Source organism: Procambarus clarkii, chromosome 7 (assembly GCF_040958095.1).
Source record: "Procambarus clarkii isolate CNS0578487 chromosome 7, FALCON_Pclarkii_2.0, whole genome shotgun sequence".
Taxonomy (NCBI): domain Eukaryota; kingdom Metazoa; phylum Arthropoda; class Malacostraca; order Decapoda; family Cambaridae; genus Procambarus; species Procambarus clarkii.
Window position 1 is genome coordinate 9,431,317 of NC_091156.1, and position 72,089 is coordinate 9,503,405.

The window sequence follows — 72,089 nt, forward strand, 5'->3', positions numbered from 1 at the left end:
CCCGTACCTGCTGACCCATTCTCTCTCACCATACCCGTACCTGCTGACCCATTCTCTCTCACCATACCCGTACCTGCTGACCCATTCTAATAAACGTGTTTAATGGCTCATTAAAAATGCGCCAACCTGTCCGGTCAACTAGAACACCATATTCTGTACATTGTGGTTCCCTCACATACAAATTACAAAGTACTCTGAACAGTAGCGGCTCTCAAATGTCCACGTTTTCTATGCATCCGCAGATTAGGTTAAGACGGGTGGCTTTTGTATTTTGTGGCAACTGAAGACAAAAGGAGTGAGTTTGGAGTGTGTGAGTCCGGCAAGTGTGAGGGGTGGGTGGACACATGACAAGCAGGTGGGGTCCGGCCCCTGGGACCTGCGCCAGGGTACGCCTCACCCTGCCTGCTGCTGCTGCTGCCTGCTTGGTATGGGCGGCGGCGGGCAGCGACGCCCTGCATGCCAACACATGACGACACCGTCTCCAGCCTCCCCACAGTTGTAAGCTCCCTGCTAGACGGTGGGGTAGGTGGGAGGAGGGACGGGGGTGGGGGACGTTGAGACAGGGGAGGGGGAAGTAGACATGGAGACGGGGGGAGGGGGATTGGTAGACGCTGAGATTGGGGTTAACTTGCGTAGGTTCAGAGGATCGGTGGTCTAATCAAATACTGTTAGATGCAGATTAGATTACGTCTAATACTGTTAGATGCAGATTAGATTACGTCTAATACTGTTAGATGCAGATTAGATTACGTCTAATACTGTTAGATGCAGATTAGATTACGTCTAATACTGTTAGATGCAGATTAGATTACGTCTAATACTGTTAGACGCAGATTAGATTACATCTAATACTGTTAGATGCAGATTAGATTACATCTAATACTGTTAGATGCAGATTAGATTACATCTAATACTGTTAGATGCAGATTAGATTACATCTAATACTGTTAGATGCAGATTAGATTACATCTAATACTGTTAGATGCAGCTGCTCACGGCCTGATTGATCAGTTATCCTTTGGAGGCGTTAATCAAGTTCTCTTTTGACCACAGAGAGATCGACTAGTTATGTCCTTATGTTCAGAGTGCTGGGGCCAGATTCACGAAAGCACTTACGCAAGCACTTACAAACGTGTACATCTTTCCTCAATCTTTGGCGGGTTTGGTTACATTTATTAAACAGTTTACAAGCATGAAAACTTGCCAATCAACTGTTGTTATTGTTATAAACAGCATCCTGGTGCTTCGGAGCTCATTAACTGTTTAATAATTGTAAACAAAGCCGCTAAAGATTGAGAAAAGATGTACAGGTTCGTAAGTGCTTTCGTGAATCTGGCCCCTGAAGTCTTGGGACCTTAATGATGATATTCGAGTTCTCTCTCAGCGTGCCTATTGCACTATTGCTTTTCAACGGGTTATTTTGCACTTCCTACCATGCCTCCCATCTCATGTGATCTGGAAGTTCTTCTGCTGTTGTTATTTTTAGATTTAGCTACTCGGAACGAAATCTGCATGTAGCACGGGCTATGGTGAACCCGGAAAAGACGTTCTTCTACTAGTGAGCACAGACAGACAGAGAAACAGAGAGAAGGGGGGGGGGAGTCTAGGTGGAGGAGGTCTCTGTGGCTAAGCGGTAAACGACTTCTATTCCCATCCGTAGGTACCCGGTGTCGAATCCTGGCCGGAAGGGAACTACTAGGGGGAAGCGCCAAACCATTACGACTATATATGGCACTTTGAAAGGGATAAGGATCTGGGACAGGGAGGAGAATGGTTTCCAATTGGTTGGGCAAATCCAGAGTGGTAACACTTTGGCAGCGCCTAGCACTGCCTTTGTAATATTTTATAGTTTAATGAAATTACTCTCTCTTTTTCTTTATACATTAAAATTGTGTGTGTGGTGTGTGTGTATGTGGTGTGTGTGTATGTGGTGTGGTGTGTATGTGGTGTGTGTATGTTGTGTGGTGTGTATGTGGTGTGTGTATGTTGTGTGGTGTGTATGTGGTGTGTGTATGTTGTGTGGTGTGTATGTGGTGTGGTGTATTTACCTAGTTGTATTCACCTAGTTGTGCTTGCGGGGGTTAAGCTCTGCTCTTTCGGCCCGCCTCTCAACTGTCAATCAATCAACTGTTACTAACTACTAACTAATTTTTTTCCACACACACACACACACACACACACACACACACACACACACACACACACACACACACACACCCACACACACCCACACACCCACCCACACACCCACACACACACCCACACACACACCCACACACCCACACACACACACACACACACACATACACACACACACACACACACACACACACACACACACACACACACAAACACACACACACACACACCCACACACACACACACACCCACACACCCACACACACACCCACACACACACACACACACACACCCACACACACACACACACACACACACACACACACACACACACACACACACACACCCACACACACACACACACACACACCCACACACACACACACACACACACACACACACACACACACACACACACCCACACACACACACACACACACACACCCACACACACACACACACACACAAAGCTGCGCATTAATGCCCGGCCATGGCGTATATGCAGGTCGACCAGAACTAGCGTGAGTGCAAGGTAGGGTGTTGTGTGTACACTTACGAGTGTGTTGCGAGGGGTGTGCGGGGGCACGAGTGCTCCTACAGGGGCGTGGGCGTACATAAGCGGCCGTGGGCGCGGGCAAAGTGCCGTTGACACAATGTTGTGTGCTAATGTTTTTCTGTGTTTACTCCAGTGTTTTGTAATGACCGGCACGCTGGCCCAAGCACGCACGCTTCAACTGCCATGACTGCTGCTACGCCAGGCACGGCTGCTGCTACCCCAGGCACGGCTGATGGTACGTCAGGCACGGCTGCTGCTACGCCAGGCACGGCTGCTGCTACGCCAGGCACGGCTGCTGCTCGCCGGGCATGGCTGCTGCTGCCCAGGCACGGCTGCTGCTACGCCGGGCACGGCTGCTACGCCAGGCACGGCTGCTGCTACGCTAGGCACGGCTGCTGGTACGCCGAGCACGGCTGCTGGTACGTCAGGCACGGCTGCTGGTACGTGAGGCACGGCTGCTGCTACCCCAGGCACGGCTGCTGCTACGCCGGGCACGGCTGCTGGTACGTGAGGCACGGCTGCTGCTACCCCAGGCACGGCTGCTGCTACGCCAGGTACGGCTGCTGCTACGTCAGGCACGGCTTCTGCTACCCCAGGCACGGCTGCTGGTACGCCGGGCACGGCTGCTGCTACGCCGGGCACGGCTGCTGCTACTCCAGGTACGGCTGCTGCTACGTCAGGCACGGCTTCTGCTACCCCAGGCACGGCTGCTGCTACCCACAGGCACGGCTGCTGCTACCCCCAGGCACGGCTGCTGCTACCCCAGGCACGGCTGCTGCTACGCCGGGCACGGCTGCTGCTACGCCGGGCACGGCTGCTGCTACGCCGGACACGGCTGCTGCTACGCCCAGGCACGGCTGCTGCTACGCCGGGCACGGCTGCTGTTACACCAGGCACGGCTGCCACTACCCCCAGGCACGGCTGTCACTACCCCCCAGGCACGTCTGCCACTACCCCCCAGGCACGGCTGCCACTACCCCCAGGCACGGCTGTCACTACCCCCCAAGCACGGCTGTCACTACCCCCCCAGGCACGGCTGCCACTACCCCCAGGCACGGCTACCACTACCCCCCAGGCACGGCTACCACTACCCCCAGGCACGGCTGCAACTACCCCCCAGGCACGGCTACCACTACCCCCAGGCACGGCTGCAACTACCCCCCCAGGCACGGCTGCCACTATCCCCAGGCACGGCTGCCACTACCCCCAGGCACGGCTGTCACTACCCCCCAGGCACGGCTGTCACTACCCCCCAGGCACGGCTACCACTACCCCCAGGCACGGCTGTCACTACCCCCCAGGCACGGCTGCCACTACCCCCCAGGCACGGCTACCACTACCCCCAGGCACGGCTGTCACTACCCCCAGGCACGGCTACCACTACCCCCAGGCACGGCTGTCACTACCCCCCAGGCACGGCTGTCACTACCCCCCAGGCACGGCTGTCACTACTCCCCAGGCACGGCTACCACTACCCCCAGGCACGGCTACCACTACCCCCAGGCACGGCTACCACTACCCCCCAGGCACGGCTACCACTACCCCCCAGGCACGGCTACCACTACCCCCCAGGCACGGCTGGGGGTGAAGGTAGAGTGATGTCAATCATCCACGTCTTAATCCAGCTCCAATACAATCATCCACGCCTTAATCCAGCCCCAAATACAATCATCCACGCCTTAATCCAGCCCCAAATACAATCATCCACGCCTTAATCCAGCCCCAAATACAATCATCCACGCCTTAATCCAGCCCCAAATACAATCATCCACGCCTTAATCCAGCCCCAAATACAATCATCCACGCCTTAATCCAGCCCCAAATACAATCATCCACGCCTTAATCCAGCCCCAAATACAATCATCCACGCCTTAATCCAGCCCCAAATACAATCATCCACGCCTTAATCCAGCCCCAAATACAATCATCCACGCCTTAATCCAGCCCCAAATACAATCATCCACGCCTTAATCCAGTCCCAAATACAATCATCCACGCCTTAATCCAGCCCCAAATACAATCATCCACGCCTTAATCCAGCCCCAAATACAATCATCCACGCCTTAATCCAGCCCCAAATACAATCATCCACGCCTTAATCCAGCCCCAAATACAATCATCCACACCTTAATCCAGCCCCAAATACAATCATCCACGCCTTAATCCAGCCCCAAATACAATCATCCACACCTTAATCCAGCCCCAAATACAATCATCCACACCTTAATCCAACCCCAAATACAATCATCCACGCCTTAATCCAGCCCCAAATACAATCATCCACGCCTTAATCCAGCCCCAAATACAATCATCCACGCCTTAATCCAGCCCCAAATACAATCATCCACGCCTTAATCCAGCCCCAAATACAATCATCCACGCCTTAATCCAGCCCCAAATACAATCATCCACACCTTAATCCAGCCCCAAATACAATCATCCACGCCTTAATCCAGCCCCAAATACAATCATCCACACCTTAATCCAGCCCCAAATACAATCATCCACGCCTTAATCCAGCCCCAAATACAATCATCCACGCCTTAATCCAGCCCCAAATACAATCATCCACGCCTTAATCCAGCCCCAAATACAATCATCCACGCCTTAATCCAGCCCCAAATACAATCATCCACACCTTAATCCAGCCCCAAATACAATCATCCACGCCTTAATCCAGCCCCAAATACAATCATCCACACCTTAATCCAGCCCCAAATACAATCATCCACGCCTTAATCCAGCCCCAAATACAATCATCCACGCCTTAATCCAGCCCCAAATACAATCATCCACGCCTTAATCCAGCCCCAAATACAATCATCCACGCCTTAATCCAGCCCCAAATACAATCATCCACGCCTTAATCCAGCCCCAAATACAATCCACACAAAAATACGTTCACCAACTACAGCAACAACAACACCCGTCAACTTATACACCATGAGACAGTGATGTGGTGGAGGCTGACTCCATACACAGTTTCAAGTGTAGATATGACAGGGCCCAGTAGGCTCAGGAACCTGTACAGCAGTTGATTGACGGTTGAGAGGCGGGACCAAAGAGCCAGAGCTCAACCTAGGTGAGTACACCCATACACACTCCACATTAAACCCGCCTACACTGTAACATCGGTTGATGTTACTGAGGGCTGCAAGGCGCAGGGCTACATTCAAATCTGCTGATAACGTCGTCGATACCTATTAAGTTGTTTAGCTTAAGAGGGTATTAGGTCACCCTATGTGTATGTCGCCTAACTGGCGTCCAAGAACACCCCGCACTACCTGCCCCACCATACCTGAGAAAATAGATGTGTCGTGCTAGGAAACACTGACAAATAACCTCATCTTCCATGGCCGCCTCAGCCATCTCGCCGCTAATGACCGTACGGACGAAAAATTCCCAGATCAAATTCAAGGAATCGACTTGAGAATGGTCCAGGACGGACCGAAACGTCGTCGTCCCTTCACCTTCTAGTGTGTGGTCTGGTCAACATACTTCAGCCACGTTATTGTGACTCGTCGCCTGCACAAGGAAATCTCCTCCACAGGCCGTACTAACGAGAGGTGGTGAGGGCCGAAGACACAGGTAAAATAACTCATCGCCACAGAGAGACACAGGTGCCAAAGATCAAACCCGAGGCCGGATACAACTTAGCATTGTGACCAGCCAGGAACAAGCAGCTCACTGAGCTGAGGGATGGAGCCCCAGGTGGTGGGGGCGCGGGCTGGAGCACCAGGCTGGTGGGGGCCTTAACATTCAGGACACGTACACCAGCCCAGAGAAAATGGTTGAGGCATTCCCGTCACGGGGCACGGACCAGGTAGGAATAACACTAACATACATAAGTAAGGAGGCCATAAATGGGATGAGGGAACAGGGGCAATGTTATTTGCGGCGTGGAAACTGATGAGATGAGATAAAACACGCGCGCGTACACAGCAACCCGTCCTCTTAAAAATAACGTCATTTTTGGCTCGCATGCGCCGCTATGGCCAAATTTGGACGTAATTTGAAATGAAATCGACTCACAAAAGTGACGTACTGTTCCGTTTTCTGTTTGAGTCGTCCGGCTTACTCGGACAGCGTAGAAGAGGAACTTTCAATTAACGTTTTTCATAACGTTTTGAAACTTTATCAGAATTTCCTGCCCACCTAACCTATCAGAGGACCCTTAACTTACTGTTGTTGAAAAAAAAAAATCCCAAATTTATTTTCAATTTTTTTTTATTTTCAAATTACGTCCATATTCGGCCATACGGGCAAACGGCCAAAAGCGACGTTCTTATTAAGAGGACAGGTTGCGCACAACGACGGGAGACATCTCCCGTCACGCAGGGTGCAGTCGCACCTCCACAGATCTCCAGTATCAGCTCTTGATACTGGTAATGGCTCAAAAGGGCCACCACTTACGGGCTATTCATGCCCGTGCCACTTTTTGAGTGGCTTAATCTTCATAAATCACAGTACAACGGACAGCGCTCTGGGGTCGTAGTCCTGAGGCCTCGGGTTCGATTACCCGTCGAGATACAAACACGTGGGGCAGTTTCTTTCACTTCATGCTCCTGTTCACCTAGCAGTAAATAGGTACCGGAGTGTTAGACAGCTGCTACGGGCTGCTTCTTAGAAATGTGTCTGTATACTCACCTAGTTGGCTTGTGGGGGGGGGGGTTGAGCTTCGGCTCTTTGGTCCCGCCTCTCAACTGTTAATTAACTTGTGTATAGGGTTGACACACACACACACACACACACACACACACACACACACACACACACACACACACACACACACACACACACACACACACACACCTTTGGTCTCGGGACCAAAGAGCCAAAGCTCAACCCCCGCAAGCACAATTAGGTGAGTACACACACCCACACACACACACACATACAGCCTCGTAGCCTGGTAGATAGCGCGCAGGACTCATAATTCTGTGGCGCGGGTTCAATTCCCGCACGAGGCAGAAACAAATAGGCATAGTTTCTTTCACCCTGAATGCCCCTGTTACCTAGCAGTAAATAGGTACCTGGGAGTTAGCCAGCTGTCACGGGCTGCTTCCTGGGGTGTGTATGTGTGTGGTGTGGAAAATAAAAAGTAGTTAGTAAACAGATGATTGACAGTTGAGAGGCGGGCCGAAAGAGCAAAGCTCAACCCTCGCAAGCACAACTAGGTGAACACACACAAACCTATTCAGGTTTGTGTGTGTACTTACCTATTTGTGCTTGTAGGATAAAGCATTGGTTCTCGGATCCCGCCTTCCAAGCCGAGCAATTATTAAATGTTTAAAGCAATTATTCCTCTCCTATTTACTATCATATCTAGTTTTAAAATTATGAGCAGTGCTTGCTTCCACAACCTGCTCCTTTAGTTAATTCCATTTTCCCACCACTCTCATGCTAAAAGAAAAAAATCTTTCATCAATGCCCTTTCAGCAATACATCAATTATGAGAGTCGGTCGGCCGAGCAGACATCACACTGGACTTGTGATCCTGTGGTCCCGAGCTCGATCCCGGGCGCCGGAGAGAAACAATGGGCAGAGTTTCTTTCACCCTATGCCCCTGTTACCTAGCAGTAAAATAGGTACCTGGGTGTTAGTCAGCTGTCACGGGCTGCTTCCTGGGGGTGGAGGCCTGGTCGAGGACCGGGCCGCGGGGACACTAAAGCCCCGAAATCATCTCAAAAAGATCATGGCGGCTTCGTAGACATTTCTTAAACAATTTACAAGCTTCAAAGCTTCACAATCCAAGGTTATTGTTATTATAAACAAGCTTTTTAATGCTTCGGAACTCATAACTATTCGATAAATGTAAACACTGTCGCTACGATTGTTGACTGGTGTTTGGGTCTTCTTAGTGGACGCGTAGATGTTTGATGCATACTAACCCAGGTTATCTTGAGATGATTTCGGGGCTTTTAGTGTCCCCGCGGCCCGATCCTCGACCAGGCCTCCACTCCCAGGAAGCAGCCCGTGACAACTGACTAACACCCAGGTACCTATTTTACTGCTAGGTAACAGGGGCATAGGGTAAAAGAAACTCTGCCCATTGTTTCTCGCCGGCGCCCGGGATCGAACCCGGGACCACAGGATCACAAGTCCAGCGTGCTGTCCGCTCGGCCGACCGGCACTCTTGCCGGTCGGCCGGTAATAACAAAAATAACCGGTCATAACAAAAATGTTATTGTTCTGCACAGGCAGCATAACAATGTCAGGTTCTGGTATAACAGCAACAGTGATATACAACACACACAGAAATCACAATAGCGCGAAATCAAATGAACAAATCCACAAGGGCCGTGACGAGGATTCTTATACCATGTCGTAGCTCAGTTGATTAAGGCAGCGTCTGGGATGCTCTCGGACGTAGGTTCGAATCCTCGTCACGGCCCTTGTGGATTTGTTCAGGGATATTCAACCTTCAACAGATAACAGCACCCCCTAAGCACGAGTGTGTGAAAGAAAGAACGGGGCAGCTATTACTCTCATGGAATAGGCTGCCCCAGTTACATACCGAAATGTGCATCAATTCATAATCATGTGAGATTTTATACACGGTAAGATGGATTGGGAAACACGATGCCTTTGAGGTACTGATATACATGGAGAGATAAATTAATGGAAGCTGCAGTGGGGAACTTTCTTCGCCAACATGCTAATAAGCCCGTAAGAATGACTAGACACAATATTCACTCTTAGACATAAGGAGGTCAGCTTGGAAGCTCCCATGGCAAATGTAATCTTGTATTTGACTATCATTGGGAAGTATGTACACACACACACACACACACACACACACACACACACACACACACACAGTTCATGGACAAGTTTAGGAAGTATGGGGCAGACAACTCAAGGGAAAACAGTAAGGTAATTAGCCTTTCTATAATGGGACACTATGAAGAACACCCCACAAAAGACAATTTTGTGGGGGTCTTCTCTCTAAGACAGAAGGCCCCACAAAACATAAATAAACTTAACAAGAAATACTCACTTCGTGCAGGTCGACGTTCAATCCCCGACCGTCCACAAGTGGTTGGGCACCATTCCTTTCCCCCCGTCCCATCCCAAATCCTTATCCTGACCCCTTCCCAGTGCTATACAGTCGCAATGGCTTGGTACTTTCCCCCCTGATAGTTCCCATTCCCTTCGACCAGAAATACTGGGAACCATCTTCCAGTCTGTCCGCGTTCAAAAAGAGGACAATGAAAGACATGTGATTAGCTTTACCCAAGGCGGGAAGACGGTAAAGCGTCTTAACACGGGAGCGGCCTGGAAAAACTGCAGGACAAGGACAATAAAGTGAAGATGGGGAACAAATTGCCAAGTATAAAACAAAGGCAATTTTAAAAGGCCATAAAACGAACATTATTCACTAAGGACAAAAACCTAAATTGCGAAAGGAGGAAGAGCGATAATTCTGATATAAGATAATAAAAAAAAGGGAATTTTAAAACTCCTAGATGAAGGGGGTCGACTTCCGGGACAAACTTTTGTTGGTATGTAAAAGCCGCTGTTTAATAATAGAGTACAGGACAAGAATTTTATATGGTAACTAAGTACTCAAGACTAAAACATTTACCTACAAGTCGAAAAGTTCTTATTGATGCATTTTAAGTATAAACAGACTGGAGAGCCTACGAGGCTGGAACTGAAAACAAATTGTCAAATCCCTAACCCTTGTTAGGGCCACACATGTGTACACCATACTGTACGAGGCATAACGAATAAGCAACCCGTTCTCGCACTTTCTTACAGTCAATATTGACTTATTAAATACGTGCATATGTGACATAATAGTTTACCTTGAAAAGCTTCATAGAAAACACCGACCTCACCTAACCTTCTTAGTTTGTTAAGATAAGCATCTTATTGCTTCGTAATTACAATTATTACTTAACCTATTATAGGTATAGGTTAAGTAATAATTGTAATTACGAAGCAATAAGATGCTTATTTTAACATACTAAGAAGGTTAGGTAAGGTCGGTGTTTTCTATGAAGCTTTTCAAGGTAAACTAGTATGTCACATATGCACGTATTTAATAAGACAATATTGACTGTAAGAAAGTGCGAGAACGGGTTGGAATAAGAGAAGGCAATGTGAAGAAGGCAACATAAGAATAAGAGAAGGCAACGAATAAGAGAAAGCAACCAGTGAAGAGCAGAGGTGCCATAGGCACAATCAGAGAACACTGTATAAACATCAGAGGTCCGCGGTTGTTCAACACCCTCCCAGCAAGCATAAGAAAGATTGCAGGAACAACCGTGGACATCTTCAAGAGGAAACTAGATTTATTCCTCCAAGGAGTGCCGGACCAACCGGGCTGTGGTGGGTATGTGGGCCTGCGGGCCGCTCCAAGCAACAGCCTGGTGGACCAAACTCTCACAAGTCAAGCCTGGCCTCGGGCCGGGCTTGGGGAGTAGAAGAACTCCCAGAACCCCATCAACCAGGTAATGTGTTGTTCGTCGTCGGGTGGTAAGTGGCCAGAGAATAGGGGGTAGAAACAGCCTAAGCTACTCTATCCCTTTGAGATGTAATTCTTTCTTGTCTCAATATACTTAAACTTGAACGTGGTCAGAGTACGGTTGTCACACAATCGACTTGAGAATGGTCCAGGACGGACCGAAACGTCGTCGTCCCTTCACCTTCTATGTGATCTGGTCAACATTCTTCAGCCACGTTATTGTTACTCATCGCCTGAATCATACAACCATTTCTCCATTACAGACACGAGACATTCACCAACTAATCAGAGAACATTTAACTTCAGCACAGTTGAGAGACAAGTGTATCACTGTGTGACCAAATTATCAGTAACAGTTCCCCAGTTCAAGCACGTTTACTGAGACAAGGACAAAAAAATACAACTCAAAGGAATAAAGTTTTAAATAAAAATAAATTAAATAAAAATAGCCTATTTCTATAGGCTATTTTTAACCCCTTCAGTTTCCCAGCAGACAACACATACTTCAGTACCGTTTAATCAACAGATGGTCAGAGTTGATTCATGAGCTTTCTTCTCTTTTTACATCCACAGCGTTTGGCCAGCTTTGCCCCAGGGGGGGGGGGGGATGCTGTACATGTAAAGCAGTGAGGCTGCTGAACACTGACGCATGTTCAAAATATCAATAAGCTGCGTGTCTTTCATTGGAGTATTTTATCAAGAGTTGTTGCCAAGTGGTTGAGTGAGCTCTTGTGCATGTTTGGCGACGGTACGCTCGGGTAGTTAATGTGAGAAGCTTCAGCCCAACAGTGTATTCCAGTCAGTTTTATGCCTGATATATGGTTTAGATGACCTCAGTCTGGCGTAGAGGACCTCAGTCTGGCGTAGATGACCTCAGTCTGGCGTAGATGACCTCAGTCTGGCGTAGATGACCTCAGTCTGGCGTAGAGGACCTCAGTCTGGCGTAGAGGACCTCAGTCTGGCGTAGAGGACCTCAGTCTGGCGTAGAGGACCTCAGTCTGGCGTAGATGACCTCAGTCTGGCGTAGAGGACCTCAGTCTGGCGTAGATGACCTCAGTCTGGCGTAGAGGACCTCAGTCTGGCGTAGATGACCCCAGTCTGGCGTAGATGACCTCAGTCTGGCGTAGATGACCTCAGTCTGGCGTAGAGGACCTCAGTCTGGCGTAGATGACCTCAGTCTGGCGTAGATGACCTCAGTCTGGCGTAGATGACCTCAGTCTGGCGTAGAGGACCTCAGTCTGGCGTAGATGACCCCAGTCTGGCGTAGATGACCTCAGTCTGGCGTAGATGACCTCAGTCTGGCGTAGATGACCTCAGTCTGGCGTAGATGACCTCAGTCTGGCGTAGATGACCTCAGTCTGGCGTAGATGACCCCAGTCTGGCGTAGATGACCTCAGTCTGGCGTAGATGACCTCAGTCTGGCGTAGATGACCCCAGTCTGGCGTAGATGACCCCAGTCTGGCGTAGATGACCTCAGTCTGGCGTAGATGACCCCAGTCTGGCGTAGATGACCTCAGTCTGGCGTAGATGACCTCAGTCTGGCGTAGATGACCTCAGTCTGGCGTAGATGACCTCAGTCTGGCGTAGATTACCTCAGTCTGGCGTAGATGACCCCAGTCTGGCGTAGATGACCTCAGTCTGGCGTAGATGACCTCAGTCTGGCGTAGATGACCTCAGTCTGGCGTAGATGACCTCAGTCTGGCGTAGATGACCTCAGTCTGGCGTAGATGACCTCAGTCTGGCGTAGATGACCCCAGTCTGGCGTAGAGGACCTCAGTCTGGCGTAGATGACCCCAGTCTGGCGTAGATGACCTCAGTCTGGCGTAGATGACCTCAGTCTGGCGTAGATGACCTCAGTCTGGCGTAGATGACCCCAGTCTGGCGTAGATGACCTCAGTCTGGCGTAGATGACCTCAGTCTGGCGTAGATGACCCCAGTCTGGCGTAGATGACCTCTGTCTGGCGTAGATGACCTCAGTCTGGCGTAGATGACCCCAGTCTGGCGTAGATGACCTCCGTCTGGCGTAGATGACCTCAGTCTGGCGTAGATGACCCCAGTCTGGCGTAGATGACCTCAGTCTGGCGTAGATGACCTCAGTCTGGCGTAGATGACCTCAGTCTGGCGTAGAGGACCTCAGTCTGGCGTAGAGGACCTCAGTCTGGCGTAGATGACCTCAGTCTGGCGTAGATGACCTCAGTCTGGCGTAGAGGACCTCAGTCTGGCGTAGATGACCTCAGTCTGGCGTAGAGGACCTCAGTCTGGCGTAGATGACCTCAGTCTGGCGTAGAGGACCTCAGTCTGGCGTAGATGACCCCAGTCTGGCGTAGATGACCTCAGTCTGGCGTAGAGGACCTCAGTCTGGCGTAGATGACCTCAGTCTGGCGTAGAAGATCCCGGTCTGGCGTAGAAGACCTCAGTCTGGCGTAGATGACCTCAGTCTGGCGTAGATGACCTCAGTCTGGCGTAGAGGACCCCAGTATGGCACAGAAGATCTCAGCCCACGAGGCTTTTGGTTCGACTTGAGAACTTTCGGGAGTTCTACTACCCGAGCCAGGCCTGAGGAAATCTTCGACTTCTGATAACTTGGTCCAACAGGCTGTTGCTTGGAGCGGCCCGCAGGCCCACATATCCACTACAGCCTGGTTTGTCCGGCACTTCTTGAAGAAACTTATCTAATTGTTTCTTCAATAAGTCTATCTTCGTTCCAGCAATATTTCTATTGCTTGCTGAGAGAATACTGAACAGCTGTCGTCTCCTTTCTCGTATCCTTTCCAGAGAGTACATTTTGAGAGCTTAGAGACAGTCCAAATTATTTAGGCGCTTTATCGTATCTATTCGTGCCATATATGTTCTCTGTATTCCGTCTATTTCAGCCATTTCTCCTGCTCTGAAAGGGAAAATGAGTACTGAGCAGTACTTAAGGCGAAACAGCACCAGTGATTTTAAATAGTATCAACATTAATGTGGGATCCCTGGACTTGAACGTTCTCATAATCCATCCCATCATTTTCCTGGCTGACGATATATTTGCCTGGTTATGTTCAGATCGTCTGAAATGATTCAGAGATCTTTTACATTTTGCTTTCCCTCTATGAGTAGATCTGATTGCATCTTGAACCCTGTATTTCGTTTGCGTTCTTCATTTCTACCATATCTAAGTACCTACGTACTTAACCTATATCTATAATAGGTTCAGTAATAATTGTAATTAAGAAGCAATAAGATGCTTATCTTAACATACTAAGAAGGTTAGGTAAGGTCGGTGTTTTCTATGAAACTTTTCAAGGTAAACTAAAATATTCACAATAAATTAGTAACATATGCACTTATTTAATAAGCCAATACTGACTGTACGAAAGTGCGAGAACGGGTTGCTGTAGCTTATCGCGTTAAACATTACCTTCTATCTTCCGTTGCCCAATCAGACTTTATTAATATTGGTTTGTAGTTTTTCAGTATCTACAGAAATAATTTTCCTGCTGATTTTTTTAATCAACCTGCAAAGGAAGACACAAAGTTGTGACTTGTTTTTGTCCATATCTGATATGAGAGTGAGAAAAAGCAGTGGTGCAAGGACTCGAGCCTTTCACTGCGCTCAGACGTATATGATTGACTGTTACCTAGCCTAAATATTTAATATTATGGAATTACTGTCACAAAAAAATGGCTCACGTCTAAGAAATTTAAATCTTATTAAAGCCACTTTCCAGTTACACGTGTTGCATTCAATGTGAGTTTAGCTTATGCTCACCTTGAACTGTCGATGATGTGCAACTAAAGTCATTATATTCTCTACTTATCACAAGGTTTATTCTATATTTGATATTATTATATTTAAATCATATATATGATATTATTATATTTATATATATATCAATCCACAGTCCTAATGAATCCTAGTCTTCATTAAGAAGTCTATGAAAAAATACAAAATTAATATGAAAAAATACAAAATTAATATGAAAAAATACAAAATAAATATGAAAAAATACAAAATAAATATGAAAAAATTCAAAATAAATATGAAAAAATAGAAAATAAATATGAAAAAATACAAAATAAATATGAAAAAATACAAAATAAATATGAAACAATACAAATTAAATATGAAAAAATACAAAATAAATATGAAAAAATACAAAATAAACACAAGTTCTCATACCATCTGGGGAGGGGGGAGAGGATGACTTATTCCCATATTAAATTTTAAGATAATGTATATATTATTCTATTTATGCCTGGCAATCAAACTGTTTAAGGTTGTACACTTGCTCAACCAAGCCAGAACTGTCATTAGTATAAATTAGTTACAAATAAAGCTTGTGATCCAAGCAGCCCTGTCAGCCAGTTCGAGAATCATCTCAAGATAACCTCAAGATAACCTCAAGATAACCTCCCCAGCCTCAGATGGTGACACAGTGGAGGCTCTTGACACCCTTCATGAATATCCGTCTTGGCACACGCGCCGTCAAGTCGAGGAATTACTGCACTCTGCATACAAGGACTGTTATCTTGAGGTTATCTTGAGATGATTTCGGGGCTTTAGTGTCCCCGCGGCCCGGTCCTCTATCTTGAGGTTATCTTGAGATGATTTCGGGGCTTTAGTGTCCCCGCGGCCCGGTCCTCTATCTTGAGATGATTTCGGGGCTTTAGTGTCCCCGCGGCCCGGTCCTCTATCTTGAGGTTATCTTGAGATGATTTCGGGGCTTTAGTGTCCCCGCGGGGCGGTCCTCGACCAGGCCTCCACCCCCAGGAAGCAGCCCGTGACAGCTGACTAACACCCAGGTACCTATTTTACTGCTAGGTAACAGGGGCATAGGGTGAAAGAAACTCTGCCCATTGTTTCTCGCCGGCGCCCGGGATCGAACCCAGGATCACAAGTCCAGTGTGCTGTCCGCTCGGCCGACCGGCTCCCATAACCTGTAAGTACACAGGTTATTACAGTGTTGTCACTATGGCCGTAGTTGTGTGGTCGTGTGTAGGTGTACCTGGCACGCTAATTCAAACTACTGTGCAATTTTTTTTTTTTTTTTTTTTTTTTTTTATTATTTTCTACCACAGACGTGGCCAGACATTTACAATGCTAACCAGCATATATACATTTTCTTCTGTCCTCCATGGACAGGGTTAGAGAAGTGTTAAACATATAGTTCAAGGGTTTATTGAACACTCAACCACAGAAGGTGATTCGGTGCTTTTAAAATGATATTCACATCATCACTTGCATCAATAATCGTCACTAGCCAAGGAACGCGTTCTTGGGTTCACGGACATTTATGGGGCCACCTTAGACTATGAGAAAGGTTTGCATATTGACCAGACCACACACTAGAAGGTGAAGGGACGACGACGACGTTTCGGTCCGACCTGGACCATTCTAAATCGACTTGAAAATGGTCCAGGACGGACCGAAACGTCGTTGTCCCTTCACCTTCTAGTGTGTGGTCTGGTCAACACGACGACGTTTCGGTCCGTCCTGGACCATTCTCAATCGACTTGAGAATGGTCCAGGATGAACCGAAACGTCGTCGTCTCTTCACCTTCTAGTGTGTGGTCTGGTCAACATAATTTTAGCCACGTTATTGTGACTCATCGCCTGCAAAGGTTGCATAGCTTGAGTGAGGAGCAAGCTACAGCTATCTATCTCGCCAGATAGTCAGTCATACAGGAAGGAGCACGTTATCAGCTGCCCGCACTGGTAAACTCTGGACGGATATCCTCAAGAAACTTTGCAATTACTTCATCCTCGATATCGGCTGGATTTTTTGCCCATGAATATTACACGACCGGTCACCGGAAACTTATATAATCAGAGCACAACCAGGAACCCAGACATCTCCCCCTAGACCGGCCGACTGTAGCCAGTCCTTCTTGAGGTTATCTTGAGATGATTTCGGGGCTTTAGTGTCCCCGCGGCCCGGTCCTCGACCAGGCCTCCACCCCCAGGAAGCAGCCCGTGACAGCTGACTAACTCCCAGGTACCTATTTACTGCTAGGTAACAAGGGGGCATCAGGGTGGAAGAAACTCTGTCCATTGTTTCTCACCGGCGCCCGGGATCGAACCCGGGACCACATTATCACGCGTCCAGTGTTCTGTCCGCTTATCCACCGGTCTTACCGACCGTCCAGCCGACAGCCCTGCTGACTGCTGCGGCACTCAGCTGTGAGATACTTGTGTAAAGGAGGAAATGTATGTGTTTATCTCTCGGAATGTTCGGTAATGTGTTTATTGCTTGTGATGTGTGTCTATGTATGTATTAACACCATGTACTGAACGGGGTGAGAATAGCTTGAGCTACCTCATCCCTTTGTGTGTATTTTACCTCAATAAACTTATTTCAATTTCAATTTCAGCTGTGAGCGACCTGTGTACCCCATCAGTTCACCGATCTGACCAGCCCTATGGTCTCGGATTGGATTTGTGTGTTCACGGACCCCCATCCCCAGATCTCCAGTATCAGCTATTGATACTGATAATGGCTCCTTAAGAGCCTCCACTTACGGGCTCACCATAGCCCGTGCTACTTAAGAACTTTTGTTCCGGTAACCAAATCTATAACAATAACCACGAGGAACTGGCGCATGCGCCCCTCACTGGCTTGACACCTGACAACAAAGCTTGCTGACTTGGCCGGATAAAGGGCGGCTGACAACGCATAACTGTTGAATAATGGCCGCTAATGACGCTATCAAGCAATTGCCAGCCAGCATGCTAATGAGTACTACCGGAGTCACCATGATATCACCACCTCACCTTGCCTCACCTGTTGCAGTCAGCACCTCACCTTGCCTCACCTGTTGCAGTCAGCACCTCACCTTGCCTCACCTGTTGCAGTCAGCACCTCACCTTGCCTCACCTGTTGCAGTCAGCACCTCACCTTGCCTCACCTGTTGCAGTCAGCACCTCACCTTGCCTCACCTGTTGCAGTCCACACCTCACTTTGCCTCACCTGTTGCAGTCAGCACCTCACCTTGCCTCACCTGTTGCAGTCAGCACCTCACCTTGCCTCACCTGTTGCAGTCAGCACCTCACCTTGCCTCACCTGTTGCAGTCAGCACCTCACCTTGCCTCACCTGTTGCAGTCCACACCTCACCTTGCCTCACCTGTTGCAGTCCACACCTCACCTTGCCTCACCTGTTGCAGTTCACACCTCACCTTGCCTCACCTGTTGCAGTCAGCACCTCACCTTGCCTCACCTGTTGCAGTCCACACCTCACCTTGCCTCACCTGTTGCAGTCCACACCTCACCTTGCCTCACCTGTTGCAGTTCACACCTCACCTTGCCTCACCTGTTGCAGTCAGCACCTCACCTTGGCTCACCTGTTGCAGTCCACACCTCACCTTGCCTCACCTGTTGCTCACCCTCACCTCATCATTCCCTCACACTTGTAATTTTTTTTAGAAATCCTCATGAGATAATTACTGGAAGTTAAGACGAACGTGTCATGAGAATGTATCATCATGCACTACACAAAACACAGTCAGTCATGACAAGTGTTAAGAGCTAACAATAAATGTACACAACACATAGACAGCACTGCTAAAATAACCAAAATCATAAACCAATTTCCTACGAAAACTATTAAATATTCTCACACAGAGATCACACTAACGTGATGCATCAAATGAACAAATCCACAAGGGCCATGGCGAGGATTCGAACCTGCGTCCGGGAGCATGGGATGTCTGGGATGCTCCCAGACAGAGGTTCGAATCCTCGTCATGGCCCTTGTGGATTTGTTTATTAAATATTCCTATCGTGCAAAAAAGGGGTAGAATTATTATATCAGTTTATTGACAAAATTATTTTCGCCACCTGTGGGTTATATGAGACAGCTTCCGGTAAACCACTGTGGTGAACAAAACGATATTTTGTCGCTGTGTATGTGAGCTGCGGCGGGCGAATAGTTCCACATTGGCTTACTACATTACCTTCACACACACACCTTCCTTTACTTCCGGGGATGGGGGGTAACCCGCGGCGCGAAGTGCAGAGAGAGAACTCCCGTCACCAACACGGGAAAGCCACAAGGTGAACAGGTCTGAGGGGAGATGACCTAGACATACATTATTCCTGCCCCACACACACTCGCCAGTACGGATGAACTCTGTGATCTACCCGCACTTGTGGAACTCTCAAACTCCCTCACTCTCCATCACTCAACATTTGGAACACAATTCTTGAACTTTCGTCTATATTCGTTCAGAAGCAGGTTTTTACCACTTAAAATGCACAGAATTTTGCAATACGTCGTTGTGAATAAAAGTCTCAATCACCACCTAAACTAACTCTCTCTCTCTCTCTCTCTCTCTCTCTCTCTCTCTCTCTCTCTCTCGTTCTGAAAACTTTCAAAACTCCTCGTTTTGAAAAGTCTAAGTCCGCGCCCACTTTAATGTATTATGTATATATGTGCGCTCGTGAATGTATGCGTGCGCGTCCATTGATGTGTGTGTGTTGTATACACAACAATCTAAGCCCTCGTCTTTATAATGTAATTTGCATGCATATTTTTTTGAAGGTGTATACATTATTTAATGTCAGGCCACATGTACAAGGGTGAAGTTGACGCCCCCTGCGACCCGCCAGGACGTCCAAAAAAACACCTAAAGACGTCAAAAAGGCCACCTAAATACGCCAAAAAAGCCACCTAAAGACGTCAAAAAAGCCACCTAAAGACGTCAAAAAAGCCACCTAAAGACGTCAAAAAGCCACCTAAAGACGTCAAAAAAAACCCTAAAGACGTCAAAAAAGCCACCTAAATACGTCAAAAAGACACCTAAAGACGTCAAAAAAGCCACTTAAAGCCGTCAAAAAGCCACCTAAAGATGCCAAAAAATCCACCTAAAGACGTCAAAAAAGCCACCTAAAGACGTCAAAAAAGCCATGTAAAGACGTCAAAAAAGCCACCTAAAGACGTCAAAAAAATCCACCTAAAGACGTCAAAAAATCCCGCTAAAGACGTCAAAAAAGCCACCTAAATACGTCAAAAAGACACCTAAAGACGTCAAAAAAGCCACTTAAAGACGTCAAAAAGGCACCTAAAGATGCCAAAAAATCCACCTAAAGACGTCAAAAAATCCATCTAAAGACGTCAAAAAATCCACCTAAAGACGTCAAAAAATCCATCTAAAGACGCCAAAAAAAGCGTAAGAAAAAGAACGTAAAATACTTAAAAACGGAGAATGATAACAAAAATATTCGCCAAACAAGGACAATGAGACACGTTTGGCGCCTGACCTTCCACAAGACATGTGCTCTCTTGTTACTCAAGTGTGACATTCCCTTCCTCTTGTTACTCAAGTGTGACACTCCCTTCCTCTTGTTACTCAAGTGTGACATTCCCTTCCTCTTGTTACTCAAGTGTGACATTCCCTTCCTCTTGTTACTCAAGTGTGACATTCCCTTCCTCTTGTTACTCAAGTGTAACATTCCCTTCCTCTTGTTACTCAAGTGTAACATTCCCTTCCTCTTGTTACTCAAGTGTAACATTCCCTTCCTCTTGTTACTCAAGTGTGACACTCCCTTCCTCTTGTTACTCAAGTGTGACATTCCCTTCCTCTTGTTACTTAAGTGTGACATTCCCTTCCTCTTGTTACTCAAGTGTGACATTCCCTTCCTCTTGTTACTCAAGTGTGACATTCCCTTCCTCTTGTTACTTAAGTGTAACATTCCCTTCCTCTTGTTACTCAAGTGTGACATTCCCTTCCTCTTGTTACTTAAGTGTAACACTGCGTCACCACTAGCTATCCCCAGGCCAGATATTATTATAATATTAGTAATGAAACAATAACCAGAATAAACTATTTTAATTACTGATCAATATTCAGTTCTATTCGGTTTAAACAATATTACATTTCTACACTGATACAAAATGAATCTCGCTCCTTCTGTTAGAATAAAATACTGATTTATGTTTCCAGTTCTGACCGGACTTGACCAGAGGACATTTTTTTTGCAATAGTCTCTGTTTCCAAATTTACAACTGTTAGATTTTCATGATAATCGGATGAAACTAGCTTTATTTCGCCCTAAGAATATACCACTGCTCCAGAGAGCACGTAACTGCATGTTGTTGTTTTAGATTTATCTACTCAGAACAAAGTGACCATGTAGCACGGGCTATGGCGAGCCCGTAAATGCAGTTTTCCCTCCGTTATGTTCCGTGACGCAGTCGGAGCGGACGTGTGGGGGAACAGGAGTCACCTTCCTCCCAACTTTCACCTGAACGGTCAAAATCAAACCGCTCAGCCCGCCGTGGAGCGCGGAAGCCTCTCCTCTGACTACGCCGCGGAAGCCAGATTCATGAAGCAGTTACGCAAGCACTTACGAACCTGTCCGTCTTTTCTCAATCTTTGGCGGCTTTATTTACAATTATTAAACAATGAGCTCAGAAGCACCAGGAGGCTGTATATAACAATAACAACAGATGATTGGCAAGTTTTCATGCTTGTAAACTATTTAATAAATGTAACCAAAGCCGTCAAAGATTGCAGAAAGATGTACACGCTCGTAAGTGCTTGCGTATCTGCTTCGTGAATCTGGGCCCAGCTCCTAAGCGGCTACACGTGGCTGGCCGCCTTAGGCAGCTGCTTCAGCGTGCCGTGGGACCTCGGCCAGTCACAAACTCTACCAAACTTCTGCTCAGGAAATCAAATTTGATCTTAGTGACGCAGTGCGTGATGGAATGCAGCAGACATGTGGAAGTGTCTCCTAGATGCGTGTAAGATTGATTCACGTGCCGAGGATTCGAACCTGCGTCCGGGAACATCCCAGACGCTGCCTTAATCGACTGAGCTACTACATGGTCAAAAGAATTGAAACCGAAGTTGTACTGAACGAACTAGATCCAGCAGCCTCTCCGAGACACAAACCAGGGTTTTACACAACTCCCCCCTGCACTCGAGCTATGTCAATAGGCCGTTCTCCCTCTTCGCCCTTATTTCATTACACACAGAAGAGCATCCCAGCGTCTGGGATGCTCCCGGACGCAGGTTCGAATCCTCGGCACGGCCCTTGTGGATTTGTTCATTTGATGCATCACACTATTGTGATTTCTGTGTGTAACAAACGAAAGGCTTTTAGAGAGCTATAGTGTATTGTGAAGACACTGTAATAAACACGGTAATATAATGATCACGTTATCTTGAGGTTATCTTGAGATGATTTCGGGGCTTTTTAGTGTCCCCGCGGCCCGGTCCTCGACCAGTCCTCCACCCCCAGGAAGCAGCCCGTGACAGCTGACTAACACCCAGGTACCTAATTTACTGCTAGGTAACATAACGTTACTATAATTAACAAATATAACAATGAACACGTATTTTTGCAGACCTTCACCTACGTCAGAGTTGGCCGATAGACCATGAGATGGATGGGTCCTGCTTCACAGTTACTATTGCAGAAACAGTAGTCAAATTATGAGAAAATTCTGGATGCTAATGTATTCACACTAGTAATCATAGGTTAGATAATGATATAAAGAAATAAAGTGTGTGTGTGTGTGTGTGTGTATATATATATATATATATATATATATGCGGAAAATCCACAGAGAAATATGAAATGAGGTGAACGTTTCGGCTTTGTTAAAGCCTTTGTCAACACCAGACTGACTGATGTCTGGGATGCTCCCGGTCTGAGTCAGTCTGGTGTTGACAAAGGCTTTAACAAAGCCGAAACGTTCACCTCATTTCATATTTCTCTGTGGATTTTCCGCATAAAATGATCAGTGTTTTGTGATCGTCAATTGCATATATATATATATATATATATATATATATATATATATATATATATATATATATATATATATATATATATATATATATATATATAGGCAATAGGTAAGTAAATTTCAAAGGCACGAGCGCAAACACCCACACACACATTACAATACCATTGAGGCTCAATGCTTAAGAATAAATTGCAAATGCAAATTACGTGTTTGAAGAAATGTATGTTTGCTGAGCCTCGCAGGTCCCGCCACACCTCGACGGTGCATGATCTGTCTTACGCACTCACTCATTCCAGACAACATTAACATATTTAAATACGGCTTATTTATAGTTCACCCAATACACTCTGCCTCAAGTGTTTATCTTGGTGAGCAGGATTGATTCTTGAACTTGATTCTTTTATTAGGGGAAAGGGGGAAGAGTTATACAAAGAACACTACCCGGCGATATTGTTATAAAGTGTGTTCTTCAATAGTCCGGATATTATGGATGCACGGTATAAAAAAATCGAGTTATCACGTTCTACTTAATGGTAGTAAGTGGATGACACAGTACAGTGCCTGGACTATTGGCACCTCCTCACAGTACTCGTGGCACTGCAGAATGAGCATGTAAACTATATATGAGCACATAAACTATATAGGGGACATCTTTAAGGTCAACTTCCTAAGTTGCACAATAAACAATAAATTACTGGACTGAGAACCTCGGTATGAGAGAATAAATTCAATTAAAAATAGAGGTGCTACCATTACAAGGTAAAATCAATGTGTGAAGAACAAAGATTAACGACTCTGTCCTGGTTGATACCTGGTTGATGGGGTTCTGGGAGTTCTTCTATACTCCCCAAGCCCGGCCCGAGGCCAGGCTTGACTTGTGAGAGTTTGGTCCACCAGGCTGTTGCTTGGAGCGGCCCGCAGACCCACATACCCGTGGCCCGCATGTCCTTTCTACCAGGAATTAAGTGAGGAGAGTTGCTTGAAAACAGGTAGGCCTAGAAGTCTTCAAGGGAGTGCTCGTAAAGTTGCTATAGTAAATGCCGGATCATTAGGGTTGTGAATGTTATGTTGGCCTGCTGGGCACTTGCTGGGCACCTGCTGGGCACCTGCTGGGCACCTGGAGTTGGTTGTTGGCTTGCTGGGCACTTGCTGGGCACCTGGGGTTGGTTGTTGGCTTGCTGGGCACTTGCTGGGCACCTGGGGTTGGTTGTTGGCTTGCTGGGCACATGCTGGGTACGCCCGGCTGTCTGAAGAAACACATTGGAAGCCGTTGACCTCTAAACTTCAGGTAAAGCACTGCTGAACAGCGGGAGCCAGATTCACGAAGCAGTTACGCAAGTACTTACGAACGTGTACATCTTTCCTCAATCTTTGACGGCTTTGGTTACAGCCGGGGCACCAGGGTCACCTACCAGCTGGCACCAGGGTCACCTGCCGGGGCACCACCAGGACCATGGCAGTAGAGGAGGGCGAGGGGTGGTCCCAGGGGACGTGGTGTGGGCGCCGGGCCATATATGGTCCCAGTTTGGCACTACCATCGCCGCCACACCTACAAGGTCCACTCTCCAAGGCTATACTGGGCAGGACAACCTCCTGCCTTCACCTCCACCACACCATACGGCGAGAAACAATGGGCAGAGTTTCTTTCACCCTATGCCCCTGTTACCTAGCAGTAAATAGGTACCTGGGTGTTAGTCAGCTGTCACGGGCTGCTTCCTGGTGGTGGAGGCCTGGTCGAGGACCGGGCCGCGGGGACACTAAGCCCCGAAATCATCTCAAGATATAACCTCAAGAAGAGGGTCGGGTGAGACAATACATGGGATACCAACCCTCTGACAATCCTCTACAACATTGTGCCGCATCATAAAACTCCTTCCGACCATTACATTTTGATTAAAATGATAAAGTAAAAATTAAAAAAAATATGATGTAAGAATGAGATTATTGTGGCCCAATACCGGCAATGTTCATTCAATCTTGGCTAAACTACCCAGCAGGAAGAATCAATCAAGCGGACAAAGGTTCTGTGAACCAACACGACAACAGCGTTTATTCCTAGAGACTGGAATGCTCTTAGTCTGTCTCCTATCTTTTAGCAAGAAAACGCGCGTTTCAAAACACGGTAAAAAAAAAAATGTTCTTCGGTAACCCTAAGAACACAATCCACTCAACCCATATCCCATTTAAAATCCCACAAAAAAGTGGGATTTTAAATGGGGGATTGTTGTGAAAGCACTGAGATAAAAACTTTAAAAATAGGACAAAAACTTATCTTTTCTTCCCAAAATGACCCCAACTGCCCAGTTTAATGTACAACTTTGTTTTATGACGAGGCAAAAAGAGTTTAAGCCTGACGTGGGTTTAAAAAAAGGGGGGGGGGTTCCCAAGAAATTAATCAGAATTCGTTGTAAAAATCAAATCAAATCAATCAATCCAGAAAATAACTGCAACCGTATTTACATCATACACAAAGGAGAACTGGCTAGCAATCGCAGTAAACACAACAGAACTACCAGGAAGAACACAGCAGTTGACGGAAGAGAGGACTCGCGACGTCACCAAGATGCCGGCCAAGAAAGGTGGTGACCCCAGAGAGAGAGAAGATTAAGCCACCCAAAAGGTGGCACGGGCATGAATATCCCATAAGTGGTGGCCCTTTTGAGCCATTACCAGTATCAAGAGCTGATACTGGAGATCTGTGGAGGCGCAACTGCACCCTGCGTGACGGGAGATGTCTCCCGTGTGTGACCCCAGGACACCCGCGCCAGAAGACACCGTCCTCCCACCCCAACCAAGATCCTCCACAAGGAGTCCTGCTTCACCTGACAACACGCTCAAGATTCCTGCCATTCTTTCGACACCCCGAGATCACTTCCTATTCCCGGTGAGATTCGACCCACTACTTACTCGCCCGAGAGACAGCATACCCCCCTCCGTAACACACCACTGCCACCGTCATTACCCATTAAATGTAGCCAGTATATATGCGGCCAGGAACCATGATTCATGCCCACACATGGGTAAATCGTTACATCAGTGTGTGTCTCACAACACTCGACCACCGACTGGAGTCTTCAGTTTAGTATTCGTCCCAAAGAAAGAAGCTCCCTCTCCCTGCCTCTCCCTGCCTCTCTCTCTCTCTCTCTCTCTCTCTCTCTCTCTCTCTCTCTCTCTCTCTCTCTCTCTCTCTCTCTCTCTCTCTCTCTCTCCCTCCCTCTGGTGCACTAGGTAACACACGTAGTTCACATTGGTATTGGAGGAGCGTGGTACACTTGTCTGGCAGCCTCCCTCCCCAGGGAGCGACCCGAGCCCTCCACGGCAGGCATGATGTACCACACGGCACAACCCACCACACACTCCGTGCATGACAATTACAATGGATAATGAGGGAGTAAAGTCATACCGTCGTCGCCTTTTGATGCAATTTAAGGAACTGCTCCAACGATACTGGCTCTGAGCTCCTCGGTGACCCGGCTCCAGAACCATCCAGTGTTCAGGGTTCGCGACCAGCAAAACTATATTAGTTTTCACGTTGTTTTGGGAAGTTTTAACTCCTACCTACAACCCGCCAAACAACACACCGAAACTACGACGTTGGTACGACGTTCGAACAAGTTTTAACACCTCCTAACCAGTTATAACAACCAATATAGCAAGTTGTAACAACGTTCTAATACGTCATAAACACGTTAAGCCAAGATGTAACAACTTTATTACAAGTTGTAACAAGCGGAAAATCGAGACAGTTTCGGTTTGTGTTTCCAGGGTAACTGCTTCCCGAATTCGGATGAGATCCATGAAGCACTATAATAAAGTGGTATTACTTGGACAACCATAAAAAACTAAGTTAAGAAATTGTCTTGAGGTTATCTTGAGATGATTTCGGGGCTTAGTGTCCCCGCGGCCCGGTCCTCGACCAGGCCTCCACCCCCAGGAAGCAGCCCGTGACAGCTGTCTAACTCCCAGGTACCTATTTACTGCTTGGTAACAGGGGCATCAGGGCGAAAGAAACATTTTGCCCATTTGTCTCCGCCTCCACCGGGGATTGAACCCGGAACCTCCGGACTACGAATCCGAAGCGCTGTCCACCCAGCTGTCAGGCGTCCTGACTGCCTGCCCTGATATTAGCTACTGCCCGTAGTGAGTCCCAGCCAGAGACATTCGTCAAGCATTAACGTGTCCAGTTTCGAAACCTGTACATCTTTTCTCAATCATGGAGCATTAGTTTATATTTACTGAACAACCTATGAACTCCGAAAAGCTACGAGGTTGTCTATAACAACAATAACATTGGGTTGTGAAGTTTTGAAACTTGTAAACTGTTTCATAAATGCAAACTAAGCCGTCATGATTAAGGAAATGTAAAGATTTCGTAACATTGGGTTGTGAAGTTTTGAAACTTGTAAACAGTTTCATAAATGCAAACTAAGCCGTCATGATTATGGAAAGATGTAAAGATTTCGTAAGTGGACGCGTTGATGAATCCTGGGCTAGAATACCTTAGACCACGCCCTCACCTCTTTGAGAATCACCGCGCAGTGGTCTCTGGTGAGGCCTCCTAGTTGACGGCTTGGTCAGACCCATAATTGGTTCTTGCATCTCCCAGTCCCTCGTTGGTTTCATAGTCTGATTGAACAAGTACAGCAAAGGAACCTGGCCATTACCAACAGAAACTGACCACTACCAACAGAAACTGGCCATTACCAACAGAAACTGGCCACTACCAACAGAAACTGACCACTACCAACAGAAACTGGCCATTACCAACAGAAACTGACCACTACCAACAGAAACTGGCCACTACCAACAGAAACTGGCCACTACCAACAGAAACTGACCACTACCAACAGAAACTGACCATTACCAACAGAAACTGACCATTACCAACAGAAACTGACCACTACCAACAGAAACTGACCACTACCAACAGAAACTGACCACTACCAACAGAAACTGACCATTACCAACAGAAACTGACCACTACCAACAGAAACTGGACACTACCAACAGAAACTGACCACTACCAACAGAAACTGACCACTACCAACAGAAACTGACCACTACCAACAGAAACTGACCACTACCAACAGAAACTGACCATTACCAACAGAAACTGACCATTACCAACAGAAACTGACCACTACCAACAGAAACTGACCACTACCAACAGAAACTGACCATTACCAACAGAAACTGACCACTACCAACAGAAACTGACCACTACCAACAGAAACTGACCACTACCAACAGAAACTGGCCATTACCAGCAGAAACTGACCACTACCAACAGAAACTGACCATTACCAACAGAAACTGACCACTACCAACAGAAACTGACCATTACCAACAGAAACTGACCATTACCAACAGAAACTGACCACTACCAACAGAAACTGACCATTACCAACAGAAACTGACCACTACCAACAGAAACTGGCCATTACCAGCAGAAACTGACCATTACCAACAGAAACTGACCACTACCAACAGAAACTGACCATTACCAACAGAAACTGACCATTACCAACAGAAACTGACCACTACCAACAGAAACTGACCATTACCAACAGAAACTGACCACTACCAACAGAAACTGACCATTACCAACAGAAACTGACCACTACCAACAGAAACTGACCATTACCAACAGAAACTGACCACTACCAACAGAAACTGACCATTACCAACAGAAACTGACCACTACCAACAGAAACTGGCCATTACCAGCAGAAACTTTTCTATAATGTATAGAAACTTTTCTATAATGTATAGAAACTTTTCTATAATGTATAGAAACTTTTCTATAATGTATAGAAACTTTTCTATACATTATAGAAAACTATAATGTATAAATACACATTTATATCACTAATGTCTTATTAATATCCCATTATCTCTTTAAAGACATTGTACCTCACCTCACCTCTTTCCTCCCTATATATCCACACCACTGAACTGTAAATCCCCTCAATGCCACACTTGGTCCGGGAGACATCTCCCGTCACGCAGGGTGCAGTTGCGCCTCCACAGATCTCCAGTATCATCTTTTGATACTGGTAATGGCACCAAAGGGCCACCACTTACGGGCTATTCATGCCCGTGCCACCTCTTGGGTGGCTTAATCTTCATCAATCAATCAATCTGTAAATCCATTATGGGCTATTCATGCCCGTGCCACCTTTTGGGGTGGCTTAATCTTTATGTCAATCAATCTGTAAATTCATCCTTCTGAAGATGTATTATAAAATACGAAAGTAATTAAGGGAATTCCTATCTTAATCCTTCCTTCGTGGTCTGACACTGTCACATTGCTCATCACGTGTTAAATTCTTCATGATTTACTCACACACACTCCAAGATAAAGTGTTTAACACGGGTGGTACGCGAACAAGGGGACACAGGTGGAAACTGAGTATCCACATGAGCCACAGGGACGTTAGAAAGAACTTTTTCAGTGTCAGAGTAGTTAACAGATGGAATGCATTAGGCAGTGATGTGGTGGAGGCTGACTCCATACACAGTTTCAAATGTAGATATGATAGAGCCCAGTAGGCTCGGGAACCTGTACACCTGTTGATTGACAGTTGAGAGGCGGGTACCCCCTTATTACCAAATATGACAAATGACGACAAGAAGATAAAATCTAATAAAAATATACATAACAGGAACTTTGAGAAACACTGACTGGTCGTAACTTTAGAGGGGCAGCCGAGAATTGATTGAAGACGGGCATAAGAAATACTCAAAGAAGCAACACTTGATGCCGGCTACTTGGAACTACTTAGAGACGTCTCGGAGCTGCTTAGAAATCCAGGCCACAGCTTCCGCTGCACCGTAACCCTAGAATACTTCAGAGACAAGACTGAGGGCTACTTGGAGACGCAGGTCAGGAAGCACAGCCTTCGAGGACTCTGGGAAGCAAGTCGAGGGCACGGCGGCGGTGAAACTGCTGATGAAGGAAGGGCGCCCCTGTGCACAAGGGCCCAGAGGGGTATAAAGAGCATGGAGAAAAAGCAAGGGGCCTATACGGTGCGATGAAAAAAGAAAAGGGGGGCAAAGGGCAGAAGATAATAATGCAGGAAGAGCAAGAAAGGGAAGTAAATTGATGTGTGCAAAGTGAGTGAAATGGAAAGAAAGAGAAAGGGGGGGGGACGGTTAAAAATGGATAAACTAAAGGGTAATGAAATCTCAAATATTGGGGTAAGGGGGACACGAGGGAGTGATCCACAATATAGGGGAAGGGTAAAATGGTATGTTACCCCATAATACAAGTGGGCTGAAGCCCACATTCATTCCTGCCAAAGGAATCAAATGTAAATTTGAAAGCAAATCTCGTACAGAAAACATGGGGTTAAGATGAGAGACATTAGTGTGAGAGGTCACAAGTGGAGTGCCTCAAAGGTCAATGCTAAGGTCTATATCCCTGCTATATCCCTGGCATATCCCTGGTATATCCCTGCTATATCCCTGGCATATCCCTGGTATATCCCTGCTATATCCCTGCTATATCCCTGCTATATCCCTGCTATATCCCTGGTATATTCCTGCTATATCCCTGGAATACAGGCATGTAAATGGCCTAAATGTGAAAATAGATGCCTGCGTAACAAATGTCAGAACACACGAAGATTGTGAAAAGAATTAGGATGACCTGGAAAAGCCCCAATGACGGGTCGGAAACATGGCTGCTCGAGTTCAAGCAGGGACACATGCAAAGTAATGCTTATTTGGAAATTTTCAAGAAGACCTATTAAATACTGGCAACTGAAGGGTAAGCTACACCATGGAAAAGGAAAGGAAAAGAACCTGTGAGGCATCATAACACTCGCCAAGAACCAGAGTCGCATGCACGCACGCACACACACGCGCGCACACAAGGGGACACAGGTGGAGACTGAGTACCCAAATGAGCCACAGGGACGTTAGAAAGAAATTTTTCAGTGTCAGAGTAGTTAACAGGTGGAATGCTTTAGGCAGTGATGTGGTGGAGGCTGACTCCATACACAGTTTCAAGTGTAGTTATGATAGAGCCCAATAGGCTCAGGAATCTGTACACCAGTTGATTGACGGTTGAGAGGCGGGACCAAAGAGCCAGAGCTCAACCCCCCCGCAAGCACAATTAGGTGAGTACACACACACACACACACACACACACACACACACACACACACACACACACACACACACACACACACACACACACAGGCAGCAACAGAGCTCTCACATACCAATTATGAGGCGGTTTGCTGGGAGATATTTTTAGCCGAGGACACGCGTCTCGCCCACAGTAAGGACGGTACCTGTCTTCTTGCCATTCAAATATATGTTTTTTTTTCCTGACGAAAAAACCACAATGTGTTTGTATCTTCCATGTAGCGCATATGTCCAATCTTCGTATCAGAGCACACCCACCTTGTCCTCGTATCCCAACACGTGAGCAGTCTACAAATGAGAGGACATGGGTGTTGTCATGATGCCAGGCGTCACGTGGAGTCTTCGTGTCTATGAGTGGGTGTTGTTCACACCAGATTACACCTTTGTCAATACGTCTGAGTCGACGTATTGACAAAGGTGTCCGCCCCTCTTCTTCTTCTTCCTTTACGCTAGAAATCACCTTTCTTATTTTCACATTACACACCCGTCTTGTTTATACGGTAAACAAGACATGTGATAAGGCAAAGAGTATCTATCAGCCCTATCGATGGTAAACCCAAATCATTTAATCACTGACTTCGAGACAACAAAGGTGCTTCTGAGGTTGTGGTCGACGGTTGTGTCTGGAACCCACAGCTGACGTTCCAGGGGTACCAAAGCTGTCACAGGTGGAACAAACACCAGTCGCAGGTACACCGCAGGTACACCCCAGGTACACACCAGGTACACCCCATTATGGTCGAGTGATGCGCACCCACTTCAATTACTGTCCAATATTGACGCCTCTGACACCTCAGCTTTGGTACATGACACAGCAGGCCCGCCCTGAGCAGTAGTGTGGTGAGAGTTTAGCCAGGTGGCACAGCGCTTTAGGGGGGCAGGGGGTGGTATGGGGGAAGGGTGGGGGAGACTGTGGGGAGAGTGGGGGGAGGGAGGGAGGAAGGAGAGGGAGGAGGGGATTGTAGGATAGGGAAGGGGAGGAAGGAGAAGAATAACTCTTTCTCCTGCACAATACAGGAAGCAAATCACCTGTGCTAAAAGACTCTTAACTAGACACGTATCCACCTTCCCCCATAATCAATAAAAAGCAAACGCATAATACAACATTCCATCACAACATTACTAACAACTCAACCAGTTTTAAGAACTGAACTTCCAGGTGTATTCCTTCACCTGGCATTTGCCTCGACATACCACGAAGCTAAGCGATACAATCTCATATTCAAACCAGCGCTCAATGGAGTCTACACACGAGACAAATTAATTCGCGTGGTTAGAGTAGGACTTAGTGATGCAGGAGGGCGGCCAGGAGCGGCAAGTTGGAGACCGTTGCCAATCTAAATGCAGGGAAGGGTGAAGACATTAGGTATACGGTACATCATCAGCATTCACTTTCTTACGACCATGACTGCAAATGTTGGTTTAATTCCCAATGCCATGTAAGCCGTCGTTTAAATTAAGGCACTGGGACCTCCTGACACTCCACAATATATACACTCAGAGTACGCCTCTCAACGTCTCCAAGTTGTGTGTTAATAATGCCGGCGTCGTTTATATAAGCTCGGTGATAGCCACCACGTCCACCTCTTAGACCGAAATTATATACAGCTAATGAACAAATCCACAAGGGCCGTGACGAGGATTCGAACCTGCGTCCGAGAGCATCCCAGACGCTGTCTTAATCGCCTGAGCTACATGGTAAAAATTGTGATTTTTTCACAATTTTTCACAACACATCACGCAATTGTGATTTCTGTTTCTATACAGCTAATATAGTCATTTCTTTCTTCCTGTGCTACTGAAGTTACTTTAAAGATGACGCCCAAATTGCATTGTCAATCTTGTGTCAAAACAAATAACTCTGAGCGACACACAACCTCAAACCAAACTGTAAGAACTATTAAAATATAAAAAAAGTGGGATAGATGAAGATCATTTGTATACAAGTGTAGATCTGTTGCCATCACTCGACGCGCATCAATGTGCGCAGCCACGACTCCCACACGGAATAAAAAACAACATTTTACCTTCAGTAATACAGCACACACCACCCTTACATAACCAGCTAGAGGAATATTGAGACGAGCATCAAGTCCTGTCACGTCCGACAGTCACCTTCCACTACGCGCATGACGGCCACTTGCCACGTCACGTCCGCCGGAGATAACTGAACGTACATCTTTAGAAGTCCCCACCCCCCCCCCCCCCCCTTACCTTTCTGACTACCAAGTGCCCTTCACCATAGTAAACTGCTCCGCATCCTCTCGGGACGTCTTCTAAAAATTCTTCATATTATTCAGTGTATACCACCGCTCCTGTGCCGGGTAAGTCCACTACGGGCTCACCATAGCCCCGTGCTGCTTGCCCCGCTCCTGTGCCAGGTAAGTCCACTACGGGCTCACCATAGCCCGTGCTACTTGCTCCGCTCCTGTGCCAGGTAAGTCCACTACGGGCTCACCATAGCCCGTGCTACTTGCTCCGCTCCTGTGCCAGGTAAGTCCACTACGGGCTCACCATAGCCCCGTGCTACTTGCCCAGCTCCTGTGCCAGGTAAGTCCATTACGGGCTCACCATAGCCCGTGCTACTTGCTCCGCTCCTGTGCCAGGTAAGTCCACTACGGGCTCACCATAGCCCCGTGCTACTTGCCCAGCTCCTGTGCCAGGTAAGTCCATTACGGGCTCACCATAGCCCGTGCTACTTGCTCCGCTCATGTGCCAGGTAAGTCCACTACGGGCTCACCATGCCCCGTGCTACTTGCCCCGCTCCTGTGGCGGGTAAGTCCACTACGGGCTCACCATAGCCCCGTGCTACTTCCACCGCTCCTGTGCCAGGTAAGTCCACTACGGGCTCACCATAGTCCGTGCTACTTGGAACTTGTTCCGAGTAGCTGAATCTATAACAACAACACAATCAGTTTATACTGTACACACAAAAAGCCACCCAACTTTCGTGTCCCATCCTCCTTCCCTCTCTCTCTCTCGCTCCCTCCCTCCCTCTCTCTCTCTCTCTCTCTCTCTCTCTCTCTCTCTCTCTCTCTCTCTCTCTCTCTCTCTCTCTCTCTCTCTCTCTCTCTCTCTCCCTCCCTCTCTCCTCCCTCCCCTGGACGTGGAGGACATGCCAACATGGCCATCTATCCCCAGCAAGACCATGCGTGGGATGGGTTGACACAGATGGCTTGCCCATGAGCACTCATCCTCGTGGTCTCCCGCCGGTAGCCCTGGTGCGACCGAGGTGTGCCCTGCTAATTGGTCTCGGCTACCTGCTCACTCAACCATCCCCTATCCAGCAGGTGAGCCTCTTAATACCGGTTTGCTCTTATCTTAGACGCTAAATAGTCCCCCTTACCCTCTCGCAAGATCGGTATCCTATTCCCGTGGCCTCCACGACAGTATGTCATCCAATATCCAATATGCCATCCTCCATCCCTCTTCAGACGGATGGAGGATGAGTATATCAAGCCTGGTATATCAGACCGCTGCCCCCCAATATATCCTCTCGCTTAACTGATTTTTTTTTTTGCAGGGATATTCCTGCGCGGGCCCTAAGCCTCTGGCTGGCCCACTGGGCGGGCCCTAAGCCTCTGGCTGGCCCACTGGGCGGGCCCTAAGCCTCTGGCTGGCCCACTGCGCGGGCCCTAAGCCTCTGGCTGGCCCACTGGGCGGGCCCTAAGCCTCTGGCTGGCCCACTGGGCGGGCCCTAAGCCTCTGGCTGGCCCACTGGGCGGGCCCTAAGCCTCTGGCTGGCCCACTAAGTCTTGCTTGTTTCTGTTTTACTTGGGCGGAGTATGAGTATTTATGACTCGTATGGTCGCTTCAGTAAGATTTTGCCCCCATGTGTTTAACAACTTCTTCTGCTCTGTTGAATCTAAGTTGAAATCCTAATGGGTTTGAAACTGTGCACTGTGTTAGATAATGTTCCAGTGGTCTGTCGGGCATTTCTCCACAGTGCTGACATTTCCTCTCATCTTCCGGAACCTGTAGGCCTATTTCCCATGCACATGGGTATCCAAGCCTGATGCGATGTAAGTGTACTTCTGTTGCTCGTCTGCTCCCTTTCATCAAACTAAGTGGTTCGTAGTTGGTTGAATTCTTGTACCAATCCGCAGATCCTGATGTTGCAACTGCTGTGTTGTGGTCACTGTACATCATCTGCATTGCTCTGTTTCTAATTACTTTCTTAATCTGTGATAGACTCTGTGGTATGTAAATGTCTACATTTCTTCTCTTAGTTGCAAGTTTTGCAGCTTCGTCTGCAATGTCATTTCCTATTATTCCCACATGACTTGGCACCCAATGATAAGTACCCGTCTTACTTACTCGTTTGAGTGTTTGCATTAATGATATGACACTTGAGATCAGATGTATGTTATCACATATGTGTTCTTGTTGCAAGGTTTCAATACCGGTTCTCGAATCTGTATGTATGATAACATGTTGTCGGTGTTCAGTAAGAGCATGTTCCAAAGCCTTTTGAATGGCTAGCATCTCTGTTTGTAGCTTAACTGATGTCATTATGTGGGATTTATCTTGAGATCTTGAGATGATTTTGGGGCTTTAGTGTCCCCACGGCCCGGTTCTCGACCAGGCCTCCACCCCCAGGAAGCAGCCCGTGACAGCTGACTAACACCCAGGTACCTATTTACTGCTAGGTAACAGGGGCATCAGGGGTGAAAGAAACTCTGCCCATTGTTTCTCGCGAGCGCCCGGGATTGAACCTGGGACCACAGGATCACGCGTACAGCGTTTTGTCCACTCAGCCACCGGCTTCCTTTAACAGGTGGAATGATGATGAGAAACTTTCTGGCCATGCTCCACCGCCGCCACCAGAGTCTGGTTGATGGGGTTCTGGGAGTTCTTCTACTCCCCAAGCCCGGCCCGAGGCCAGGCTCGACTTGTGAGAGTTTGGTCCACCAGGCTGTTGCTTGGAGCGGCCCGCAGGCCCACATACTCACCACAGCCCGGCTGATCCGGAACTTTTCGTAGAAAACAGTCCAGTTTTCTCTTGAAGATGTCCACGGTTGTTCCGGCAGTCTCTCAGGAGCTGAGGGATTTAGTATGGCCAGCACAAGCCTTACAGAATCACATTACGATAACGATATTTGGGCCCGCCACTCTGGTAGACCGGATATCGAGTGGGTGAGGGCGCGGGGCTGGCCAGCCTTACTGGCCAGCATATGACGAGTGCCGATACGGAAGGGGAGGAAGGAGAAGAATAACTCTCCCTAATGCACAATACAGGAAGCAAATCACCTGTGCTAAAAGCCTCTTAACTAGAGGCTTTTAGAGAGAGAGAGAGAGAGAGAGAGAGAGAGAGAGAGAGAGAGAGAGAGAGAGAGAGAGAGAGAGAGAGAGAGAGAGAGAGAGAGAGAGAGAGAGAGAGAGAGAGAGAAAGAGAGAGAGAGAGAGAGAGAGAGAGAAAGAAAGAGAGAGAGAGAGAGAGAGAGAGAGAGAGAGAGAGAGAGAGAGAGAGAGAGAGAGAGAGAGAGAGAGAGAGAGAGAGAGAGAGAGAGAGAGTGAGTGATTACGACAAAATCACTGAGGCATTAGAAGAAAAACAGGAGACATCTCCCGTCACGCAGGGTGCAGTCGCACCTCCACAGATCTCCAGTATCATCTATTGATACTGGTAATGGCTCAAAAGGGCCACCACTTACGGGTTATTCATGCCCGTGCCACCTTTTGGGTGGCTTAATCTTCATCAGTCAATCAACTTGTCGACCTCGAGGCTTACACTGTCAAAGACAGAATTAGTGATGGTGAGAGCGCGTAGGATAGGGTGGTTGGCGATCACCACCACCACCGTGGCTCACTATAGTTAGTGTGATCAAAACTTTCAGGCAAGCAGGACTGTCTGCCTCCAACTACCATGCGCTGGTTAATTGATTGATGGTTAGATTGATGATTTCGGGGTTTAGCATCCCTGCGGCCCGGTCCTCGACCAGGCCTTCATTTTGTTACACATACCCCCATGAAGCAGCCCGTAGCAGCTGTCTAAGTCCCAGGTACCTATTTACTGCTAGGCAACAGGAGCCTCAGGGTGAAAGAAAATCTGCCCATTTGTTTCCGCCTCCACCGGGGATCGAACCCGGAACCTGAGGACTACGAATCCAAAGCGCTGTCCACTCAGCTGTCAGACAGCTGGGAGATGAGCACCAGACTAACCCTTTCTTTCACCCTATGTCCCTGTTACCTAGCAGTAAAAATAGGTACCTGGGTGTTAGTCAGCTGTCACGGGCTGCTTCCTGGGGGTGGAGGCCTGGTCGAGGACCGGGCCGCGGGGACACTGAAAGCCTCGAAATCATCTCAAGATTGTCTATCCTACCTCAGGTAAGCGGTTGGGCACTAAACGGGCATTCAAGTATATCAAAGTACAAATGCCCAGCGGGTATGAGTGACGGGTATGAGGGACGGGAGTGACGTCACGGCCGCCACAGGATGACCCTCATCAGTGGCCATAACCGCCTTACACATCACTCATCATCCCCCCCCCACCCCCACCCTCACCCTCCCCCACCTAACTGGCAGAGGTAACCAACGACCTCGTTCATCCCTAATAACACCTCTCCCCCCCCCACCCGCCCCCAACCATGTAAGTATAACACACACACGTGAAGAACAGTGAGAACAGTGACACTGTCACCGTATAGACTCAAAACATAACACATAACTCAGCAGCGACAGAGAGACGGCACCACTCCTGTGCCGGGTAAGTCCACTCCGAGCTCACCATAGCCCGTGCTACATGCCCCGCTCCTGTGCCAGGTAAGTTACAGGCTCACCATAGCCCCGTGCTACATGCCCCGCTCCTGTGCCAGGTAAGTCCACTACGGGCTCACCATAGCCCCGTGCTACATGCCCCGCTCCTGTGCCAGGTAAGTCCACTACGGGCTCACCATAGCCCGTGCTACATGCCCCGCTCCTGTGCCAGGTAAGTTACAGGCTCACCATAGCCCCGTGCTACATGCCCCGCTCCTGTGCCAGGTAAGTCCACTACGGGCTCACCATAGCCCCGTGCTACATGCCCCGCTCCTGTGCCAGGTAAGTTACAGGCTCACCATAGCCCGTGCTACTTGCTCCGCTCCTGTGCCAGGTAAGTTACGGGCTCACCATAGCCCGTGCTACTTGGAACCTGTTCCGAGTAGCTGAATCTATAACAACAACAACTAACTCAGCCGTCTTGGTCAAGGCCGTTACATCCCGCCTATTACTTCACATTCAAACGTAACGGTCGATATCCACGTCACGGTCTTAACTTTTATCCACGTGGCTCTAATCCGCGTCACCCGTGTTCAACGGGTGACGCGGTGACGCAACAATGCTGTGTTTTGCTCCGACGTGGAGTGTCGATAACAGGAAATAACTTTAAACGAGAGAAACAAATGTTCCGGGAATCAGCTGGAAACAAAAAAGTGGAACTTCCCAGAAACCTGTTATTTTTTTTTTATATACCGAGAACTGAGGAGGGCGAGAGAAAAGTGAACCTGATACCACGAGGTTGGTGTTACCGTAGGGCTGAGTTACGATGTATTGTGGAGGGGGTGTGGGGGAAGGGGGGTTGTAGGAGGGTTGGGAGGGAGGGGAGAAGGGGGGGGGAAGGAAGAAGAGGGGGAGGGGGGGGGGAGAGAGAGAGAGAGAGAGAGAGAGAGAGAGAGAGAGAGAGAGAGAGAGAGAGAGAGAGAGAGAGAGAGAGAGAGAGAGAGAGAGAGAGAGAGAGAAAGAGTGATTACGACAAAATTACTGAGGCATTAGAAGAAAAACAGAATACAGGTGTGGTATACACGGATTTCACAAAGGCATTCGACAAATGTGACCATGGAGTGATAGCGCACAAAATGAGGTCAATGGGAATAACTGGTAAAGTAGGATGCGGGATACTCGATTTCCTGTCGAACTGAACACAAAGAGTAACACTCAACCCATGTAAAATCGAGTCCAAGCACAGTTAAAAGCTCTGTACCTCAAGGTACAGTCCTTGTACCACTGCTTTTCCCGATTCTCATATCAGATATAGACAAAAATACAAGTCACAGTTTCGTATCATCCTTTGCAGATAACATAAAAATCAGCATGAAAATTACCTCTGCTGAAGACATTGAAAAACTACAAGCAGATGTTAATAAAGTTTTCGACTGGATAGCAGAAAATAACATGATGTTTAACAGTGATAAATTCCAGGTACTCAGGTACGGTAAAAATGAGGACCTTAAACATAATACAGGGTACAAAACACAATCAAATCAGCCCATAGTAGGAAAACAACATGTAAAGGATTTGGGAATAATAATGTCTGACGACCTAACGTTTAGGGAGCATAACCAAGCAAATATTGCGTCAGCCAGAAAAAATGATAGGATGGATTGCGAAAACTTTCAAATCCAGGGATCCCATCACAATGGTTGTACTCTTCAAGTCACTTGTGTTGTCCCGTCTCGAGTACTGCTCAGTACTCACTTCCCCCTTCAGAGCAGGAGAGATTGCTGAAATAGAGGGAATACAGAGAACATATACGGCTTGGGGGAGAACTCCCCCAAGCTGATTTAGTTGATTGACAGTTGAGAGGCGGGACTAAAGAGCCAGAGCTCAACCTCCGCAAGCACAACTAGGTAAGTACCCACACTCACCCGTAAACAAGAGGTGAGAACAAACATGTTAAGAAAGGTAAACAAAGATCCATCCATGGCAAGGCTTCACATCAAGAGACGTCAGAGTACTACAGCACAAGACACTCCCTCATCCTCACTGTCACCTTCACAAAGGAACAAAAGTGGATAAATAATCACCACCTAATGAAAAAAAAAATTGAAATTTAATAGGCAGGAAATAATATTTAAGGTAATATTTCTACTACAATTACTAGCAGCATGGACCTGTAGAGTTGAGACTCAAGAGAAAGTTCCGGGATCTACAGCATTAAGCGCCTACGGCTCAACTAACTCTGCAATTAAACTCCAGAACCAACTCCGGGTATATTTCGGGAGCCGGTCGGCCGAGCGGACAGCACGCTGGACTTGTGATCCTGTGGTCCCGGGTCCGATCCTGGGGGTGGAGGCCTGGTCGAAGACCGGGCCGCGGGGACACTAAAAAGCCCCGAAATCATCTCAAGATAACCTCAAGATAACCCTGGCCTGGGTAAGGGCCAGGATCAACTCGTGATAACTTGACCGAGAGACGTTTGCTTGGAGTCTATCCTTGAGAATTATATATGTACTGATCAAGTCTTCCCAGTTTCTTCTGTCTTGCTGTGACGTGAGGCGAACACAAAGAGCCTGGTTGCCCAAGCATGAAGGAAGCTTGGCTCGAAGCCAAGCTACGATCATCGAAGCCCCCCACAGGTACACCATTCGTTACTTGCCGTGTTTAACGTCCTGTAAAATATTAGGAGTTAACGAAGATAATATTTGTCTTTAGGACTTCCTTCTGTAACATTAACAGCGTTCGGGTTATCTGATCCGGATGATATCGTAATCGATATGCTTCTAATGTCATTATTCCTACATCATCGTTTTCAGATCCTTCTCACGTGCGACACGTTTTTATGGTTGAAGTATGAGCAGGGGGGAGGGGGAAGAGAGAGGGGGGAGAGAGGGGGGGGAAGGGGTGAACAGGTTTGTGCTAGCCTCCAGGGGTGGTGGGGTCAGGGGGGGTGACCCCAAGTGCTGCCTCTCCTGACCTATGCCAGGACCGGCTGGACACTACCAAGCCCATATTCCGCCCACACCACACTCCCCGCCCTCACCACACTCCCCACCCCCACACTACACACTCGGTCCATTCACCTCCCAAATATAAGAAATATCAGCGTAACACAAGTGGAGATGTCCAAGAGGTATTTGAACAGTTCGTACAGGAGGTGCCGGACCAACCAGGCTGTGATAGGTACGTGGAGGCATGCGGGCCGCTCCAAGCAACAGCCTTACCAGTCGAGGCCGGGTTTGGGGGACTGGAAGAGTTACATTTAAGCATTGCGTGTGATGACAAGATTGCCTCCTCAACGCCTTGTACAACACACATACAACACCAAATTATATTAGAAACTGCAACTGAAGGCAACATAACGCTTTTTTTTTTTTTTTTTTTTTTTTTTTTTTTTTTTTTTTTTTTGGAGTAAAGAGGAAGGAGAGGCATAGGTGAAGGGAAGTATAGAAGTGGGAAATACAGTGAGAGGTATGAAAGCAGGCGGGCTGTCCGCCTTGCTGACACGATGTGTGGGTGTTGGCAGCTAAGCTAAGCTGGCTCCCTCTTGTCAGGGAGCTGTGAGTGTGTGAGAGGTTCTTCACATGTGTTTCACCATATATGGATGTCCATAGATGAATACTGTGAAGCATTCATATATAGACACTCCGATGCTTCCACACACGGTATTCTGTTTAATGCTCTTTATTTTATTATTATTATTTATCGAGTTGTCATACATATTATTTATCGAGTTGTTCATACATACACATATATGAACTGTTCATATATATACATATATAACTCATCTTGGGATTATATACTGTGGGGCGGGGTTTTCGTCCAGAGAATCGAGGCTCCTGGGCCACCAGCTGTGGGAGCGGGGCGTCTCATCTTGGAGTAATCTTTCAAACATTGGGTCCTCTAACATTTCGATGGTGTTCCATACCCTGATGGCTTGGTGCTGCAGTCTGATGTTTAGTGGCTGTATGTTCAGGAGTTCGTGGAGCTCCTGGATTGTCTGATCATATGGTGGACGGTGTTTTGCTGCTCTCCTTAGCGCCTTATTTTGTACTGCTTGCAGTTTCTGCATGTTAGTTTTCTTTATGGTGTGTAGTGGTACTGGGGGATATTCTAGATGCGGCCGAACTAGAGCCTTATATAGGTGGATCTGAATGTTAGTACTGAGGCTTCGGAATCTTCTCAGTTTTCCTAATGCTGCTTTGGCTTTGTTTAGTCGGTCCCTTACATGAATTTGTATCCCTGTTCTATTTATCATAAGTCCCAGTATTCTGCCTACCTCCGCATATTGGATGGGCTGGTTATCAAGGATGATGGGGTCAGGGTTTCTTTTCGCAATGTGTATTATTTGGAACTTTTGTTTGTTGGTGCTAATTTTCCATTGCTTCTCAAAGTTGTTTATGAGTTCAATGGCTGCCTTGGTCTTGTCGGCTAGTAGCGGCTTTGATGGGCCCGGTTGGCATATTATTTGGGTAACATCATCAGCGTATGTGATGTATTCTCCATGTTGGGGTTGGGGTAGGTCAGCTGTATATATGTTGAATAGAGTGGGGGAGAGGCAGCTTCCTTGTGGTACTCCGCTTTTCAGTTCTATTACGTCACCCAAGTAGCTGCCGATATTAAGCCTAGCAGTTCTATTGTCTATAAAGCTGCAGAGAGTAGCTGTAAATCTCTCAGGAAGTCCTAGTTCAGATATCTTATATTTTAGGCCTGTGTGCCACACTTTATCGAAGGCTTTCGAGACGTCCCTAAGCACTATATTACACTGATCTTTTTTCGACACTGCGTTAGCTATATGCTCGTAGATCAGAGCTATAGCTGTATGGGCCCCTCTGCGGTGTCTAAACCCATGCTGCCTGCTGTTATACTTCCCTTCCTCTTCCATGTACTTCACAAGTCTCTGATTGATAATTTTTTCGAATATTTTACCTGGTACTTCGAGGAGGGAAATTGGCCTGTAGTTTTCAGTTTGGGTTGGGGGTTTACCTGGCTTGGGGATTAATCGTATTGTGGCATTCTTGAAGTATGTGGGGAATAGTCCAGATGCCAGAGCTGCATTTAAGATACATGTGTATTGATGGAGTGCAATCACTGGTAGGTTGGATAATACCATCTTATTTATTTATTAGCGTTATTAACATAACGCTAAGGAGTAAAATATAATTTGGGTAAGTCAAGCCTTGTTTCAGCGCGTCAGTAGCTGATCCAACCCGTGGATGTGTGGAAATTGAAATAAGTTTATTGAGGTAAAATACGCACAAAGGGATGAGGTAGCTCAAGCTATTCTCACCCCGTTCAGTACATCGTGTTAATACATACATAGACACACATCACAAACAATAAACATATTACCGAACATTCTGAGAGATAAACATATACAGTTCCTCCTTCACAAGTAGTATGGTATCAGACGTACACACAAATACTTTTATGACCTAGGTATACTGTATAGACAATTTGTGGAATGAAGCCGTGGAAGGGACGACGACGTTTCGGTCCGTCCTGGACCATTCTCAAGTCGATTGTGGTCCAGGACGGACCGAAACGTCGTCGTCCCTTCACCTTCTAGTGTGTGGTCTGCTCAAACTACTTCAGCCACGTTATTGTGACTCATCGCCTGCATTTGTTTATTGTTTACACTTTAGGTTGCCAAGCAAAATTGGCCGGCAACGAGACGTACCATCGCGGTGACGATGGCCACCAGCTTTGGTTGCCTGTGTATATGCGACGGGACTCATATAGGTACATGATGTTCATATATATTCCAGAGAGCCACTCACAAGGCATCAGCTGATTAATGACAGCCAGGTGACCCTGCAGAGTTGAGGAGAATAAAGGGGGAGGGGGCATGGATGGGGGGAGGGAGCATGGAAGGGGGGGAGGGAGCATGGAAGGGGGGGGGGAGGGGGCGGTGTTGTGTTAAAGTCAGGTGGTCGGAGGTTCAAGGCAGCCATGATGTACCACACAAAGATTCATTCTGTATTCTTCGTGTGTGTGTAAAGCTCCCCCCTCCCCCACCCCCCCACTCCCCAGGACCCGGAGGAGGTGGGTGCAGCCACACACACACACACACACACACACACACACACACACACACACACACACACACACACACACACACACACACACACACACACACACACGCACATTACACCCCATCCCACCCACACCAATCCACTCCACACCTGGACAATTCAGCCTTTACATTGACCATTCCTGATGGCAAACTTCACAGTATATATTAACAACCCGCAAGTAATGAAGATAAAATTACCGAAATTGGGCTTCTTATTTTCAAGTTTAGCCAGAGACGGAGCTGTATGAGGATTAGAAAATTGGAAGAGGGTGAGGGGGGGGGGGAGGAGGGGAGGAGAGGGGGGAAGGAGGGTGAGGGGTGGGTATGGAAGGGGCTGGAAATGGGACTGCAGAGAAGGCAAGAGGACTGGAAAATGTGCACAAATGAGATTAGCAGAAAGACCCCGAAAGATCAGTCAGAAGATAAGCAGAAATCAGAGGAATGATAGCTATTGAAAACAGATATAGATGCATTAGTGGCGATGGAGGATAAGAATAGCGGCAATAGGAGAGAGAAGAAGTTAGAATGGAGGAGGGAAGGAATAAGGAACGTAGATCCTTACTAGAGGCGAAGGATTGCCACGATCCTAAACAAAATCATAAATTAGCCAAAACCCAAAACGTGTAGCACACAGTACGACCCAGTGACTAACAGGCTCAGGCTGGGCCCCCCTGTCACACAAGGTGGCTCCAGGCGACGAATCTCTCGAACTCTGAGCACTCAATGCACAGATACTGGGTCATGATCTGGCACAATGTATTACTGTATGTCTACTCATAAGACCCCTTTAACAAGACCTTGCCGGTATGAGGTACCCGGGGCTTGGTAAATACTTGATCTACTCCCATGTTCTGGAGAGTATCCTCGTAATGCTTGCAAGGTTTGCCAGTGTGAGTTACTGATCACATGGCCATGCATGATTCAACATCCTGCAAGATGGCCACTGTCTAAGGCAATTGTGGACCTATGTATGATAATCAAAATATACAAATTCTAATACACACACACACACACACACACACACACACACACACACACACACACACACACTAGGGCTAACCTCACTAAAGTTTGCAGGGGTGACTGTCTTAATAATTAAGTGGGTTGGGTCGGCCTCATAGACTCCTTTAAGGAAGAAAGGGGGGAAAGGAGTCGGTGTTTCCTGTGGCAGATTGGTATTCTGAGGACACATATAATATTATATATATATATATATATATATATATATATATATATATATATATATATATACACGGCAATTGGTTCCACAAATCAACAACCCTGTTACTGAACCAGTATTTACCCAAGTCTTTCCTAAATCTAAACTTATCCAATATATATATAATATAAATCTAAACTTATATATATATATATATATATATATATATATATATATATATTTGGGGGATAGCTTTCCTTCCATTAACATTCTTTACTCTTTTCAGAGGTGTGTGATTAATTTACATATTCTCCCGCTACATAATTACATTGTTTTCTTCTATAGGTTCTTCTCTAGCTCCTGCTCTAAACAACTTCAGCTAATCCAAAAATGAAAGACTGTAGCTGTGTTCTTTTTTTTCCATTCCAGTTATTGAAAACAGTCTGTAGAACATGATTTTGTACGATTTTATGTTTGTTTACGCCGTTATTCACTCATGGGTGGGCTATTCTGACTATGGAATGGTCTACTCTAAGAACTGTGGGGGGTAGGTGGCCAGCGATCGATCGAGAGAGAGAGAGAGAGAGAGAGAGAGAGAGAGAGAGAGAGAGAGAGAGAGAGAGAGAGAGAGAGAGAGAGAGAGAGAGAGAGAGAGAGAGAGACAGAGACAGAGACAGAGAGAATAACAGCTCAATCTTGCAGTTTCACTAGTACGTCATTTGGCAGTTCTTATGAACCCTAGACTTAGTTAACAAAACAAAAGGAGAATGAGGGAGGGAGCCAGGAGGGAGCCAGGAGGGAGCCAGGAGGGAGCCAGCAGGGCAACCAGTGCCTCAACGCCAGATAAAGGGAGAGGGCGAGGGAGGGACGGGGTAGGAATAACGATGGAGGAGGCCACGCTGCCTGCATGGTGATGGAGGGACCACGCGCCTACACCACTTGCTCTCCACCCCTCTCCTTCCTTCCCTCCCTCCTTCCCTCCCTCCACCCCTCCCTCCCTGGTCGGGGACCGGGCCGCGTAGACGTTGAGCCCCGAAATCATCGCAGGGTAACAGCAAGGTTCCCAGCACTGAGACACTGAACCCATTCCTCCATATCAGAGGAGAACCTGGTACCCGCTGAAGGACCACATATGAAAGTGTAGCCGAGATGAGTCGAAAGGTCATCTTGTGGGGTTAAGCAAGATAGTTGGAAGTCAAAAGACAAGTTTACCAGAAGCTGGCGGAATCCTGTCAAACACACACCGAAACTACGACGTTGGTACGACGTTCGAACAAGTTTTAACACCTCCTAACCAGTTATAACAACCAATATAGCAAGTTGTAACAACATTCTAATACGTCATAAACACGTTAAGCCAAGATGTAACAACTTTATTACAAGTTGTAACAAGCGAAAAATAGAGACAGTTTCGGTTTGTGTTTCCAGGAAGGAGCGGTACTCGACCCAGTCTGACTCCAGGGGGTTAGATTCACGAAGGAGTTACGCAAACACTTAGGAACCTGTACATCTTTTCTCAATCTTTGGCGGCTTTGTTTACAATTATTATACAGTTAATGAGCTCCGAAGCACCTGGAAGCTGTTCATAACAATAATAACAGTTGATTGGCAAGTTTTCATGCTTGTAAACTTTTTAATAAATGTAACCAAAGCCGTCAAAGATTGAGGAAAGATGTACACGTTCGTAAGTACTTGAGTAACTGCTTCGTGAATCTGGCCCCAGGTAAGGAATCCCATGAAGTAATAATGATATTTTATTTACTATTGAAAACCAGTTCTAATATTTTCTAGATGTAAATTATGATATGTCTCTTGTGAGAGTTTCAAGGAATATAGTTTAAGGTACTTTTACTTTTCCAATAATTAAAGATTTTCTTTATCTAGTGAATTCGGGTGATAAAATCTTAGTAGCTTCTCTGACCTTAAAGGGAGCAGTTAATATGCACCAATATTCCACCCTAGAGAGTTATAGTAATATATTTAAGTGTTATCATTGATTGGCTTGGCATCTCTTTTTAAATTTTTAATTGCTGTTGTTAGTTACTTAATTAAAAGTCTTCAGAAGTGCTAACAATCAGATCCTGCGGATAAACCAATTCGTGAATGGTTCGTGAATTCGTGAATGAATACAAAGGCACAGGATACGTTCGTGTTGAGCCTAGATCTAGATGTCAAGGATGTCTCACGGTGTAATGTCAATCTGGTACAAGACGTCACTGAAGACAACCCATCAATTCACTCAACTAGAAGAGTGACATTCAGTTGCTTGGCAATTGACGAGAAGACGAGTTATAATGCGTGGAGGAAATACTGAAGAAGACGCAGATTTAATGAACAACATTCTCTTCACTATTGCCGCGGAAGGATAACGGACACTATGATATAGCAAGGATTACGGGGCTCACCGCAGCCCCTGCTGGACGGGGGTGTCTACTCACTCACACTGTTCCAGTGTCTGGCACTCACACTACACTCAGTGCCTGGCACCTACACTACACTGTTCCAGTGTCTGGCACTCACACTACACTCAGTGCCTGGCACCTACACTACACTGTTCCAGTGTCTGGCACTCACACTACACTCAGTGCCTGGCACCTACACTACACTGTTCCAGTGCCTGGCACTCACACTACACTCAGTGCCTGGCACCTACACTACACTGTTCCAGTGTCTGGCACTCACACTACACTCAGTGCCTGGCACCTACACTACACTGTTCCAGTGCCTGGCACTCACACTACACTCAGTGCCTGGCACCTACACTACACTGTTCCAGTGCCTGGCACTCACACTACCATAATACTGACAAATTATTATCACTGTTCTTAGGCAGTGTTATTTTCTGACTGCTTATGGCTCCAAAGTACAACAAATAACTATTATCCTCCTCAGACTTTGCTTTGCCCTTAGGCCTCACACAACTTAGGGGAAGACATCTTAAGGGTCCCCTAAAGGCTGCCGACTTATGAAACAATGTTTCACAGCTCAAGATAAGGAGTCGGCAGCCCTTATCTAGACCCCTTTATATATATATTACATTGTATAATACTCTGGTATATTAGATACAGCGGGCAAGGACGTTGAGTTTAACGAGCATGATTGCGTGTAGGCGTGCGTGCGTGAAGGCGCGCATGTGGGCGTGCGGGCGCTGTTGTGTGTGTGTGTGTGTGTTTACTAGTTGTGTTTTTGCGGGGGTTGAGCTTTGCTCTTTCGGCCCGCCTCTCAACTGTCAATCAACTGTTTACTAACTACTTTATTTTTTTTTTCCACACCACACACACACACACCCCAGGAAGCAGCCCGTGACAGCTGACTAACTCCCAGGTACCTATTTACTGCTAGGTAACAGGGGCACTTAGGGTGAAAGAAACTTTGCCCATTTGTTTCTGCCTCGTGCGGGAATCGAACCCGCGCCACAGAATTACGAGTCCTGCGCGCTATCCACCAGGCTACGAGGCCCCCAAGCCTCGTAGGTGTGTGTGTGTGTGTGTGTGTGTGTGTGTGTGTGTGTGTGTGTGTGTGTGTGTGTGTGTGTGTGTGTGTGTGTGTGGGTGTGTGTGTGTGTGTGTGTGTGTGTGTGTGTGTGTGCTGTGAGCTAGACGTCACTCCGAGAGACCACTCTAATGCAAGCCTCACCCTAGAGAACTTGATGGCAAGTAAACACGGAAAGCCTCTATTAAAGAAGCAAGTCGATGGGAGGAGCCACACACCCGGCTCCAAGACTACAATGAAGGGGGTGACAGGTGTGGCAGCGGGCACTGTGGGTGTACCAGAGGGGTGTGGCAGAGGTGGTGTGGCAGAGGAGGGGTGGCAGAAGCATTGCTGACTGCCAGTGTGACACATTCCAAGACTGACATTACAGGTATGGGGGGGGGAGATACCTCAAGGGGGTGATGAATCACCAAGAGTTATTTGCATATATGTAAGGAGCTTGATAAGGACTGAGATTCGAACCCGCCGACTTGCTCCAAAGATTTTCTCACAGATATTCCTCACATTACGGTGATACTGTGTACCGGTACGACTGGTCACACGACTAACCCCTTCAGCGTCTTCACGCATAGTACACAAAGGCGACACAGTATTGTATTATTTTCTACCACGGACGTGGCCACACATTTGCGGTTGAGAGGCGGGACCAAAGAGCCAGAGCTCAACCCCCGCAAGCACAATTAGGTGAGTACATTTACAATGCTAACCAGAATATTAACATTTTCATCTATCCTCCATCGTGGACGGAGTTGACGATCTGTTATATATATATAATTTAGTGATTTTGTGAACAATCAACTACAGAACATGTTTATAGTGCTTTTAAAATGTTAATGTAAACTACATTAGGACGCCTGACAGCTAGGTGGGCAGCGCTTCGGATTCGTAGTCCTGAGGTTCCGGGTTCGATCCCCGGTGGAGGCGGAGACAAATGGGCAAAAAATTTTCTTTCACCCTGATGCCCCTTGTTACCTAGCAGTAAATTGGTACCTGGGAGTTAGACAGCTGCTACGGGCTGCTTCCTGGGAGGGGAAGGGGGGATGTGGAACTAAAAGGAGGCCTGGTCGAGGACCGGGCCGCGGGGACACTAAGCCCCGAAATCATCTCAAGATAATCTCAAGATAACCTACATAGATTTATGTAAGTTTTATGTATAGTTTTACGTCTGTCCGACATAAATGCGTTCGAGTTATTTTCTTTTACACAATGAGAGTAATGTGCGTTTCCAAAAGTGAAATGCAATTGTGACCAGCTTACACACACATCCTGCAATACACATACATATAAAGATACACATCCTGCATACACATACATACATATAAAGATACACATCCTGCATACACATACATACATATAAAGATACACATCCTGCAATACACATACATACATATAAAGATACACATCCTGCAATACACATACATACATATAAAGATACACATCCTGCAATACACATACATACATATAAAGATACACATCCTGCAATACACATACATACATATAAAGATACACATCCTGCAATACACATACATACATATAAAGATACACGTTTCGGTCCGTCCCAGACCATTCTCAAGTCGATTGTCTTGAGAATGGTCCAGGACGGACCGAAACGTCGTCGTCCCTTCACCTTCTAGTGTGTGGTCTGGTCAACATAAAGTGACAACTTAGTTTACGACCAAAAGACGGTAAACGTCACATTGTTAATACAATTATTTATTGCAAACGATATCAATCACATTCCTTTATTTAAAGCATTTCTTATTAACAACGAAAACTTTCTTTAATCAAAACCACTTGCAATCAGCAGGAATTTCTAGCCATGAAATATAATTAACACACTTGTAATTATCGACAAATTAATTTGAACGTAAAATATAATTAAGGAAACTATCATCAGAGATCAAAGCCCAGAAGGTCGTCGACTAAACTATTTAACAACTTGCAAATTACAACATATGGATTCAATGAAGAGTTGTGTCTGTCTAATAAACTTGTGTGACAATATGATGGTGATGCAACACAGGAGAAAGAGAGAGAGAGAGAGAGAGAGAGAGCGAGAGCGAGAGAGAGAGAGAGAGAGAGAGAGAGAGAGAGAGAGAGAGAGAGAAAGAGAGAGAGAGAGAGAGAGAGAGAGAGAGAGAGAGAGAGAGAGAGAGAGAGAGAGAGAGAGCGAGAGAGAGAGAGAGAGAGAGAGAGAGAGAGAGAGAGAAAGAGAGAGAGAGAGAGCGAGAGAGAGAGAGAGAGAGAGAGAGAGAGAGAGAGAGAGAGAGAGAGAGAGAGAGAGAGAGAGAGAGAGAGAGAGAGATTATAAACAAACGCAAGAAAAGCTCCAGAACAAAACAAAATTTGCAAAAGGATACAATTTTCCAGAACTCCCCAGGAAAAAATATCACTTTGAAAAATTCCGATGAGAAGCAGCCATGTGGAAACCACAGACCAATAGCAGTAATATTAAAATTCTTGTGGTGGCCAAAACTGAATACTAATGAGGGGAGGGGGGGGGGGAAGGGCCCGAGGGAGAGGGGGGGCAGGAGCCGAGGGAGGGGGGCGGGGGGCAGGAGCCGAGGGAGGGGGTCGGGGGGCAGGAGCCAATGAAGAAATCAACGCCGAAGGAGCGGATGGTAATTTTATGAGAATTGATGGAGGCATTTTTTTCATTAAACGACAGTGTGTGTGTGTGTGTGTGTGTGTGTGTGTGTGTGTGTGTGTGTGTGTGTGTGTGTGTGTGTGTGTGTGTGTGTGTGTGTGTGTGTGTGTGTAGCTTAGGAGAAGAGTCTTAGGGAGCTGCGATCTCAGAGTTGGACTCTCCAACCCAGAAACACAAGAACGTCCTCGTGCCGAAGAAAGGAAGCACATGAGGAAACCGGATACAGCAAGTCCCCACCAGGAATTACGGGGCTATTCATGCCCGTGCCACCTCTTGGGTGGCTTAACCTTCATCAATCCATCAATCACCAGCAGGAACTTTATCAGGCCATTGTACAACTAGTGTAGGACCAGTCTACAAGGTCGGGTGCCAAACTGCACAATAATATTACTACATACTCGAGTGAAGAGATGTGTAGGAAGTGTAAAATTAATTCAATGGAAAAAATCAGTCGTCCACGACAAAATCGGAAACTTTCAAGAGGGAAATTGACAAGTTTCTGTTCTAACTGACGGATCGGATTGGCTGTGAAACAGCGCAGCGCCCACATTAACAGCAGCAGCAGCATCGGCCGTGATACTATCAACTCCAGCAGCAGCCCCACCATCAACACTGACATCAACAACAACAGCTGCACCATCACCACCATCTCTCACACCACAGCCACACAGGTGTGAGAGATGGTGAGCCACAGAGACATTAGAAAGAACTTATTCAGTATCAGAGTAGTTAGTAAATAGAAAGCATTAGGCAGTGATGTGGTGGAGGCTGACTCCATACACAGTTTCAAGTGTAGATATGACAGAGCCCAGTAGGCTCAGGAATCTGTACACCAGTTGATTGACAGTTGAGAGGCGGGACTAAAGAGCCAAAGCTCAACCCCCGCTAGCATAACTAGGTGAGTACACACGTCTCCTGATGCTCATTTGGGCAGAACCAAACAAAAACAATCATCTAGCTACAAATTTAATAAATGAACAAATAAGGCAGATTATGGAAACAAATACATAAGACAACGCACAATGTCCTTGTCATAAGAGAACTTAAGCACTTGCATTACACACTCTAGGTAACAGTTAGCAAATAACCCGGGGCCAGATTCACGAAGCAGTTACGCAAGCACTTACGAACTTGTACATCTTTTTCTCAATCTTTGGCTGCTTTGTTTACAATGATTAAACAGTTAATGAGCTCCGAAGCACCAGGAGGCTGTTTATAACAATAACAACAGTTGATTGGCAAGTTTTCATGCTTGTAAACCGTTTAATAAATGTAACCAAAGCCGTCAAAGATTGAGGAAAGATGTACACGTTCGTAAGTACTTGCGTAACTGCTTCGTGAATCTGTCCCCAGGTATCCCACATCCTCGCCCAATAATGACACCCACAAGAATAACATCAGTTGTTGTTATTTAAGATTCGTTACTTGCACAAAAAGTTCCAAGTAACACGGGCTATGGTGAGCCCGCAGTGCCTTAATAACATCAACACGTTCAAGTGTTGATGTTATTAATCTTCATATTGTGATCTTCATATTGTGATCTTCATATTGTGAGCAAGTGAAAAACAATTCACCAGTGTCCATAGTGTACAGCTCTCTCATTGTGTATTCCCAGCATGTCTCACCAGCCACATCACAGACTTAGGCCCCAGCCCTTAAACCTTACCTTAAATCCTGGCCAAGCCCACCATCACCAGCTCTCCATGTATACCCCTTCTCCATCACTCCCCCCCCCCCCACACACACACACACTTAGGGGGACTGACAGAGTATAAAAAAAGAGGTGTTCAAAGTGAATACCAATAGGGCACGGGTGGAAGTTTGAGAAACAGACAGTTTACAACAAGAGTTATAGACATTTGAGAATGTTTTCTTTTGACGCAAGAGTAGTGGGGAAAATGGAATGAACTAAATAAGCAAGTTGTAAAAGCGAACTTCATTCATAACTTGAGAAGTAGCTATGATAAGAGGAATAGGAAAAGGAATCACGGCATTAGACAATCAGCGGTTAGAAAGGTGTCCAAAACGTTAAATCTCAGTCAGACAGGCACACATGGGTGAGTACATTCACACCACCACAGCCAGACACCACATCCAAGCCACTCTGGCCAAAATCTCCCCTTCCTCCCCTATCATACCCCATCACATACACATGCCAGCACGTCATACCACATGAAACCTCTCTCTCATACCCCACGTTAGAATTGAGAATGGTCCATGACGGACCGAAATGTCGTCGTCCCAAGACCTACCATTAATGTGTAATGACTTACTGTAAATATGTAGCTCTTGTAATAGCACTTTCTCTGTAACTAGCTGACATTGTAACTATAAGGTGTGAAGGATAGATGAAATTGTTTATCTAATAATCTAAGATGAGGTCTGATAAAGACCTTTTGTGCCCTCTGTAATGCTTTTTGCGCTACCGCTCACAGGATGAGTATGGGGTGCACAATAAACTAGCAGCCTCCGGCGGCAACAAAATCAATCGTCGTCCCTTCACCTTCTAGTGTGTGGTCTGGTCCCACGTTAGAACGTGAAGAGGAGACCATCAGACCATATCTACAGTCAACAGGAACTCTGACGTGTGGGTGGGCCGAGCAAGGCCACAACACGAATGGAGGCTCCACAAGCATAAGACACCCAAGGTGCTGTGAAGGGAAGGAGGGGGCGGTGGAACAGATGTACATCTAAAGCTCAGTACCAAGGGAAGGGAAGCCATCCCCCCTCCTGGGGCACCCGTCCCGGATGTGCACACTCCCAACAAAATAAAGCACAGTCGGCAGTGACACACTCTTTAATAATAATAGATTTTTTTGTACCTCTCAACTGCAGCCTTCAACCCCCTCCCACACCTACCTACTACCCCAGACCCTTCGTGTGTGTGTGTGTGTGTGTGTGTGTGTGTGTGTCTGTGTCTGTGTCTGTGTCTGTGTCTGTCTGTCTGTCTGTCTGTCTGTCTGTCTGTCTGTCTCTCTCTCTCTCTCTCTCTCTCTCTCTCTCCTCTCTCTCTCTCTCTCTCTCTCTCTCATGCACAGATCAGATAGAGTGAGAGAGACGCAGGTTTTGGGGAAGAGAAAAATAAGATTGAGTGGGGAATGGTGTAGGGGGGGAGTGACAAGGGAGGAAAAGGGTAGAGAGGTGTCTGCGAATCACCAGAAAGACGGTTCAAGTCCACCTCATTGCTCTAAAATTATTTTCTCAATTATATATATATATATATATATATATATATATATATATATATATATATATATATATATATATATATATATATATATATCTGGTTATATAACCAGACCACCTTAGAAAGAGCTTTATTTACATTCCCTTGATTGTTTCAAGATTGATTCATTGATAAAGATTAAGCCACCCAAAAGGTGGCTTAATCTTTTAATCTTAGTTGATAATTTAATCTTAATAATTTAATCTTAATTGATCTTAATTGATTGGTTTAATCTACTTGAGCTGGACGGTAGAGTGACGTTCTCGCTTCATGCAGGTCGGCGTTCAATCCCCGACCGTCCAAGTGGTTGGGCATCATTCATTTCCCCTCGTCCCATCACAAATCATTATCCTGACCCCTTCCTAATTGCAATACAGTCGTAATGGCTTGGCGTTTTCTCCTGATAATTCCTCCCTTCCCCCAAAAGGTGGCACGGGCATGAATAGCCCATAAGCGAAGGTTCTTTGGATCCCTTACCAGTACCAATAGCTGCTACTGGAGTTCTGTGGATGGGATTGTTTCAAGCCTGGGTTAGGAATGAGTTTGGGTTATCTTGAGGTTATCTTGAGAGGATTTCGGGGCTTTAGTGTCCCCGCGGCCCGGTCCTCGACCAGGCCTCCACCCCCAGGAAGCAGCCCGTGACAGCTGACTAACACCCAGGTACCTATTTTACTGTTAGGTAACAGGGGCATAGGGTGAAAGAAACTCTGCCCATTGTTTCTCGCCGGCGCCTGGGATCGAACCCAGGACCACAGGATCACAAGACCAGCGTGCTGTTCGCTCGGCCGACCGGCTCCCTGGATGTAATCCTCCCTGGGTGGGTGTAAATATTAAGTGTCACGTATTGGCAGCTCTATATTAATCAGCCTTCTGCGTTTCTATAAATCTTGCGTTCTAATGTTCTGATCTCAGTCTATGGTAGTTACTCCAGACGTTGCCAACCACTTGGGTTGGACGGTAGAGCGACGGTCTCGCTTGATGCAGGTCGGCGTTCAATCCCCGACCGTCCAAGTGGTTTGGTACCATTCCTTTCCCACCTGTCCCATCCCAAATCCTTATCCTGACCCCTTCCCAGTGCTAGATAGTCGTAATGGCTTGGCGCTTTTCCCTGATAGTTTCCTTCCTTCCTACTCCAGACGTTGTGAAAATGTTACTCCGACCCTTGTACTCTGTGTGACATGAACGAATCCACAAGGGCCGTGACGAGGATTCGAACCTGCGTCCGGGAGCCTCCCAGACACTGCCTTAATCGACGGAGCTACGACAGGGTTAAAAAGAGTTGAAACCGAAGTTCTACTGAACTTACTGGATCCCGTAGCCTCTCCGAGGCACAAACCAGGATTTTACACAACTGTGTGTAAGAATCAGAGGTTCTGTGTGACATTCCTTATAAGAGTAGTTAAGTTCACAATTAAAATTGCAAAACACTGTTCAACCAGGATTGTTTCCTTGATTGACTGATCTTTCCGCGCTTTCCCCCAGCCTTCCCGGTCTCGTCAACTGCCCAGTCGTCGGATACAGCCCTAGACCCAGATTCACGAAGCAGTTGCGCAAGTACTTACGAACGTGTACATCTTTCCTCAATCTTTGACGGCTTTGGTTACATTTATTAAACAGTTTACAAGCAGGAAAACTTGCCAATCAACTGTTGTTGTTGTTATAAACAGCCTCCTGGTGCTTCCGAGCTCATTACTGTTCAATAATTATAAACAAAGCCGCCAAAGATTGAGAAAAGATGTACACGTTCGTAAGTGCTTGCGTAACTGCTTCGTGAATCTGGCCCCTGGCCACATTTGAGTGCGTGGCGTGGCGGGACCTTCAAACGTGGCCACGGGCCAGATTCACGAAGCAGCTACGCAAGCACTTACGAAACTGTACATCTTTCCTCAATCTTTGGCAGCTTTGTTTATAATTATTAAAGAGTTAATGAGCTCTCGAAGCACTAAGAGGTTGCTTATATCAATAACAACAGTTGATTTGAACAGACACATTCGAACAGTTGACTGGAACACAAACATTTGAGCGCGCGGCGGGACTTTCAAACGTTGCCACCACAATACCGAGGAGATTTCTCCGGTAAATGTTATCCTCTGATACTAGGATGAGTTATGGACGGCGGTCCTCCCTTTATGGGACAGTTTCATGATGTCCCGCCCGTTCCCCAGGCAAACGAAACATTCAATATGGACAGACAAGTCATAAACAAATGAATTTATGTCAAGAACATTATTGTGTATTTATTGGGTGAGTCTATTAAGTATATGCAGGCTATATAGGGAACCAAGTGACCTATACACTCGGGTACCAGTCAATTTGTTTCAAGCATCAATTCATGTTTCTCAGCAAAGTTTTTGGTGCTATTTTTGGTAGATGGAATTTCCAAGAATGTCTCTCTTCTTACAAATCACGTCTGAATTTAGCCGTTTGTCCGTATGGCTGAAATTGGAAGTAATTTGAAAATGAAAAAATTAAAAATAAATTTTGGATTTGTTTTTCCAAAATAGTAAGTTAAGGGTCCTTTGGTAGATTAGATGGACAGGAAATTCTCCTAAGGTTTCAAAACGTCATGAAAAACGTTAATTGAAAGTTTCCTCTCCTAACCTTTCCGAGTAAGCCTGGGGACGCAAACAGAAAACGGGACAGTACATCACTTTTCTTCAGCCAATTTCATGTCAAATGACGTCCAATTTTGGCCATAGAGCGCATACGAGCGAAAAGCGACGTTATTTTTAAGAGGATGGGTTACATTAAACTTCATAATAAACCCCACTACATATTTCCTTCAACCAGTGCTGAAATGTTTGAAATTCTGATTTTACTTCCAAGAAGCTACTAACGACTCCATATGGTAGTTACTCGGATTGGATCAAACTAACAACATCTTGCAACCCATTCTTAGACCAAGTCCATTCTATCCAGCGGTCTACCCCAAATTCATCAATTTTAACATGCTGTTCATTCAAAATAGTCATTTTCATAGGTTAGGTTAGGTGTTTAGGTTCTGTTGGCGATTATTTGTATTTGTAGTACGTGGGTGAAGCATTTACAGCGTTGTGGTTCGAACAAAAGTCGTCAGTGAAGCACTTGTTCCGGAAGTGTTCGAACGTCGTCAGTTGTGAGTCGTGTGTAAACCGTTTTTCATTCATAAACCAGCCCTTCCTCTAAACAAAGACCCAAAGTCCATTCCACCCACCCGCCAACCCCCCAACCCTTCCTGTTTATTAATGAAAAACGATTTAAACACGACTCACAACTGACGACGTTCGAACACTTCCGGAACAAGTGCTTCACTGACGACTTTTGTTCGAACCACAACGCTGTAAATGCTTCACCCACGTACTACAAATACAAATAATCGCCAACAGAACCTAAACACCTAACCTAACCTATGCCTATATATGCACAATATGCTAATATATAATACTATTAATTTATATCTGAGAAAATTAATATTTTTATTGAACAGTAAGTTAAGATTAATGAATGCGTCTGTGGGGTCGACCGCTGGATGGAATGGACTTGGTCTGAGGACGGGTTACATAAACACAGGGTTTGGCGGGCGTATGGAATGGACTTTGGGTCTTTGTTTGGAGGACGGGCTGACGATGAATGAGCCTTGGGTATGGCTCCTTCGGTATCTTGGGTTGATTTGGGGGCTTTAGTGTCCCCGCGGCCCGGTCCTCGACCAGGCCTCCACCCCCAGGAAGCAGCCCGTGACAGCTGACTAACACCCAGGTACCTATTTTACTGCTAGGTAACAGGGGCATAGGGCGAAAAAAACTCTGCCCATTATTTCTCGCCGGCGCCCGGGATCGAACCCAGGATCACGTGCCCAGCGTGCTGTCCGCTCGGCCGGCCGGCTCCTTGTACTAGACTCGACCAGGGGTGCAAAGCTTGCAATAAAATCAATAATTAATACCGTTCGCCATCACTTGGGTGTAGGGGTTTGTCTCTGGCATGAAGTGTTCGGACGTCATCAGTTGTGAGTCGTGTGTAAACCGTTTTTCATTCATAAACCAGCCCTTCCTCTAAACAAAGACCCAAAGTCCATTCCACCCACCCGCCAACCCCCCAACCCTTCATCAGGGGTATTCATCAACCACAGGTCCAGCATGAATATATATATATGAATAAAGTCAGTATGACACTGTAGGCAACACAAGAGACTCAACGAGTTATTATTAAGAAGGCAAGTCAAGGTGTAGGTAAAGAAAGGGGCCAAATTCACGAAGCTGTTACGCAAGTACTTACATCTTTCCTCAATCTTTGACGGCTTTGGTTACATTTATTAAACAGTTTACAAGCATGAAAACTTCCAATTCAACTGTTGTTATTGTTATAAACAGCCTCCTGGTGCTTCGGAGCTCATTAACTGTTTAATAATTGTAAACAAAGCCGCCAAAAATTGAGAAAAGATGTACAGGTTCGTAAGTGCTTGCGTAACTGCTTCGTGAATCTGGCCCCAGTGATACGGTAAATCTTCCGTAATCGACAGAAAAACAATACCAGTTACAGCCCGCTCCTGTGCCAGGTAAGTCCACTAGGGGCTCACCATAGCCAGTGCTACTTGGAACTTTTTGTTAACAGTAGCTGAATCTAAGACAACAACAACAACGACAGAAAAAATGGGGATGATTACCTTGCGTGTCAAACAAGAATTGCCAGCGACAGATTCCCACTCCGTCTTCACATTAGGCTGGTTAAAGCAGCGGCCGTCCTCCCCAGACGCATTCATTAATTTTAACTTACCGTATATTAAACATTGGTTTGTTCTCATATATAAATTAATATTCTTATACATAAAAATTGTATGTATAGTTTGGCATAGGTTAGGTTAGGTTAGGTTAGGTTAGGTGTTTAGGTTCTGTTGGTAATTATTCAACCCGTCCTCAACTCAAGTCCATTACATCCAGCGGTCGACCCCACAGACGCATTCATAAATTTTAACATGCTGTTTATTCAAAACGGGAATTTTCTCAAGTATAAATTAATATTATAATAAATTAGCATATTGTGCATATATAGGCATAAGATAGGTTAGGTGTTTAGGTTCTGTTGGCGATTATTTGTATTTGTAGTACGTGGGTGAAGCATTTATAGCGTTGTGGTTCGAACAAAATTCGTCAGTGAAGCACTTGTTCCGGATATGTTCGAACGTCAGCAGTTGTGAGTCGTGTGTAAACCGCTTTTCATTCATAAACAGGGGGTTTGGCGGGTGCATGGAATCACTTTTGGATCTTTGTTTGGAGGATGGGCTGAATTATTTGTATTTGAAGTTCGTGGGTGAAGCATTTATAGAATTGTGGTTCGAACAGAGGACGTAAGCGAAGCTCTTCCGGAAGTGTTCGGACGTCTTCAGTTGTGAGTCGTGTGTAAACCGCTTTTCAGTCATAAATAGGGGGTTCGGCGGGTGCATGGAATCACTTTTGGATCTTTGTTTGGAGGACGGGCTGAGAATAGTGGTTCGAACAGAGGATGTGAGCGAAGCACTTCTTCCGGAAGTGTTCGGACGTCATCAGATGTGCTCTGATGTTGGCTGTGCCGCTGTGGACGCCCGGCTGTGCCGCTGTGGACGCCCGGCTGTGCCGCTGTGGACGCCCGGCTGTGCCGCTGTGGACGCCCGGCTGCAGATTCCACAGAAGAACAAACAGGTTTCGGTGGATGAACTCAACCGGTTCACTACACAACTTTTTTTTTTCATTCATAAGTGAACGTAAATAAGCAATTCACTGGGGGGCTGAAGTTGGCATGTAGAATATGGTAGTGTTTAGTGATGTTAGAACAATTGAGGCATGCTTCGAACCCTAGGATTGTCGATGTCTGTCAGTCAGTCCAGGAGTGTGGGGGGTTGGGGGTGTGGAGCGAGGGTGTGGGGGTGTGGAGCCAGGGTGTCAGGGCGGGGGTGTGGGTGGGAGGACACGTAAGTGTAGGCGGGTAGCGGCAAGGTGCGACACACACACACACACACACACACACACACACACACATACACACACACACACATACACACATACACACATACACACACACACATACACACACACACATACACACACACACACACACACACACACACACACACACACACACACACACACACACACACACGTGTAACACATCCCCTCAGTGCACACTCTCACGCCTTATCTTGTATTTTACCAGGCAAGGTGAGGGAGAGGAGGGTGAGGGAGAGAAGGGTGAGGGAGAGGAGGGTGAGGGAGAGGAGGGTGAGGGAGAGAAGGGTGAGGGAGAGGAGGGTGAGGGAGAGAAGGGTGAGGGAGAGGAGGGTGAGGGAGAGGAGGGTGAGGGAGAGAAGGGTGAGGGAGAGGAGGGTGAGGGAGAATGTGTCGAGAGGGGGGAGAGGGGGGGGGCGGGGGAAGCAGCGAGAGCCATGGGGGGAGGGGGGGCGCCCCCTGGAGCAGTGGGGGGGTTGGCATCACGCGCGGGCGGGAATCCCTGCAGGAAGTATTGAAGGGGTCAAGCTGGTGGTACTTGACCCCCGCTGGCGGCGACGTGACCTCACCTGTGACGGCCACCCCCGCCATCCTGGGTGTCTGTCTGAGTATCTTGTATGTGGTGATCATATCTCCCCTAACTCTTATTTCATGTGTGTGTGTGTGTGTAGATGGATATGATATTGTGTCAGGATAGTTCTTACCGTGTACGGTGGTCGATGCTCGCCCTAGTTGCTTCCCTTACCTGCAGAGAAAACAATACATATTATTATACAGTTATATGTACACACACACACACACACAGGAATCTGTACACCAGTTGATTGACAGTTGAGAGGCGGGACCAAAGAGCCAAAGCTCAACCCCCGCAAGCACAATTAGGTGAGTACACACACCCACCTGTACCTGAAACAGGTGTGTGAACCTGTATACATGTTGACTGACGGTTGAGAAGCGGGACCAAAGAGCCAGAGCTCAACCCCTGCAAGCACAAATAGATGCGTACACACACACACACACACACACACGTACGTCATCGCAGCCGAATGAACACCGCTCTGTGGTCGTGGTCCTAAGGGGCCTGGGTTCGATTCCCGGTCAAGGCAGAAACAAATGAGCAGTCTCTTTCCCCTGATGCCCCTTGTTAACCTAGCAGTAAATTGGATATCTGGGAGATAGACAGCCGATACTGGCTACATGCTAGGGATGTGTGTGTGTGTGTGTGTGTGTGTGTGTGTGTGTGTGTGTTAGAGAGAGAGAGAGAGAGAGAGAGAGAGAGAGAGAGAGAGAGAGAGAGAGAGAGAGAGAGAGAGAGACATGTAGCAGATATGGCTGAGGAAATATGGGTTGGGAGTCAGTACATTAGACAAGAGAGCCGGTTAACAAGAGCCAACAGTTCGATCCTACAGGCACAAATAGTATAGCAATACGCACTAACCCATCCTCCTCAAATACTATTACTTATTGCTACTCTGAACCAAATAGTTACTATTTGTAGTGATAGACCACCAAAAAGTTAACTTTTTGCACTTATAATTTTATAGTCTAGAAATATAAAGCTAAAAAAACAAACTTCAACATTCCTAGGCCTAGTGTAGTACATATATACTATATTAGGCCTAACACAGTGGGTATTAGGACTGCTAGGAGAAGTAAGGTTAGGTATTCAATTTATGAACAAATCCACAAGGGCCGTGACGAGAATTCGAACCTACGTCTGTGATCATCCCAGACGCTGCCTTAATCGACTGAGCTACGGCATGGTTAAAAAAAAAGAGTTGAAACCGAAGTTCTACTGAACTTACCTGGATCCCGCAGCCTCTCCGAGGCACAAACCAGGGTTTTACACAACTCCCCCCTGCACTCGAGCTATGTCAACAGACCGTTCTACCTCTTCGCCCTTACTTCATTACACACATAAATCACAATAACGTGATGCATCAATGAACAAATTCACGGCCCTTGTGGATTTGTTCATTGATGCATCACGTTAGTGTGAATTCTCTGTGTACTAAATTTATGATGTTAAAAACATGTTCCGTCTGGTCAAATTCATTGATACAAAAAGTCTATTTGTTGATGGTTAATCACTACATATTGGTACTTTCGACCAAAGAGTTAATGCTTATAGTATCATTATAAAATAATGATACACATACATTATAATGATACACATACATTATAATGATACACATACATTATAATGATACACATACATTATAATGATACACATACATTATAATGATACACATACATTATAATGATACACATACATTATAATGATACACATACATTATAATGATACACATACATTATAATGATACACATACATTATAATGATACACACACATTATAATGATACACATACATTATAATGATACACATACATTATAATGATACACATACATTATAATGATACACATACATTATAATGATACACATACATTATAATGATACACATACATTATAATTATACACATACATTATAATGATACACATACATTATAATGATACACATACATTATAATGATACACATACATTATAATGATACACATACATTATAATGATACACATACATTATAATGATACACATACATTATAATGATACACATACATTATAATGATACACATACATTATAATGATACACATACATTATAATGATACACATACATTATAATGATACACATACATTATAATGATACACATACATTATAATGATACACATACATTATAATGATACACATACATTATAATGATACACATACATTATAATGATACACATACATTATAATGATACACATACATTATAATGATACACATACATTATAATGATACACATACATTATAATGATACACATACATTATAATGATACACATACATTATAATGATACATATACATTATAATGATACACATACATTATAATGATACACATACATTATAATGATACACATACATTATAATGATACATATACATTATAATGATACACATACATTATAATGATACACATACATTATAATGATACATATACATTATAATGATACACATACATTATAATGATACACATACATTATAATGATACACATACATTATAATGATACACATACATTATAATGATACACATACATTATAATGATACACATACATTATAATGATACACATACATTATAATGATACACATACATTATAATGATACACATACATTATAATGATACACATACATTATAATGATACACATACATTATAATGATACACATACATTATAATGATACACATACATTATAATGATACATATACATTATAATGATACACATACACACCAAGGGCTATAGAACACTAATCAACGAAATATAAACCACCTGTTTGGGAAGAACTCTAACAAGAAGGAATAAGTTTATTGGATTTTTAGGCACTAATTTAAACATCTTTAATACCTGACAGTTGGAAAATCTCGGAAAGATTCATCACTGAAGGCTTAAGACCCGTTCAGCCCCCCGAAAAAAAAAATAATAATAAACCTTAGAGTAGAGAAGAAACATAGGGCTATGATCACTACATATAAAATCCTGAGGGGACAAAAGAAAATGGACAAAGGAAACCTATTTAAATTAAAAAAGAGATTAAAGGGGGACATCAACGAAAGCCTAACACACAAGTGAGTCGGGATTTATTATTATTATTAACATCTTTATTGACAAAATTAATTACAATTTTGTCTAATCTGAAGATTTTGATAGTCTTATTAAAGTGAGGACAATGCTGGTATTCACTGTCACGCAGGACAGAGGGTGACGGGAGAGATGTACGGGAGTGCTGGTGGTCGACAAGCTGAGTGCACTGCAGGAAGAGGGTGTTCAAGCCAATTCCATCCACAACTTAAAAGAATAAAAATATGATGGAAACGTTTAAGCTGAGAGGGACAAATAGCGCGTCATATATCAACGGTAAAAGACGGAGAATAAAATCCCCGACCGTCCAAGTGGTTGGGCACCATTCCTTCCCCCCGTCCCATCCCAAATCTTCCCCTCGTCCCATCCCAAATCTTCCCCCCGTCCCATCCCAAATCCTTATCCTTACTCTTCCAAGTGCTATATAGTCGTAATGGCTTGGCGTTTTCTCCCCCTGATAGTTCCCTTCCCTTCACTCCTCCGTAGTCACTGATCTATCTTGAGGTTATCTTGAGTTGATTTCGGGGCTTTAGTGTCCCCGCGGCCCGGTCCTCGACCAGGACTCCACCCCCCCCCCCCCCCAGGAAGCAGCCCTTGACAGCTGACTAACTCCCAGGTACCTATTTTACTGCTAGGTAACAGGGGCATAGGGTGAAAGAACCTCTGCCCATTGTTTCTCGCCGGCGCCCGAGATCGAACCCAGGACCACAGGATCACGTGCCCAGCGTGGTGTCCGCTCGGCCGGCCGGCCCTGATAGGTAGACACAAGCCAGTAGAGGATCGTGAAACTCAAGCAGCCCGGTCGAGAGGGAGGGAGTCGGTCGGCCGAGCGGACAGCACGCTGAACACGTGATCCTGTGGCCCCAAGTTCGATCCCGGGCGCCGACGAGAAACAATGGGCAGAGTTTCTTTCAACCTATGCCCCTGTTACCTAGCAGTAAATAGGTCCCTGGGAGTTAGCCAGCTGTCACGGGCTGCTTCCTGGGGGGGGGGTGGAGGCCTGGTCGAGGACCGGGCCGCGGGGACACTAAAGCCCCGAAATCATCTCAAGATAATCTCAAGATAAGGCAGCATGTATTTACATCCAATCATTCTCACACGTGTAACTAATGACGATGAATGAGCATATCCATCACTGCATCCATCCGTGCATCCGTCAACAGCAGCCAGGTGCAGAGCGACTTCCCAGGCCAGGTGGCAGGCGCCACCCCCCTCCCCTCTCCTGCCTGGCCCATATTCACACAAATAAGATTGACATTCGCGAAAGTAAGGCTGATAATCGCGAAAGTAAGGCTGATAATCGCGAAAGTAAGGCTGTTGAGTTGTCGAGTTCCTCCAGTTCCTCAGATGGCGGGCAGGAACCCTGAATGCAGTGTGCATTTCCCCTCTGTATCGCCACACTGAGGCGCTGGAAAAGAAAGCTGGAAGCTCTAGGGTCCCTTGTTGTTTCAACGAGCTTAGAACCCAGTTCCTTCAATATATATATATATATATATATATATATATATATATATATATATATATATATATATATATATATATATAAACACAGCCACTCTTCTGGTCAAAAAAGGTGTCCAGCAGCTGGAGACCCTCATCAATACTGTCAAGCAGTGTCCTCCCCCGCGATAGCAGCCTGACGACTAAATACGACCTCAACACAGTATACATTTACTAAAAAAAAAACAATCTTCCACTTACGGGGCTATTCATGCCCGTGCCACCTCTTGGGTGGCTTAACCTTCATCAATCACCTCATCTGCCTCATAAACATTTTTTTTTATTCAGTTACAACCCCGTTCCTGTGCCAGGTAAGTCCACTACGGGCTCACCATAGCCCGTGCTACTTGGAACTTTTTGTTCCTAGTAGCGAATCTTAAACAGCAGCAGCCCCTCACACGCCTCCTAACGTCACCCACGTCTCAGTCACCGTCGTCTGGGGACCGCACACACCTGGCGCCAGCCATCAGATACACACGTGACTCAGTCTTATCAAAGATGTCATTTGCCATACCGCTGTCAGAGCTTCCCATCTCCAAGTGTGAACAAATACACAGGTGAGAGAGGGAAAGCAGCAGGTGAAGGAAGGGCAGCAGCAGGTGAAGGAAGGGCAGCAGCAGGTGAAGGAGGGGCAGCAGCAGGTGAAGGAAGGGCAGCAGCAGGTGAAGGAAGGGCAGCAGCAGGTGAAGGAAGGGCACCAGCAGCAGGTGAAGGAAGGGCAGCAGCAGGTGAAGGAAGGGCAGCAGCAGCAGGTGAAGGAAGGGCAGCAGCAGGTGAAGGAAGGGCAGCAGCAGCAGGTGAAGGAAGGGCAGCAGCAGGTGAAGGAAGGGCAGCAGCAGCAGGTGAAGGAAGGGCAGCAGCAGGTGAAGGAAGGGCAGCAGCAGGTGAAGGAAGGGCAGCAGCAGCAGGTGAAGGAAGGGCAGCAGCAGGTGAAGGAAGGGCAGCAGCAGGTGAAGGAAGGGCAGCAGCAGGTGAAGGAAGGGCAGCAGCAGGTGAAGGAAGGGCAGCAGCAGGTGAAGGAAGAGCAGCAGCAGCAGGTGAAGGAAGGGCAGCAGCAGCAGGTGAAGGAAGGGCAGCAGCAGGTGAAGGAAGGGCAGCAGCAGGTGAAGGAAGGGCAGCAGCAGCAGCAGGTGAAGGAAGGGCAGCAGCAGGTGAAGGCAGGGCAGCAGCAGGTGAAGGCAGGGCAGCAATAGGTTAGGGAAGACAACTGCAGATGTCAGAAAGCAACAGCAGATGAGAGAAGATAGCAGCAGGTGAAGGAAGGGCAGCAGCAGGTGAAGGAGAACAGCGACAGACCTCCAGTGATAACATGTTATCATGAAGCAGTAGAAGACGGCTACAAAGCTCTTTTCCTAATCTTGAGAGATAAGAGATATACCCCCACGACACATGTGCTCTCCCATACACACACATGCACCATAATAAAGACAGCTGTAGCAGGTCTATTGGGGTCGGCGAGGCATCCCTCTTCATACCCAACCACACTCATTCACACAAATGTCTAACCTACGCTTGAAACAATCCAGCGATCCCATCTAATATGATACCAGGTAATTTGTCCCATAAACAGGCCTATTTCCAAGCCAGGTGTTTAGTATAAGGTTGGTGACCATATGGAATCAACTACATGGAGGTATAAAAGAAGTTAATACAAGAAATGGTTTCAAAAGTATATATGGCAGGAAAGGGATGGAAAAATACTTAAGAAATCCAACATGGGACTTCGGAGCTCGAGCTCGACCCTGCAAGTTGGGTGCTGGCAATAGGAGGTCCACACAATGCGCCAATAGGTAAAGGAATTCCTGCTGGAATAGAGAAAAAGATCTGGACAAGATTGAACAAGCATTTCCGCACGCATTTACGAACCTGCACATCTTATCCCAATCTTTGGTGGCTTTGTTTACATTTATTAAACACTTTACGAGCATCCAAACTGCCCCTTCAAGTTGTATTATTGTTATAAACAGCCTGCTAGTGGTTTGCACCTCATGAACTGTTTAGTATATGTACACAAAAATCCGCCAAATATTGAGAAAAAACGCACATATTTGTAAGTACTTGTGTAACCGATCTATGACTCCGGCCCCTGAAGGTTGGCACCACACAGCACCTGTCTCCTTAAAGCCCACATCAAGCGGGCATCATCAGCTGCGTGTGCAAAATGACCCAGCACTAGAACTGTCTTTATAAACCTGAATATAAAGAGTTTTTATATTCAGGGCCTTGTCTACAGTATATGTTTTTTTTTTTTTTTGAGATATATACAAGAGTTGTTACATTCTTGTACAGCCACTAGTACGCGTAGCGTTTCGGGCAAGTCCTTAATCCTATGGTCCCTGGAATACAATCCCCGCCGCGAAGAATCGTTTTTTCATCCAAGTACACATTTTACTGTTGCGTTAAACAGAGGCTACAGTTAAGGAATTGCGCCCAGTAAATCCTCCCCGGCCAGGATACGAACCCATGACATAGCGCTCGCGGAACGCCAGGCGAGTGTCTTACCACTACACCACGGAGACTGTTAGATGTTAGATCAGCTCTGGAACATGCGTTCCAGCGTGGCATCTTATCCGGCTAAACACACAACTATGTTGATTATAACAATAAAAGCCTTCGAGTGTGAATCTCCGAAGCTCGTAAGCTGTTTAATAAATGCAAACAACCCCGCTATCATTAAGAAAAGATATACAGGTTTCGTAAGTAGTTACGTAAATGATGCAGTCTGGCGCAGGACAAAGCTCGCCCGCACAGGGAGTTCAATGTTATCAGCTTATCTTTATAATCGACGAAGCCAATTTGCTTGTTTACTCTTGTTAACAAGGTCAAAGGTCGAGGTGGTGTGTGTGTGTGGGGGGGGGGGGGCCGCGGCGGGCCACGTGGCGGCGCCCCGGCCCACTTTGTTAAGGATAACGATGATAAGGCCAGATTCACGAAGCAGTTACGCAGGCACGTACGAACCTGGGGCCAGATTCACGAAAAGCACTTACGCAAGTACTTACGAACGTGTACATCTTTCCTCAATCTTTGACGGGTTTGGTTACATTTATTAAACAGTTTACAAGCATGAAAACTTGCCAATCAACCGTTGTTATTGTTATAAACAGCCTCCTGGTGCTTCGGAGCTCATTAACTGTTTAATAATTGTAAACAAAGCCGCCAAAGATTGAGAAAAGATGTACAGGTTCGTAAGTACTTGCGTAAGTGCTTTCGTGAATCTGGCCCCTGTACATCCTTTCTCAATCCTTGGAGGCTTTGTTTACAATTATTAAACAGTTAATGAGCTCTGAAGCACCAGGAGGCTGTTTATAACAATAACAACGGTTGATTGGCCAGTTTTCATGCTTGTAAACTGTTTAATATATGTAACCAAACCCGTCAAAGATTGAGGAAAGAGGTACAGGTTCGTAAGTATTTGCGTAAGTGCTTTCGTGAATCTGGCCCCAGGTTCGCAAGTGCTTGCGTAACAGCTTCGTGAATCTGGCCCCAGGGCAGTTGCCTGGTCAGGCTACCCACCTTTATGCAAGAATGTCACACTGGCCGCCCTAATAAATGTACATACGCGCGCGCGCGATACCCTCCCCCCCCCCCCCTCCATATGGCTTTTTTTTTAACTTAATATTTAATCTTGCGACACGCAAGCTGCGTCACGCGCACCACGCAGAGAAAGCAAGTGCAGCGTCACAACACGAATATTCATCGCGGTGAGCCCCCTATCTTGACAGGTTATCTTGAGATGATTTCAGGGCTTTAGTGTCCCCGCGGCCCGGTCCTCGACCAGTCCTCCACCCCCAGGAAGCAGCCCGTGACAGCTGACTAACACCCAGGTACCTATTTTACTGCTAGGTAACAGGGGCATAGGGTGAAAGAAACTCTGCCCCATTGTTTCTCGCCGGCGCCCGGGATCGAACCCGGGACCACAGGATCACAAGTACAGTGTGCTGTCCGCTCGGCCGACCTAAGCAACAATTCATCAACGATACATCAATAAGATCAGAGGCTCTATAGATGGCTACACGTGCAACCTGCTACACTGTAAATGTAAACAGAGACAAAGATTCGTGCCCTGGAGTCGTGCACACCTCAACACTCTGCTCTCGTGCTGCACGTAAGGCAACACGAGATATAACACTCTAATATAATATGTCCGGTTATATAACACTCCACTTGTTATATTACCGGACATATTTTTATGCAAATATGCTATTGCAATGTCGAATATTTTTTGTAGTTCATTCATTAGGCTGAGAAGCAGTGAAGCGAAGTCAGATAGTGAGGTAACGATGGGAGAGAGAGTGAGGTAACGAGGGTAGAGAGTGAGGTAACGATGGGAGAGAGAGTGAGGTAACGAGGGTAGAGAGTGAGGTAACGAGGGTAGAGAGTGAGGTAACGAGGGTAGAGAGTGAGGTAACGAGGGTAGAGAGTGAGGTAACGAGGGTAGAGAGTGAGGTAACGAGGGTAGAGAGTGAGGTAACGAGGGTAGAGAGTGAGGTAACGAGGGCAGAGAGTGAGGTAACGAGGGTAGAGAGTGAGGTAACGAGGGGGAGAGAGTGAGGTAACGAGGGTAGAGAGTGAGGTAACGAGGGGAGAGAGTGAGGTAACGAGGGTAGAGAGTGAGGTAACGAGGGTAGAGAGTGAGGTAACGAGGGGAGAGAGTGAGGTAACGAGGACAGAGTGAGGTAACGAGGGGAGAGAGTGACGTAACGAGGGTAGAGAGTGAGGTAACGAGGGTAGAGAGTGAGGTAACGAGGGTAGAGAGTGAGGTAACGAGGAGAGTGAGATAACGAGGGGAGAGAGTGAGATAGAGTGCTGGAGTGAGATAAGACACACACACACACAGTGCCACCATGACGGAGCCACTTTATCAAGACGCAGCTCCTAATCTCGACTTCCCACTCCGTACAAAATACAACTGTTCTGCCCAGCCAGAAATGTGTGACCCTAAGTAACCCTCACCTAACCTATCGAGGCCGATGTGAAGAAAACGTTAATTTCACGGTGCTGTACTTTGTACTAATACGTCTCATTTGTAACGAACGGGTCTAATCAGTAAGTATGCGACGAATTAGGTAAGGGGATGGGGGGGGGGTCACGAAGGAGGGTGACTGTGCCCAACCTGTTCTCACACCCCCATTCTGACGCCGTCGACCAATAACGTCAGAATCCCGCTGCTTACGTGACATTAAACACACCGTAATGTTGACGATTGGTCGTACTCATGAGTACCTGCCGCGATAAATTAGGCAGGTAGCCTAATCCTGGACTCTATATTAACCGCGCCCCTGACACACCTGACACTGGAGACACCTGGGACCCAAGACCCCACCCACGACACACCCGACTCTTGTCACCGCTATGCCGACACATCTACATTATCAGCCAAACAGAAACAAAGTTCCCGCCTCCTCCTCCCGCCTTCTCGTCTCTTTGTCACTACGAGCTTAGATTTTTTTAAATTTTTTAAATTTTGCCCCGAGGGGCGAGTTTATTGGGCAGCGCCACTCATCCTGTGAGTGGACACACCACCATAGTGACAGTATTGGGCAGCGTCACTCATCCTGTGAGTGGACACACCGCCATAGTGACAGTATTGGGCAGCGCCACTCATCCTGTGAGTGGACACACCGCCATAGTGACAGTATTGGGCAGCGCCACTCATCCTGTGAGTTGACACACCGCCATAGTGACAGTATTGGGCAGCGTCACTCATCCTGTGAGTGGACACACCGCCATAGTGACAGTATTGGGCAGCGCCACTCATCCTGTGAGTGGACACACCGCCATAGTGACAGTATTGGGCAGCGCCACTCATCCTGTGAGTGGACACACCGCCATAGTGACAGTATTGGGCAGCGCCACTCATCCTGTGAGTGGACACACCGCCATAGTGACAGTATTGGGCAGCGCCACTCATCCTGTGAGTGGACACACCGCCATAGTGACAGTATTGGGCAGCGCCACTCATCCTGTGAGTGGACACACCGCCATAGTGACAGTATTGGGCAGCGCCACTCATCCTGTGAGTGGACACACCGCCATAGTGACAGTATTGGGCAGCGCCACTCATCCTGTGAGTGGACACACCGTCATAGCAGCATGTACAACACTCCCCAATAGGAAGAAAACCCGCTGGGTTGTTCATCCTGTCACTTGTACCCAGACACAGCTGGGACTTGCTTGTGAAGCTCCAGTTAACGTTACAGCCGCCAACAGTCAACAGTGTGACGTTATCCGCAAGTCCAACACACACACACACACACACACACACACACACACACACACACACACACACACACACACACACACACACACACACACACACACACACACAGCTCTGCTTCCTTGTCAACAAACTTGATTCATAGCATTTACATTCCTTGAACTATATTATTATCGAAATAAAGAAATTCTTAACAATTCGTAGGTACACCTACTGATAGATAACATACCAGAGATAGTAGCAATATGTACTCACCTATTTGTGCTTGCGGGGGTTGAGCTTTGGCTCTTTCGTCCCGCCTCTCAACCATCAATCAACTGGTGTACAGATATCTATCATACCTACATTTGAAACTGTGTATGGAGTCAGCCTCCACCACATCACTGCTTAATGCATTCC

General features: G+C 46.5%; 1 protein-coding gene across 1 annotated transcript; it reads right to left on the reverse strand.

Annotated features, from left to right (window-relative positions):
* Positions 1 to 2,935: 2,935 nt before the first annotated feature.
* Positions 2,936 to 27,525, reverse strand: LOC138357600 (elastin-like). Its single transcript, XM_069314577.1, has 2 exons — positions 27,420 to 27,525; positions 2,936 to 3,408 (listed from the first exon to the last, which is right to left on the reverse strand). Exons 1-2 carry the CDS (start codon positions 27,523 to 27,525, stop codon positions 2,936 to 2,938), a joined length of 579 nt encoding a protein of 192 aa, XP_069170678.1.
* Positions 27,526 to 72,089: the final 44,564 nt, after the last annotated feature.

Bases quoted from the DNA above. Each gene is read 5' to 3' on its own strand.
- LOC138357600 (XM_069314577.1), bottom strand. From the start codon at position 27,525: ATGAAACCAACGAGGGACTGGGAGATGCAAGAACCAATTATGGGTCTG. The intron at 3,409-27,419 runs GTGAGGGCGTGG...GCCTGTGGGTAG, and splicing joins GCGCGGTGATTCTCAAAGAG to CAGCAGCCGTGCCTGGGGTA.